The sequence below is a fragment of the Lynx canadensis genome, chromosome B1 (assembly GCF_007474595.2).
Source record: "Lynx canadensis isolate LIC74 chromosome B1, mLynCan4.pri.v2, whole genome shotgun sequence".
Taxonomy (NCBI): Eukaryota; Metazoa; Chordata; class Mammalia; order Carnivora; family Felidae; genus Lynx; species Lynx canadensis.
The window spans coordinates 149924845-149980402 of record NC_044306.2 but is presented as its reverse complement, the minus strand read 5'-3'; the positions used below and the strand labels follow the sequence as shown (position 1 = coordinate 149980402).

Genomic DNA, 55558 nt, shown 5'->3' with positions numbered 1-55558 from the left:
CTCAGAGCCTGGAGCCTGCTTCCGATTCTGTGTCTCCCTCTCTCTCTGCCCCTCCCCCGTTCATGCTGTCTCTCTCTGTCCCAAAAATAAATAAACGTTGAAAAAAAAAAATTAAAAAAAAAAAAAAAAAAAGAAATGACCTAGCATATAGTACATAACAACTTGTAATTTTAAAAAATGCCCTAGGGGCACCGGAGTAGCTCAGTCGATTAGGCGTCAACTTCAGCTCAGGTCATGATCTCGCCCTTAGTGGGTTCGACCCCCGCGTCGGGCTCTGCTGACAGCTCAGAGCCTGGAGCCTGCTTCAGATTCTGTGTCTCCCTCTGTCTCTGGCCTTCTCTGCTAGCGTTCCATCTCTCTCTCTCTCTCTCTCTCTCTCTCTCTCTCGGGTGCATATGTGTATAGAACAGTGATATCTTCTTGATGAGCTCACCCATTTATCATTATATAATGACCTTCTTTGCCTCTTGTTATCAGTTTTGGCTTAAAGTGTATTTTGTCTAATATAAGTGTAGTTGTCCCCCCTCTCTCTTTTTAAATTATTATTATTATTATTATTATTATTATTTTGGTTTCTACTTGCATGGAATATCTTTTTCCATCCCTTCACTTTGAACCCATGTGTATCCTTAAAGTGGAAGTAAGAAGCTTTTAGGCACCGTATAGTTAGCTGGGTCTTTTTTTTTTTTTTTAATCCATCAGGCCACCCTGTGTGTTTTGATTGGAGAACAATCCATTTATATTTATTATAATCATTAATTTGTAATGATTTGGTAATGCCATGTTATTAATTGCTTTCTGGCTGTTCTGTAGTTTTATTGTCCTCCTTTTACTTTCTGCCTACTGCTTTCTTTCTGCCTACCTTTGTGGATAGGTGATTTTCCATGGTTGTGTGCTCTGATTCACTTCTCTTTATCTTTTGTGAATCTACTATAGGTTTCTGCCTTGTTGTTACTATTAGGCTTACATAAAACGTCTTATAAATAAAAACAATTTATTTAAACTGATAACAACTTAAAGTCAATTGCATAAAAAGTTCTTTCCTTTACTCACCCCTTTTATTTTGATGTCACAATTTACCTCTTTTTATATTGTGTATTCATTAACAAATAATAGTTGTCATATTTATTTTTAATTCTCTTTTCCTTTAACCTTTATATGTATATTTACTATTTGACTACTGTGTTGTATATTTTCATATGTTTTCATTGAAAACATGTCGGGTAAAGGACTTTTTCATTTAATTTCAGCTGAAGTACTCCTTTTCACTGTTTCTTGTAATGTGGATGTGTAGTAATTTTTATTTTAAAGAACTCCTCTCAGCATTTCTTACAATGAAAATATGGAATAATGAATTCCCTCAGCTTTTATTTGTCTGGTAAAGTCTTTATTTCTTCTTCATTTCTGAAGGATAACTTTGCCCGATAGGGGATTCTTGGCTGGCAGTTTTTTCTTCTACCACTTTCAATATATCCTTTCACTTCCTCCTGGCCTGAAAGGGTTTTGCTGAAAAAAATTTGCTGATAGCCTAATGGAGGTTCCTTTATAGATTACAATCTTCTTTTCCCTTGCTTTCAGGATTCTCTCTTTGTCTTTGATTTTTGACAGCTTCATTATAATATGTCTTTGAGAAGATTATTTTGCATTGTAGTTATGGGTGATCTATTAGTTTTGTTAAGTTGGATATCCAAGTCTCTCTCTGGCTTGAGCAGGTCTCAGCTAGTATTTCTTTAAATGAACTTTCTGCCTCCTTCTCCCACTCTTCTCTTTCTGGAATTCCAATGATTCATTTATATGTAGATAAGTTTTCTTTTTACTGATGTTCTATAGACTTTTTCCACTGTATTTTTTTTTTTTAATTCTCCTCTGATTGGCTTATGTCCAAATTCCTATCTTCTAACTCACTAATTCTATCTTCTGTTTGGTCGATTCTGCTGTTGATGGTCTCTATTAAATATATATATATTTTTTATTTCATCCACTGTATTCTCCAGATCTACAGTTTCTATTTGATTCTTTTTTATTTCCGTCTTTTTGTTAAATGTGTTATTTTCTTCATGTATCATTTTTCTGATTTTATTGAATTATTTATGTTTTTTTTGGAGCCAATAAAGTTTCCTTAAAATGGCTATTTTGAATTCTTGATTGGGTAAGTTGCAGAATTTTGAGTCTTTGTGATAGTTACTGGACAATTTTGTGACCTTTTGGTGATGCCATGTTTCCTTGATTTTTGATGTTCCTTGGAGTTTTGCATTTGAGGTTATCGGTCACCGCCTCCAATTTTTACAACTGCTAACAACTGAGAGATACATTACATTGGTTTTGCTTATATCTGGGGCTTTCTCAGTGTTGTATGGATACACTTGTTTCATGCTTCTTGCCCCCTTTTGTGGCAGAAACCTTAAGCTTCTTATGTCTTTTCCAGATCTTAAAACTCATCAGGTCAGTTGCTTGAAACTTTGCTTTTGTTTTCCTAAAGAGACACTAAAGTTCAAGTTTGTGGTTTCTCCCTTGCCCATAGACCTTGGCTAATTTTCTGTGCACAATCCCTTTCTAACAGAGCTTACTTTTACTGCCAATCTCAGATGTATGTCCAAGTAGCCATTCACAGAGTTGGGGGAAGTGTGAGTTTCGCCTTTGAGCACTAAAAAAAATTAAAAATAAAAATCATTTCAAGTGCTAAACATACTTTGATTATTGAAGTGTAAGTGCTCAAACTAGTTTACAGAATATTTGTTGGCAAATGCTTACCATATTTTAATTAAATGTGATTTACTTCCTACAGCTTCATCACTCACTGAAAACAGAAATTCTAGATTTGAATCTTAGAGTCCAGCTTTGATCAGGTTTGGAGAGATCAATAGTGCCACATCCATCCTTAGAATCCCTCCTTATGCAGGCAAATTCCTCCAAAGGGAATGGCCAGAATTTTGTGTTTCAAAAATAAATCACCTCAAAAAGAAATTTACATTAGATTTTAAATTTTATTATGGTATATGGAGCTATTTAGGAAAGTTGTTTCTTTCACAACTTACAGTAATTTTTCCTCATGGCTTTAAAGATATTCTACTTAGATCTTCTCCCTCTATACATATCCTTCAATAGTGAAAGTTCTCAAATGCAATTCATCTAATGAAGTTAAAGTCTTTGAATAATTATTCTTTCAAAATTGTAGGCTATATTGTGTTATTGAAAGTGTTTTTATGAATAAGTTGTATATAAAGCTATTTTCCCCGTAAACAAAATTTAGGTTCTCTTTTCTCATTCTTTCTATGTTTTCTCAAAGCTCTTTCTTTCATCTCATCTCTTTAACATATAAACACTGAGTCTTTCAGCAGAGGTGATATTAAAAATAACTCCTTCTCTGTGTTTTAAGTAACATAAATCTCTAATAAATGACAAAATAAAAAATTATAAAGATATTGGGAAAAATTAGAAACTAATTCACAAAGATTTAACAATTCCTCACAAAAATTATTTCATGATGAGTTTTCTATAAGGAGAGACCTGTAAATATCTCAGTTAATCAAGAAGTTCATGATCTAAGATCTATAATAACAAAATAGTCTTAATCTCACAGCCTAAATTCATTTCAAAATAAAACTCTAATGATATGTTCCTGCCAGGGAAGTTTACAACAGGATTTTTTTTTAAGTTCATATAAAAAGTATGAGGTAATTTTAGGGAAAAAAATAACATTTTTAAACTGGTACATATAAGTTTGGTATATTTCCTAATTAAAATTATCAGTAAAAATTATCTCACTCCAACTTAAACTATAACAAAACCCTTAAGATTACAGTTACTTAGTATTTTCTTTGCAATTCAGATCATTAAAGATCTTTCCAATGATTATCCTTAAGAATATCTTCTAATTACAAATTTGTCATTATTTCTTAACCAAACGTCCTTTCCCATTTCTTATCTTTCTTAAAGTAATTAGGCATTCAGTGGAATTCTAATTCCATGCTTTAAAAAATAGTTTTGAATGAGAAATACATGGAAAAGTATTTATCCCGTTTAAGAATATAAACTCCCAACTCAAAGGAACCAGCATATTTAATGAAAAATATACTTACACTTGAAAACATCTGACATGAGTTTCCTTAAACAAGGAGACAACCAAATAAGCAAAAAATAGAAAAATAAAACACTGTAATTAGCTTTTTCAACCACATACGTGTGTGTGTGTGCGCGCGCGCACACAAACACACACACACACACACACACACAGTGTTCTTTCTTTTCCTCAGATAATCTGGAGAGCTCTAGAGGAAATGACCATGTATCTAATTCACCAGCCCCAGCTAACATACCATAGCACTTTTTTCTGAAACTGGGGCTAAAAATGTGAAGAAATCATTACTCAAATAATAAAGTGAGGCATTTCAAATCACATATTTTATTTTCTAAATTTATGCTTTGGTTCATTTTTTTAAATTCCCTAAATCAGACATTCTTTTGATTATATCTGTTATTCACCACAGAATTGCTAAAAACCACTGATCTACAGCCAGTGAACTTATCTGTTATCAGTATTAATTGTGCAATGTTAATAGGTGCATCCTGGCATGAGTGTAAACTATTTTGTTCTTTATTAGGGGAAAGGGTGCTTATTTTGTTTTCTTAATCTTAGGAAGTCTGGAAAAATAAGAGGGTGTACACTCTCTCAGTTCAGTAAGTCACCAAACATCTATATTAAGAATATTCCTGGGGTGCCTGGGTGGCTCAGTAGGTTGAACATCCGACTTCGGCTCAGGTCAGGATTTCATGGTTTGTGAGTTCATGGTTCATGTAGTCAGTTCATGGTTCATGACAGCTCAGAGCCTGGAGTGGGCTTCAGATTCTGTGTCTCCCACTCTCTCTGCCCCTTCCCCACTTGCTCTGTCTTTCTCTCTGCAAAATAAATATACATTAAAAATATTAAAAAAAAAAGAATATTCCCTTGCCACAAAGCTTCTTCAGTTTCTGCTTTAATTTGTCTACTCAAGACTATTCCTAGTTGTTTGCACTGCTTAAAAATAGGTTTGGACTTCCATTTCTGGCCCTTATGGTGTTACTGTGGGCAGACTAGACCTCTACTGTAAATAAATAGAAAATGCGAAAATTATATATAACAATTATTTTCAGACATTGAATATTAGGCATCACAGGAAGATGATAACTAAAAGAAAGTAAACTAATGAAGTGAATCTTAAGGTCTCTCCAGTTTTCTGACTATAGCCACTATGTAATTTGCAAATTCAAAATAGCCCACACTATTTTCTACTGAAAATTAAGATACTGAGAAAGGGCTTTGTTTTGACACGCAAAAGTCAGTTTTCACACATGACCTTAAACTATCTTGATTTTAATACCAATTTATATCTCTCAGCCTTATCAACTGTTTTAAATGCTAAAATTCCAGGTTAATGGAATGTGACCTTTCCACAGAGCCCATGCAGATAAGAAAGATAAAGTAATTCTCGATATACGTGGCTATTGCTGTCAGGGAAAATAGCCAGAGTGGAAAAGATCCAATTTGGGAAACTGGCACCTTCAACTATTCCATATCAGGGATACAGTGTTCGACTCTATAGCTAGTAGATTTGATATTCTTGACAGTTTAAATAGTAGTTAGATCAGCTTTGGTAAATAGAAGTCCATACATGCAGGCCTAAACATGGCCTTACTGTCTGCTACGATGGTCACTTTGTTAATTTGTTATTAGAGCCAGCACTGGAATGATTGTTTATAGAGACTGGCTGAGTGATTTTGCCTACTTTAGTGTTTAGCACCTATTCCATGATGGATGTTCTCTGGTGGGCATTAACATGGCATCTCATGGTCAAGGGTTCTAACAGGGTCCTGAAACATGCCAGGATTTCTTTTTTTCAAATGCATGTAATTCTTCAGTCCAGATGGCATCGTCTGGCTGTGCTGTTATTCTCCTAGGCTTGCCAGAGATTCCGCACGTATAGAATGTGCAAAGCCTTTTTGGCTGCCTATATATTTTACCCTTAGCTCTGCCTGCTGTATATAACCATATCCATAGCTTTACATGGGTTAGGACTGCCTGGTTGCCACTCTGACCTTACTGCTCATTGTGATCATTGTGACCACTTGGCTTCTAACAATTGAGTGCTATCAACTTGTTTTTGAGCTGTTTTGTAACTACAAACAGACCTGGCCATCAGAGGACACCACACTGAGCATTCCTTATAACTTCAGTCAGTATACAATCACTGCCAGATTTTCCAGATTTATGCAGCATCTCTATCTTAATATATGCACTTCTCCAAGCCCTTTGATTCCTTCTTCCACTGTTTCCCATGGCACTTCCAGCATGTCAGTTTCACTTTGTGTGGGCCATTCCTTACCACCGCTTCCTGAAGTGTGAACAAAGGTATTGAATTCTATGTCCTGAGAGAGAGTGCTCCAAAATAAAACTATGCTTTCTTCTGCAAGCTTATATTCCACTTTCCTAAATCCAGTCCCTCAGCATATAGTTCTCTATATAATTTCCCAGTTCCTACTAGGAGATATTGGCTATGTCCTCCAGTTCTTTTGAGTTTGAGTAATATCTTCCTGGTTACAACTGGCGGTAAATGATCCAGCTCCAAAATCCAATCTCAGTGTCTACTCTGATTCCATTCTTGATTCCATTATCAAGCTGAAGATAAGCTTGCAGGGAGATTATTAAGGAGTGATCTTGGAAACAAAGTCTGTGAAAATGAAGGATTTGAAGAAAGATTGAACAGTGGAAAAGACAGAGACAGGGCACCTGGGTGGCTCAGTTGGTTAAGCATCTGACTTTGGCTCAGGTCATGATCTCACAGTTTGTGAGTTTGAGCCCTGCAATGGGCTCTGTACTGACAACTCAGAGCCTGGATCCTGCTTTGGATTCTGTGTCTTTCTCTCTCTCTCTGCCCCTCCACTTTTCGTGCTCTCTCTCTCAAAAATAAACACTTTAAAAAAATTTAAAAAGATGGAAAGAAAAAAGAAAAAAAAGAGACTTACAGTATCCCTCCCCTTAGCCACAGTTTCATTTTCTGTGGTTTCAGTTACCCCTGGTCAACTGCAGTTCAGAGGCAGATGATTCTTCTGACATATCATCAGAAAATCAAAGGTAGTCTAGTGCTATTATCACCATGCTTACATCATTCACTTCACTTCATCTCATCACATAGGCATTTTATCATCTCATGTTATCGCAAGAAGAAGGATGAGCACAGTACAGTAAAATATTTTGAGAAAAAGAACACACTCACAGAACTTTTATTACAGTATATTGTTTTAATTTTTCTATCTGTTATTTAGTTATTGTTGCCTAATTTATAAATTAAAACTTTAGCTTAGGTATGTATGGATATGGAAACATAGCATATACAGGGTTTGGTACTATCTGTGGTTTCAGGCATCCACTTAGGGTCTTGGAACATATCCTTGCAGATAAGGGGTGGGGAGACTACTGCAAGGAAGCTTCAGCCTAGGTCTCAACCAACCCAATCTGAAAGTAAGATCACCTTTAAGAGTTTCCCCAAATTGAAATGAAGAGGCAGGCATTGAATATGGGCTGCCCCAGGAAAAAGACATCACTTTAGACTACATAGTTCTCTTCAGCAGAAGCAGCTCTTAAAGGAAGCTGATAGACGAGAGCTGTCAATCTTCTCACCAGCGGAGGAATAACTTCTATATTCCCAAAAGGAGAATCTGGGTAACACATCAAACATCAAAATATGCCAAAGGGCATTGCCATATTAAAGGATGTTGCAACTCTGTGGACAATGCTTTGCTTAGAATCTTCTGTCCAAATCCTTTTTAAGAGAGAATCTCCTCTCATTTCAAGTCAACAGATTATTGATAGCAAGAAAACAAGCCTATTCCATGACATGAGTCTTCTCCTTTCTACTTCTAATTTGAAGAGACTTCCTGATAAGATTTTTAAAATACAATTTACATGGATTACGAAGGTAGACTACAAAACAAAGTTCAGAAGATACCTAGAGGATAAATACTTTGTCAAAGTGTTGAGGAAGTAAAACTAACATAAGAATTTTGCAAATGTTCAGAAAAGGAAAATATCATAATTGGGAGGTAGCATTTTCAAATGAATGAAAGTAATTTAAGTGGGACTCAACGGGCACCCAAGTATGGATAAAAAGAAAAAAAAGTAGTAGTAGTATCTACAGTCAGAAAAACAAAGTCAAAGAAATGAAATAGAGCTAAATATAACATGTAAAATATGGAAGAGGAAATTCAGAAAGCTGGTTTGGAAATGCTCAAATCAGAATAGATTTGCTCTTACACAATGCTGCTTTCTTATCTGAAGATTCCCTATATGCAAGGTAGTTTCTTTCTAGCCCAGTGATAACAGTATTTCCAGTGATACTGGGATTAATTAGAGGCACATACAAATACAAGATCATCTACCCTTTTCCTTATTTGCTTACCGAAACCTCTACTGTTAGTTCGTACCAGTTATATTTTAACTACTTAATTCGTTCATTCCTGTGTGTGAATGACAGCCGCATCAGAAGTTAAGAGAGGTTTATAAAAAACGATTCATTTTACCAGAATATCTAAGAAGTGGACTTATCTTTCCGTGCTGTATTTTTATCTCAGCTGTGGGACCTGTGGCAAGGTGCTAATGTGGCGATTGGAATAATCATTAAATCAAGTTAAAGACAATACTATCTGAATTTGCTCAGAGGGGTCATGAGGTGACTGTTTCATCCTTGCGGATTCCACCACACCATCTGTTCTGAAATTTGAAGTGTATCCTACATCATTTACTAAGAATAAATTTGATTTGCTTGTCATGAAAAGTTCAAGATGTGGGTATATGAATTACCAAAGAGTAAAATGTGGATGTATGATTCAAAAATGCAAAAAAATAAATATTCTGATACTTTTCCAAAGCTCTGTGAGGGATGCAGTTTTGAACAAGGAACTTATGAAGAAACTGCAAGAATATAACTTTGATATTATTTTTGGAGATGCTATTTCTCCTTGTGGTGAGTTACTGTCTGAATCATTTAACCTACTTTTGGTCTACTGTCTTTACCACTAGCAATATGTATGCAAAACTGTGGAAGGCTTACTTGATCTTCCTTTGTACCTGCTGTCGTCTCAGAACTTAATGACAAAGTGATAATTACGAAGAGGGTGACAAATATGTTGTATTACTCCTATATTTTGACTTTGTATTTGAGACCTTTAATAAGAATTGGGATAAGCTTTACAGTGAAAGATAAGTCAGTAGTTTATTTATTACATTTTATCTAAAGTAGGTGGAAAGAAACCTTATTTTATATATACTGTACATAGATATACTACACATAGATACATAGATATAGATGATATAGATGTAGTTTATATATATATATATATAATTTTAAACTAAAGAGAATTTAGTGTTGAAATGGATATATAATAGTTTCTCAATCAAAATGTATCAACCATTCAAGAGAACTTGTGTAATCTAGAACTCTGTGACACTAGAGATGTCCCTCCACTTGACATTGATCTACTATATTAATATTCTTAAGGCTTTAATTATTTAAAGAGCACTGTGTTTTTCATAAATCCTGCTGTCTCTGTTATTTATTGCTGTGTAACCCACCATCTTAAAACTCAGGGTTTAAACCAAACATTATTTGCTGATCCTACAGACCAGCAATTTAGGCTGGGCTCAAGGGAATGTTTCTCTTTTGGGGCTTTCCTGGACTCACTCATTAGGCCCCAGCTAAGGAGGAATGGTCCAAAAAAGTGTCACTCACATGGCTAGGGTTTGCTAAATTAGCAGGACACTTTGATTCTCACTTCATATGGCCTATCCAAAGACAAGCATGTGCTTTTTCCAGTGATAGTAGAAGTCCACAAGAGCTCACATGAAAGTTCTAGGCCTAGGCTTAGAAGTCATACTATGTCACTTTTACCACTGCTATTGGTAAAACAGGTCATGAGGCAAATCCAATCCAAAGTTTGGAGAAATAGCCTCCACCTCTTGATAGAAGAACTTGCAAAGAATATGTAGCTATTTTCAATGCACTACAGGAAGAAACTTAATTAAATATACTTATAAAATCAATGAAGGTCAGTTATGAGGAAACATATTTTCCAAGCCTCGTTCTGTTTTAAAATATTCTTCATATATAAGAAATAATGAGTATTTTGTGTGAACTTTACATTTGCTTGCCTTTACAATTAAAAATTACTATGCACTTATAGCTAAGGTACCTTTCAGCTTTCAAAATCAAAGTCCTGGGGCGCCTGGGTGGCTCAGTAGGTTGAACGTCCGACTTCGGCTCAGGTCATGATCTCGCGGTTCCTGGGTTTGAGCCCCCAGTCGGGCTCTGTGCTGACAGCTCGGAGCCTGGAGCCTGCTACTGATTCTGTGTCTCCATCTCTCTCTGCCCCTCCCCTGCTCTTTCTCTGTCTCTCTCTGTCTCTCAAAAATAAATAAATGTAAAAAACAAAACAAAACAAAATCAAAGTTCTTATATCTCTCTTCTAGATTCAATTTTTTTTACTATTATATCTGTTCTAATTCTTTCATCTAATCATCTAATATCTCCATTAGAAAGGAAAATTGCTTCATTGTGGATAAGTTGTCTCTGGGCATTATTTATATTACTCCTTCCTTCTCAATGGATTAAAAATCAGCTGCTAGGTAAATCTAAAACATTGGGGATTACATTAGAATTATCAATATCTGTTTTCTAATGCTAGATTAACTACTTACTCTCAGTTTTTTCCACTTGAAAAATAAAGCAAAATGTGAGGGTACAGTATATTTGTCATATCTGAATGATTTCTAATCATGATTCTGTGAGCACATTCATTCAATAAAGAAGTTTATTGAGCTTCACCTATGTTTCCTGTTTAAAGGGGAAATTGATAAACATTTGTTGAGAACTTTCTCCCGGGAAATCTTCTATGTCCTTCATATTTATTCACTCATGGAGGACACACATAGAAATTCTTTTTATAGGCACTATTATTCTTCTCATGTTACAGATGTGAAAACTGAAGTACAGAAAGTTCAGGTAACTTACTCAAGTTCTCATAGGTAAGAAATGTTGGGATGGAATTGAAACACAGCAGTCTGGCCCCTGGACCTAAAAAATTTGCATATTGCAATAACTGAAAGAAAAGAGAGAGACCCTAACTTCAAAACCTATTACTGGGAGAGACACTGTACTAAGTACCAAGTATACTATTATATAGAAGACCAAGAAAGTTAATTTTTCTTAATCTGAGTGGTCTTTTTTTTTTTTTCTTTTTTTGAGATAGAGAGACAAAGAGAGAGGGAGCAGGAGTGGGGGAGGGGCTGAGGGAGAGGGAACAAGAGAATCTTTTTTTTTTTTTAATATATGAAATTTATTGTCAAATTGGTTTCCATACAACACCCAGTGCTCATCCCAAAAGGTGCCCTCCTCAATACCCATCACCCACCCTCCCCTCCCTCCCACCCCCCATCAACCCTCAGTTTGTTCTCAGTTTTTAACAGTCTCTTATGCTTTGGCTCTCTCCCACTCTAATCTCTTTTTTTTTTTTTCCTTCCCCTCCCCCATGGGTTCCTGTTAAGTTTCTCAGGATCCACATAAGAGTGAAACCATATGGTATCTGTCTTTCTCTGTATGGCTTATTTCACTTAGCATCACACTCTCCAGTTCCATCCACGTTGCTACAAAAGGCCCTATTTCATTTTTTCTCATTGCCACGTAGTATTCCATTGTGTATATAAACCACAATTTCTTTATCCATTCATCAGTTGATGGACATTTAGGCTCTTTCCATAATTTGGCTATTGTTGAGAGTGCTGCTATAAACATTGGGGTACAAGTGCCCCTATGCATCAGTACTCCTGTATCCCTTGGATAAATTCCTAGCAGTGCTATTGCTGGGTCATAGGGTAGGTCTATTTTTAATTTTCTGAGGAACCTCCACACTGCTTTCCAGAGCGGCTGCACCAATTTGCATTCCCACCAACAGTGCAAGAGGGGGAACAAGAGAATCTTAAGCAACCTCCACACCCAGCATGTGGCCTGATATGGGGCTTGATCTCATGACCATGAGATCATAACCTGAGCCAAAATCAAGAGTCAGATGCTTAACCAACTGAGCCACCCAGGCGTCCCCTGAGTGGTCTTTTTAACAGATGCTTTCCATTGCCAGCATATGTCACCAACTACCCAAACTTAACTTTACCAAAAAAAGTGTTCTCTTATGACAATTTACTCAATAGAAAGAGCATCTTTTTGTTGAGCAGTATTATAAACATTTTGGAAACCTGAGAAAAATATCCCTTTCAAATGGAAGTTAACTACCCTCACATAAATGTCATAATTATTCTTAGGAGCTAAAAGGTATGTCAGATTAAGGTTACTGAGAAAATAAAGCTCTTAGTTATTAAAACATTAACCTGTGACTATATATTTTGTATGAGGTTACTGGAGGCAGTGGGTTAGAGAATACAAGTAAGACTAAAGCCTCTAAAATAAATCTGCTAAAAATTAAAGAATCACAGGTCATAGAAAAGAAACTCTTCTTTTAGGTAAACCTAGAACACTGGAGACTTTTTTGACTCTCTGAGATTCCATTGCAAGTTCATGCAAGGCAATGTGAAGGAAAACAGGGCATTGAATGACAACTAAAGTAGAAAGCTGGATGGTAAATGAAGTGAGAAGGTGGGCAGATCCATGATCAAAAACCAAACTGAAACACAAAAAACACTAAAGAGATAATACAAAGACCAAAGTTTCTAAGATAAATCTGCTAAAAATTAACCAAGAATCATAGGCCATAGAGAATAATCTTTTAGATGATGCAATATACGGACCTGCACGGTAATACGAAAGAAACAGGGCATCAAGAGGCAAACAACCAAAGTAGAAAACCGGATGGTGAGTGGAATGGGTGGTTGAGTTGATGGGTCTGCGGGAATAAAAAACTAAATAATCCAAAGTCATAAAGAAGCAAAGGAACCCTTATTTTGGGTAAATAAGGGGACAAAGATGCAAAAGACTGATGCAAATAAACATGTACAACAAGAAGTTTTCCAGCTTAGTTCTCCAGAAGTTGTTTGCCTTTTCTTGAACAGGCACCAATCACAGCACTGCTGATTTATTCTAGGCCTAGAAAGTGACAAAAGAGATCACTTGGTTAAATTACAAATATATAAAAAGGAAAATTTACAACACTTTGAAAGTGAATCTCTCTTACCACCCACTCCCACATGCTTAGTAATATTTATCTTCAGTTTTTTCATTTTATTATTTTTCTGGAGACCAGAACACAAATTTAGATCCAGGAAAACACTTAATGGACTGAATCATGGAACAGTTCTTTGGCTCCCATTCTTTCCAGGCAGTTATCAAGCAGTCTTCCCTTTACATTAAATCATAATAATTAATACATGTCAATGTTTCAAGTTTCCTCGAACAGATAAAAATACATGATATGGCTGTGGAGGTGAAAGACATCATTTTATGTAGTGCATCTCATTCATGATGCACTTTACTGATTATAGAAAGTCCAGGAATTTGGTCCTGCAATAACTTTTCTTTTGTAAAATATACAGGAAAGGATGAGTCTGCAAAGCTATGGAAAGGGAGGCATGTTGATTCCTGGTGAGGTCTGCATCATCAGGCAGGACCTTTGAGCCACTGGGGTTTCTCTGCTTGCCTTTCCCTATACTTCTAAAGGATAATCAGCTTCCTGTTTTCGCTGTGGTGGCTGGCTCAGTGCAACTGAAGACCAGATTGAGAGAAGTGTGATCAATGCAAATTTTTCATGCTGCAGACCCATATTTAATATGGAAGATCAGGGTGAGATTTAGACAACACAAAAAAAAACATAAAATACCTAGGAATAAATCTAACCAAAGAGGTAAAAAATCTATACACTGAAAACTATAGAAAGCTTATGAAAGAAATTGAAGAAGACACAAAGAAATGGAAAAAGATCCCATGCTCCTGGACAGGAAGAACAAATATTGTTAAAATGTCGATACTACCCAAAGCAATCTACATATTCAGTGCAATCCCTATCAAACTAACACCAGCATTCTTCACAGAGCTAGAAAAAATAATCCTAAAATTTGTATGGAACTAGAAAAGACCCCGAATAGCCAAAGCGATCTTAAAAAAGAAAACCAAAGCAGGAGGCATCACAATCCCAGACTTCAAGCTATACTACAAAGCTGTAATCATCAAGACAGTATGGTACTGGCACAAGAACAGACACTCAAATCAATGGAACAGAATAGAGAACCCAGAACTGGACCCACAAATGTATGGCCAACTAATTTTTGACAAAGCAGGAAAGGATATCCAATGGAATAAAGACAGTCTCTTCAGCAAGTGGTGCTGGGGAAACTGGACAGCGACGTGCAGAAGAATGAACCGGGACCACTTTCTTACACCATACACAAAAACAAACTCAAAATGGATGAAAGACCTCAATGTAAGACAGGAAGCCATCAAAATCCTTGAGGAGAAAGCGGGCAAAAACCTCTTTGATCTTGGCCACAGCAACTTCTTCCTCAACACGTCTCTGGAGGCAAGGGAAACAAAAGCAAAAATTAACTACTCGGACTTCATCAAAATAAAAACCTTCTGCACAGGGAAGGAAACAATCAGCAAAACTAAAAGGCAACTGACAGAATGGGAGAAGATATTTGCAAATGACATATCAGATAAAGGGTTAGTATCCAAAATCTGTAAAGAACTGATCAAACTCAACACCCAGAAAACAATCCAGTGAAGAAATGGGCAAAAGATATGAATAGCACTTCTCCAAAGAAGACATCCAGATGGCCAACTGACACATGAAAAAATGCTCCACATCACTCATCATCAGGGAAATACAAATCAAAACTATAATGAGATACCACCTCACATGTGTCAGAATGGCTAACATTAACAACTCAGGCAACAACAGATGTTGGCAAGGTTGCAGAGAAAGAGGATCTCTTTTGCATTGTTGGTGGGAATGCAAGCTGGTGCAGCCACTCTGGAAAATAGTATGGAGGTTCCTCAAAAAACTAAAAATAGAACTACCCTACGACCCAGCAATTGTACTACTAGGCATTTATCCACAGGATACAGGTGTGCTGTTTTGAAGGGGCACATGCGCCCCCATGTTTATAGTAGCACTATCAACAATAGCCAAAATATGGAAGGAGCCCAAATGTCCATCGATGGATGAATGGATAAAGAAGATGTGGTATATATACAATGGAGTATTACTTGGCAATCAAAAAGAATGAAATCTTGCCATTTGCAACTACGTGGATGGAACTGGAGGGTATTATGCTAAGTGAAATTAGTCAGCCAGAGAAAGACAAAAGTCATATGACTTCACTTATATGAGGACTTTAAGAGACAAAACAGATGAACATAAGGGAAGGGAAACAAAACTAATATAAAAACAGGGAGGGGACAAAACAGAAGAGACTCATAAATATGGAGAATAAACTAAGGGTTACAGGAGGGGTTGTGGGAAGGGGGATGGGCTAAACGGGTAAAGGGCACTAAGGAATCTACTCCTGAAATCATTGTTGCACTATATGCTAACCAATTTGGATGTAAGTTAAAAAAATAAAAAATAAAACGAGTTAATAAATGAGACATAAATAAATAAATAAATAAACATTAAAAAATCAGTAAAAAAAAAAAAAAGAAAAAGAAAACTTCTTATTCAGTCACTGACATCAACCTTGGGGCATTTCTCCGTTTTCAGTGAGGAACAAAGTGAGTTCTGAGCTAGGCCCAGGTGCCATGTGAAACTCAGTCACATGTGTCTTCGTCAAATGATGAGGATCATTAGCACGGAAAATAAGGCACACTTAAAATGCCATAGGGTTAAGTAAAAATACCACAAATATCATAAAAGAGACACAAGCCTAATGATACGGAGATGGAAAACAAGATAGCCATTTAGAATGTAATATAAATCATATAAATGCTCATAGAGAAATACTCACAAACATATCAGTCATCTTGAATTTGTAATACATGAAAGAAAATGACGTTTTATTGAATATTTGAACCTAGAAGGCTGCAGAAGTGGGAGTATTTTATTAAATACGTAACCTTTTCACGCACAGGCTCTTCTTTTCATTTTTGTTGTTTAAATGTTTGTTTAAACTTTAAAACACTGGCATACTTTGAACATCCTGCCCCACAGAGATCTGAAACTGTATTACTATATCTTCTAAGAAATATAAACAAAAATTCACAAACTAATATATCTTTGTTTCTCTATTTTCTTTTTCAGGAAGATCCACTACATTATGTGAAATGATGGGAAAAGCTGGCATGTGGCTGATACAAAATATTGGGATTTTGAATTTCCTCACCCCCTCCTTCCCATCCCACCCCCATTAACTAATTTTGCATTCATTGGAGGACTCTACTGAAAACTTGCCAAAATATTGCCTAATGTAAAACTTTAATCCCTTAGAAAGAGTCTTCCATCCGACATTCAGACATCTTACCGAAAAGACATGGGGCAATGTGTAAAATTTCTTCACACCAGTCCCTCACATGACAGTGTTTCATAGTTCACCTATCACCGAAGATTCTGGGCTACATAACCGTTGTGAAAAGTGTGAAAGAAGTGTAAGATCATGTGGATATAGCTACTATAAAACAGTCTTTCACTGTCCAACATGTAAGAAAGGATAATTTTTTCCACAAATGTGTGTGTTGCATCCGCTAGATGCTAGATTCCACCCTCTGCACTGAAGGAGAGTGAATGACATAAATGCAGTCACTGCTTTTGGGAAACTTATAGAATAAGCAGCTATGAAAACTATAGATGTTGGGGCACCTGGGTGGCTCAATCAGTTAAACACCTGACTCTTGATTTCAGCTCAGGTCATGATCTTACTGCTCATGAAATCAAGATAAGATAGAGTCTAGTGTTTTGATACATTGTATTATGATAGCCAGAAAATATACAAAGACCCCAATCCTGACAGTAATACCTTTTCCATAAAATATGGTTGTACAAGAAAAAAAAAAAGAGAGAAAAATGGGAAGGAAAAAAAAAAAGGTTTTGCATACCTACCTTATTGGATCGGTGTGAGAATAAAAAGCTCTATGACAGTCATTTTTCATTATTTGCAGATGACATATTTTCAAACTTGTCTACTCAGTAAAGTTTATTGGTAACCCCCAAACCAGTACTTGTAGCGCTTTCATGGTCACTCACAGATATGCACAGAGCAGCAACAAACATAGATTCACCCAATAGGCATGTTCCCCGTTGAGGCTGAATAAGGCCATACTCTGCCGTGTTGTTTCATTTCAGACTATAAACAAGTGTTCCTTTTCTAGTATATTTTATGACACATCTTTTGCATTTCTGTGCTCTTTCTTGGTGATTTCATTGTTGATAATGGCCCCTGAGAACAGTGCTGAAGTGTTTTCTAATGTTCCTAAGAGGAGGCAAGAAGATTGTGATGTGCCTCAGAGAGAAAATATGTTTGTTGACTAAACTTCATTCAGTTCCATTAGTTATAGCACTTTTGACTATGAATTTGATGGTAATAAATCAATAATATATATTAAATAAAGTGTTTTTAAACAGAAATACACCTGAAACAAAGTTATATGTGTATCAACTGAGGAAAATGTGAGGAGAGACTAGTAGGAACCTAACTGTATATTTCCCCCGGGAGCAATGATTTGATATTTGCTAACACATTCTGTTATAGAACATAACTACTGTGAATAGTTTCTGAGAAGCCTTTCTCAGAAATTATTTGTTCTGGTGCACTAAAATTCATTCTTTAGTGCATAAACTGAATAACTTTATTTCAATCATTTAAATTGCTTAGTATCACTGGCTAGGCTTGAGACAAATATAGTAAGATACCAGGAAGGAAATATCCAGTTTAATGTTAACCTACACAATAAGCCACAAAGTTAGAAATACAAATAAAAGTTTTCAATAACTTTATGTAATGCACTCCAATTAGTTTATATATAGACTGATTAAATGTCTTATCCATTACATCACACTGTCAAGGAGTAAAATCCACCTGAAAAGCAAAATTTGTCACACTCATTATTATAACTATGGCTCTGGCTCCCTTTAAATATCTGGGCCAGGATCAGAAATAGCATCACATTTATATACAAGATTTAATCATTTTATATAAAAATAATGTTAATGCACATCATTGCAATTTTGTTAGAACTCTGAGTAAAAAGTTCTGAGTAAAAGGGAAGAAAAAAAGTATACGAGGTTTTGAAAAGTTATTTCCTTAATGTGAGATGAGATTAATATACCATGCCAGATATTAGCAGAGCATAAGGCAGAAAGAAAAAAGATATAAAACCTTAAGAAAAGGAAAATATTTCCATAAATCTTTGTCTCCATCAATTAATATAATACCACCAGAAAAAAAGATTAATGGGTAAATCTTAGCTGAAGCTTAAACTTGGGGAGCCTATTGATAGTGGGAATTTGAAACACAAGGAAAGGTTGTGGTTAATAAATTGAGGGTTCTTTCTTATGTGCATTTCAATGTTTTAACAAGAGTGCTGTCCTTCTCTTACCAAAGTAATTATATGTAATCTCATAATTAGGTTATATTATCATATGTAGCCTTCACAATCAGGAAAATCTATATATCAAAAGAGACTTCATGAAATGTTGTCGAGAAGAAATATGGATCGATTCAATAACACCTATATTGGACACAATGACACACAAATGTAAGAAGCCTAGTTATGGATTTGTCTTTTGCTGTATTCAAGGATTTCTGTTAGCAGTTCAGATCCTTTTGAATATATAAGCCAACTGCCAACTCCCCAAAAGAATACAAAAATAAATAAATTAATTAAAAGTTGATCAATCAAAGCTAGGTTTATTTGACATAACAAGAAAGGAGAACAGCACCTTGACAGGGTTTTACTATGATTTGAGAAGAAGAAAGTCAAGGGAAGATCATTCTAAGGTGCTGGGGCCTGGGTTGGTGATCACAAGGAAGATTTTGTAAAGCATGGCAATGATTGGAACTGGGAAAAGTTTATGACATAACTTTGGATTGTTGGACACAGTCAGGTGAGATCTTGAAACTTGTTTTTGTGAATAACCTATGTGTTTTAATAAGTAAACTACATTAGTGGTTACAATTTTTGTTTAATCGACCCTTAAATACACCCTTGGGACATAATGTCCTTGATCTGCTTTCGAGATATGACTATAATTCTCAAACATCTCCTCCCCAGTGGCCTACCAGCACATACTCCCCAGCCACTGGAGTTATAAAAGCAGGTCTTACAGGAGGTGGAGTTGTGGAGATCTACTTGCAGCTACCTAAGATGTATTTCTGCCCTTAAGTCCCCTTAATAAACCATTTATTGTCAAGCAGGACTTGTCAGTCTTTATATTTTGAAGAAATATAAGAAGAAAAAGAAGATGACAAACAGATGGCCCACAGACACATGAAAAGATGCCCAACATCACTAATCATCAGGGAAATGCCAATCAAAACCACAATGAGATATCACCTTACATCAGTCAGAATGGCTAGAATCAAAAAGACAAAAAATAACAGCTATTGGCAAAGATGTGGAGAAAAAGGAACCACCACCCTGTTGGTGGTGCAGCCACAATAGAAAACAGTATAGAGGTTCCTCAAAAAATTAAAAATAGAAATACCATACGATCCAGTAATTCCACTACTGGGTATTTACCCAGAGAAAACAAAAACACTAATTCAAAAATATATATGCACCCTATGTTTCCTGCAGCATTATTTGCGATAGCCAGCATATGGAAGCAACCCAAATGTCCATCAATAGATGAATGAATAAAGAAGATATAGTATATATAGACAATGCAATGTTACTCCACCGTAAAAAAAAAAAAGAAAAAAGAATGAGATCTTGCCATCTGTGATAATATGGACAGACCTAGAGGGTATTATGCTAAGTGAAGTAAGTCAGAGAGAGAAAGATTAATACCATATGATTTCACTTATATGTGGAATCTAAAAAACAAAGCAAATGAATAAACAAACCAAAAGCAGAAAGACTCAAAAATATAGAGAACCGATGGTTGCTAGAAAAAAGAGGGGGAAGGGGAAAGCAAAATGGGTGAAAGGGAGTAGGAGATACAGGCTTCCAGTTATGGAATGAATGTCAGGAGGATAAAAGGTACACCATAGGGAATATAGTCAAAGTTACTTCAATGGCGCTGTATGGTGGCAAATAGAATCTACATTCGTGGTGAGCATAGCATAACAGATAACTTGTTGAATCACTATGTTGTAACCTAAAACTAATATAACATTGTGTGTCAACTATGCTTCAATAAAAAAAGGAATAAAAGATTATCTTTAAAAAGTCCATGCCACAAAAAAAATTTTGTGAGGTGAAGGATGTGTTAACTAATTTTATGGAGTAATCATTTCATGATATATTTGTACACCTTAAACCTGCACAATGTTATATCAATGATATCTCAATAAAGTCAGAAAACAAAATTTTAAAATAAAGCATTATGCTAATTAAAGTACCAGCACAAAAGACAACATAATGTATAATTTCATTTATATGAAATGCTCAGAATAGGCGATATATAAGACAGAAAGTAGATAAAATGTTGGCTAGGGCTGAGAGATGAAGAAAATAGAGAGTTTCATTAGAGGGTAAAGGTTTCCATCTGGGGTGAAGAAAGTGCTCTAAAATTGATCAGTTTTGTTCACGATGGTTGCACAATTCTGTGAATATACTATGAAATACTAAATTGTACACTTTAAATTTGGCAATTGTATAGTATGTGAATTACATGTCAACAAAATTTATATGAACAGAACAAAAAAATCCCTTGAACCATCATATCCAAGCAATATAATTCACCTGTATAATAACTTTAATTCTTGTTAAGAAGACTGCAGACACAGTTACCTCTTGCCTCTTCAAAATATATTACATAAGATAGGTGATTTGCACATGCAAGGTCATTGGCTCTTAGCTAGATAATAGAACTTATAATCATTAAACAGACACTAAGCACATGTGTACATAGATGAAGTCATCTGCCTTTGACTTTTTCCGCTTGCCATCCAAATGCTTTGACTGTTCATACAATGTGTTTACTTTGAATGTAAGCGTTACATTTTAACTTCTTGATTGACTTCTCCTTGGGTATTAGCACAAGCGATGGTAGAAGGAAACAGGAATTTGAAAAGAAGCATTACATTCCACCAGGATGTCTATGAAATGGATTTCAGTTCTGCTGCTACAGCTGAGCTGTTACTTTAGCTCTGGGAGTTGTGGACAGGTGCTGGTGTGGCCCACAGAATACAGCTACTGGATCAACATGAAGACAATCCTGGATGAACTTGTCCAGAGAGGTCATGAAGTGACTGTTCTGACATCTTGAGCTTCCATTCTTGTTGATCCAAGCAAATCATCTACTATTAAATATGAGATTTATCCTACACATTTACTGAAAGATGATTTTAGGATTCTCTTCAGAAAATTAATCACCAAATGGACATACGATTTATCGAAAGATACATTCTGGGCATATTTTTCACAACTGCAAGAAAACTCGTGGGAATATTCTGACTGTATTGAAAAGCTCTGTAAAGACGCAGTTTTGAACAGGAAACTCATGACAAAATTACAAGAATCAAAGTTTGATGTCATACTTGCAGATACCGTTGGACCCTGTGGTGACCTGCTGGCTGAGCTACACAAAATACCTTTAATGTACAGTCTCCCCTTCTCTCCGGGCTTTACATTTGAAAAGTATAGTGGAGGACTTTCTCTCCCTCCATCCTACGTACCTGTTATCATGTCAGAATTAAGTGATCAAATGGCATTTATGGAGAGAGTAAAAAATATGATATATGTGCTTTATTTTGACTTTTGGTTCCAAACATTTAATCAGAAGAGGTGGGATCAGTTTTACAGTGAAGTACTAAGTCATGTTTTTCACTGGTGGCATGAAGTCTTAATTATCCTAGTGCCTTGGAAGGTACATTTGTATAAAGTCAGAGGAATTTGTCTTTTATAAGTGAAACGATGAAATGAAAATATGAAATGATCTCTCAATCCTCAATCTCACAAATATTACGGAAAGACTTATACAACAGGGTCAGTTTGAACCTGTGGTCCAGTATTAGTACTTACACTCCAGGAAGTCAATACCCATAAATAAAGCACTGAGGATTTCTTGAAGCAATTACATATCCATTATTTGTGTGTTTGTTTTTAATACTTAAACTTTTTTTTTTTTACTTTTTTACTTTTTTTTTACTTTTTTTTACTTTTTTTAAGTTTTTACTTAAACTTTTTTTTTAAGTGTTTAATCCTTCCTTTGTTTATTAAATACAGGGTGAAAATATTACTTATGATATACTTTATTTTTTAGAATAATTTGAAGTCACAGCATATTGAATCGAGATTTCCCATATAACTCCTGTCCCCACACATTCGTAAGTTCCCCCATTATCAACATCTCCCACCAGAATGGTACATTCATTACAACTGATGAACCTATATTGACACATTATCATCCAAAGTCCATAGTTTACAATAGAATTCACTTTTGGTGTTGTACATTCTATAGGTTTTAACAAATTTGTAATGACATGTACCTGCCACTATTATATCAGAGTAGTGCCTTAAAAGTCCTCTCTGCTGCACCTATTTCCTACATATCCATTTTACTATACTTTTTCCATCTTTAAGAAAAGGCATTAGAAATTTCACTATCTTGATGTAAGCAGACGTGTAGACTAAGGAGTTCCATATTTCTAGGACAACAGTCTGTATAGAGTATTGAGGACATTATTTTCATTTGTTTCTCCTCAGTTTCCTCATTTAAAACTTAAAGTGTTTTGTCACATTACCTGAAAGATTCCTTCACAATTGGAAGATATGGTGGCTCTATCCCAGACTCAGGAAACTATAATATGAAGTTTCCAATGATTACACGTTCTTTCACAAGGCCTTACAAATCATGTTTTAAAGGCTTAAAAATCTTGTTGAAGGGTGCACACAACTATGTCACTCCATAAAGACAAAATGAGCCAAAGTTAACAGTGCACGTGTTTCCATACTTGATGAAAATATTCCAGCTGTTATTTGCAAATATTATTTAAAACACAAAAATTATTAAGCTACTCATATGAACCAACCGCAATGGTAAGCACAAGGAATCAAGCCATACCCTCAAAGCCTCACAGTTTTCTTGGAAAATCTAGGATCAAGGGAATAACTTGCTAAATTATAGAAATTAGACAGGATTCTAGGGAAAGGTGTTTCCATTGGTTAACTGATTGGGGAGCTCAAATAGTTGCTTACATTTGCATCTGTTACTTTTGCAGCATTTCAGAGTAAACATGTGTTTTTAATTTGATAGTGGCTTAGGTTTAATAATCGTTTATGATTGTGAATGTACTACTGTGATGTTAGAAATGAGCCTCTTACACTTTGTCTTTTATATATACATGTGAACAACATATATATGTAAATATATATTTGCATCATTATATATGTTTGCATCATCATACATGCTTTGTATCATATATGTATTGTGTGTGTGCATAATTAAACCACAGACACTTTTAAACATTTTTGGCTAAATTATTCCAAACTCCTTTCAGAAAATTCCCTCATATATTCACATTATACTACTTTCATCTCCTCTACCTGTTGCTTGATTTGGGTTTATTTATTTATTTATTTATGTGCTTACTTATTTACTCTTTTTTCCTATTAAGTTTTTATTTTGATTCCAGCATAGTTAACAGACAGTGTTATGTTCATTTCAGGTGACAATACAGTGAATCAACAATTCCATCCATCACTCAGTGCTCATCACAACAAATGCGCTCCTTAATTCCCATCACCTATTTTACCCATTCCCCTCATTCACCTCCCCTCTGATAACCATCAGTTTGTTCTCTACAGTTAAGAGTCTGTTTCTTGATTTCTCTCTCTCTCTCTCTCTTTTTGTCCTTTGCTTGTTTGTTTTATTTCTTAAATCCATACATAAGTGAAATCATTTGGTATTGGTCTTAGCCAATTTCACTTAGCTTAATTTCACTTAGCATAATACTCTCTAGCTCTATCCATGTCATTGCAAATGGTAAGATTTCATTTTTCTGTATCCGTTCAATCTACAGACCCTTGGGCTGTTTCCATATTTGGCTATTATAGATAATGCTGATATAAACATATGGGTACATGTATCCATTTGAATTAGTATTTTTGTATTTTGGGGTATGTGGTAGTGCAATTGCTGGATCATAGGGTAGTTCTATTTTTAACTTTTTGAGAAATCTCCACACTTGTTTGGGTTTTTTATTTTAGCCATTCTGAAAGGTGTTAAGTGGTATCTCATTGCAGTTCTGACTTGTATTTCCCTGATGATAACTGATGTGGAGCATCTTTTCATGTGTCTATTGGCCATCTGTATCTCTTCTTTGGAGAAATGTATGTTTATGTCTTCTGTCCATTTTTTAATTGGATTATTTGGTTTTGGGATGTTGAGTTGCACAAGTTATTTATATATTTTGGATAACTTACGCTTTCTTGTATATATCATTTGCAAATATCTTCTCCCATTCAGTTAAATTGCCTTTTAGTTTTGTTACTTATTTCCTTCATTGCACAGAAGGTTTATTTTATTTTGATGTAATCCCAATAGTTTATTTTTGCTTTGGTTTCCCTTGCCTCAGGAGAAAAATCTAGAAAACCATATCTAGAAAAATATTGCTACTGCTCATGTCAGAGACATTACTGTCTTTGCTCTCCTCTAGGATTTTTACATTCTCAGGTCTCACATTTAGGTCTTTAAGCTATTCTGAATGTATTTTTGTATATGGTGTAAGAAAGTGGTCTAGTTTTATACTTTGCATGTGGCTATCCAGTTTTACCAACATCATTTGTTGAAGAGATTTTTTTTCTCTTTTTTTTGTCAAAGATTAATTGACCATATAATTTTTTTCTCTTTTTTTTTTCTCTTTTTTTTGGTCAAAGATTAATTGACCATATAATTGTGGGTTCACTCTGGGTTTTCTATGCTGTTCCATTGATCTATGTGTCTGTCTTTGTGTCAATACAATACTGTTTTGATTACTACAGCCTTGTAGTATAACTTGAATTCAGGAATTGTGATACCTCCAGTTTTTTTCTTTTTCAAGATTGCTTTGGCTATTTGGGTCTTTTGTAGTTCCATACAAATTATAGGATTGTTTGTTCCAGCTCTGTGAAAAATGTTGTTGGTGTTTTGATAGGGATTACATTAAATCTGTAAATTACTTTGGGTAGTGTAGACAGTTTAGTATTTGTTCTTCCAATCCATGAGCTACCCTGAGTAGCTCAGTTAGTTAAGCATCCAGCTCCTGATTTCGGCTCAGGTCGTGATCTCATGGTTTATAAGTTCAAGCCCCACATCTGGCTTTGTGGTGACATTGTGGAACCTGTTTGGGATTCTCTCTCTCTGCCCATCCCCCACTTGTGCTCGCTTTCTCTCTCAAAATAAATAAACTTAAAATAAATGAATACAACCACTAACACCTGCATCCTATTATAAAATTGAACTATGTGAAAGTCTTTGATTTCATGACCAAATTCTCTTTTCTTCCTGACCTTTAAACATATTCACGTGACTGGGGCTTCTGAATGGCTCAGTCAGTTAAGTGTCTAACTTTGGCTCAGAGCATGATCTCATGGTTCACAAATTTGAGCCCCGCATCGGAGTCTGTGCTGACAGCTCAGTGCCTGGATCCTGCTTCAGATTCTGTGTCTCTCTCTCTCTCTGCCCCTACCCTACTTGCACTCTCTCTCTCAAAAATGAATAAACATACATATTTAAAAAAAATATTCACCTGGCTGCTTTCACTCTCATATTCAGCCTTTGATAGGTAACAGATATAAGGTCTTACTACCTGGTTAACCTCTTAAGGCTCAACACAGAGGCAGCAGACAGAAATGCCCATCTTCCAGTCTTTCCCTGAAAGAGGTCTATTTCATACCTTAAAAGCTGCTTCCCAAGGATTAGGCTTCCAATTCAGCACAAATCTATCAACAGATTGCAATCCTCCCCGGAGTCCAGGGAGGTCTGTGGGTACCATTTTCATGTTCACATTTTCGCCCATTGCAGATCACCACTGCTTCACTGGAATGAGGTTGTACACACGTCTGACATGCCAGGTTTTGCGGCAGCTGCACAGGAAACACCAAACTTGATCCTTGGTTCTGGGATATTCTTCAAATACATCATACATTAGGTCACAAAAATGTCTAAATAAACTTAAGAAAATTGAAATCATATCAAGCAACTTTCCTGACTTGGTCAGAAGTGTCAGAAGTATTGTATTGTGGAATAATAAGAAATATATAGATTGGTCTTGATTCCCAGGTCCTGACAGAGAGCTTCTAAACTCCCTATAAATTTGTTAGTGGTAAGTACACTAGAGCATCTTCTATTCTAACAATTGGTCTTTGATCCTTGTCCCTGACACAAGGCTTCTAAAACTCTTATATATTCCTAAGTGATAAGAACACTAAGAGCATCTTTTATTCTAATGAGGTAACTCTAGGCCGACTCCTGGGTGGGAGCTGGTCACCAGAAAGACCACAGCATAATTTGATCTTGCAACTTTCAACCTCACTCCCCACTGCTTTAGACAGAGCAAAGGAGCTAGAACTGGAGTTAATATTGATCATGCCTACATGAGGAAGCCTCCATAAAAACTCCCAAAAGTACAAGGTTCAGAGAGCTTTCAGATGGGAGAACACATCCATGGATGGGGGGGGGGTGGTACACCCAAATCCACTGATATAGAACCTACTACAATCCAAAACCTCTAAGACTTTGTCTTACGTGTCTTCTCATTTGGCTGTTCACATCCTTTAATACTCTGATAGACATAATTAAGTGTTTCCCTGACTTCTGTGAGCTGTTCTAGCAAATAGTCAAATCCAAAGAGGGAGGAGGCCATGGAAACTTACAATTTGTAGCCAAGTTGAACAGAAGTTGAGGGTAACCAGAGTATGGACTACTTGTAATTGGCATCTGAAGTGACATCTCATGGGACAAGAGCCCTTAACCTGTGAGATCTGTTGCCTCCAGGTAGCTGGTGTCAGAATCAAATTCGAGGACACCCAGGTGGTATCACAGAGAATTTCTTGATATGGTAAAAAACAAAACAAAACACATATTTGGTGGCCAGTGTGTCAAGAATGTTTTTAGCATGGTAGTAGTATAAGAGTAAGGAGAAACACAGGAAGAAGACTGGAATGTTTTCCTTACATTAAGAAACCAGAAATCAATTCAAAAAAGAAAACTGGTAAATTCACAAATATGTAGAGATTAAACAACATACTACTAAACAACCAGTGGGTCAAAGAAGAAATTAAAGGGAAATCAAAAAATATCTTACGATAAATGAAAATACAGGTATAAAGTAAGAAAATTTATAACATGCAGCAGAAGCAGTTCTAGAGAGAAGTTCATATGGATAAACACCTATACTAACTTTATTTTTTTTAATGTTTATTTATTTTTGAGACAGAGAGAGACAGAGCATGGAAGGTGGTGGGGGGGGGGTGGTCAGAGAGAGGGAGACACAGAATCTGAAGCAGGCTCCAGGCTACGAGCTGTCAGTGCAGAACCCGACGCGGGGCTCTAACTCACAAACTGTGAGATCATGACCTGAGCTGAAGTCGGACACTTAACCGACTGAGCCACCCAGGCGCCCCAACATCTACACTAACTTTAAAAGAAAGATCCCAAATTAAAAAAAAAAAATTTTACACCCCTATGAACTAGAAAAGGAACAAACCGCACTCATTATTAGATGGAGGGAAATAACAAAGATCTGAACAGAAATAAATGAAATAGAGACTAAAAGGCAATAGAAAAGATCAATGAAACTAAGTGCCATTTTTTAAAAAGATGAACAAAATAGAAAACCTATAGCTAGACTCACAAAGAAAAAAGAGAAAAGACTCAAATGAATAAAATTAGAAATTAAAGAAAAGACGTAACAACTGTAACACACAAATATGACAGATCATAAGAGGCTACTGTGAAAAAATACATGCCAACAATTTGAACTACCTACAAGCAATGGGAAAATTCCTAGAAACACACAACCCACGGAGACTGAATCATGAAGGAACAGAAAATCTGAACTGACCACTTATCAGTAAGCAAATTGAAACAGTAATCATATCACTCAAAAAATAAAAGAGCAGAAGCAGGTAGCTTCACTAGCAAATTCTACCAAACATTTGAAGAAAAATTATTGCCAATCCTTCTCAAACTCTTCCAAAAAAATAGGAGAGAACAGTTCCAAATTTATTTTATGAGGCCCACATTAACCTGAAGCCAAAATCAGACAAGAACACTATAAGAAAAGAAAATTAGAGGCCGATATCCCAGATAACATGGATGCTAAAATCCTCAACAAAATAATAGCAAGCTGAATTTAACCACAGATTAAAGGAATGGATTAAAAAAATTGCATACCATCATCAAGCGGAATTTATTCCAAGGATGGCTCAACATCTGCTAGTCAATCCATGTAACATACCGCATCAAAAAGTACAGATGAAAGTCATATGATCATCTCAATAAATGCAGGAAAAAAACCTACCTACGAAAGTCAACATCCATTTATGACATAAACTCTCAACAAAGTGGGTATAGAAGGAAAACACCTCAACATAATAAAGGCCACTTATGGCCATCTCACAGCTGGTACTCAAAGGTGAAAAGCTGAAAGGTTTCCCTCTAAGATAAGGAGCAAGACAAGGATACCCACTCTTGCCACCTTTATTTAACATAGTACTGGCAGTCCTTCTCATAGCATTGGCAAGAAAAAATAAAATCACCCACGTTGGAAAAGAAGGATTAAGACTGTCTCTATTTGCAGGTGACATAATATTATATGTAGAAAACCATAAAGACTACACATACACACATAGACACACACACTACTAGAAGTAATGAAGGATTTCAGTAAACTTGTAGTATACAAAATTCAAACACAAATCTCAGTTGCATTTCTATACCCTAACATCAACTATCAGAAAGGAAAATTAAGCTGTCTTCCTCAGTGCTACCTGAAAAAGTGGCAGCCATCTCCTACTGGGCATCATGGCCACCCTCAGACCTCTGGTGAAACCAAAGATCATTAAAAAGAGGACCAAGAAATTCATCCAGCACCAGTCAGAAATTCAATATGTCAAAACTAAGTGCAACTGGAAGAAACCCAGAGACATTAGCAATACGGTGCACAGAAGATTCAATGACCAGATCTCGATGTCCAACATTGGCTATGGGAACAAGAAAGTAAAGTACATGCTGCCCAGTGGCTTCCAGAAGTTCCTAGTCCACAACATCAAGGAGCTTAAAGCGCTACTGTTCTTCAGCAAATCTTACAGTGCAGAGATTGCTCACAATGTCTCCTCTAAGAACTGTAAAGTCATTATGGACAGAGCAGCCCAGCTGGCCATCAGAGTCACCAATTCCAGTGCACGCTGCACAATGAAGAAAATGAATAGACAGCTTATGTGCATGTCATATTTGTGTTAATAAAACCATAAAACTATTAAAAAAAGAGAAATTAAGAAAGCAACCCCATATATAATTGTACCAAAGAGAACAAATACTTAAATACATTTAACTAGGGAGGAGAGATATCTGTACACTGAAAATTAAAGAGACTGATGAAAGAAACTGAAGAAATCTCAAATAAATAGAAAGATATTTCATGCTCATGTATGGGAAGAAGTAACATTGTTAAAATGTCCACACTACCCAAAGCAATCTATAGATTCAATGCAATCCCTATCAAAATTCCAATAGTATTTAGTATTTAGTATTTTTATTTTTTTTTTTAATGTTTATTGATTTTTGAGAGAGAGAGAGAGAGAGAGAGACAGAGCATAAGCGGGGAAGGGGCAGAGAGAGGGAGACACAGAAACTGAAGCAGGCTTCAGGCTCTGAGCTGTCAACACAGAGACTGACGCAGGGCTTGAACTCACGAACTGCGAGATCGTGATCTGAGCCAAAGTCGGATGCTCAACCGACTGAGCCACCCAGGCACCCCTTAGTATTTTTCATGGAAATAGAGCAACCCTAAAATTTGTATGAAACCACAAAAGGCCCCAAATAGTGAAAGCAATCTTGAAAAACAAGTACAAAGCTAGAGGTGTCACACTTCCTGATTTAAAATTTTTTTTTTCAACGTTTATTTATTTTTGCGACAGAGAGAGACAGAGCATGAACGGGGGAGGGGCAGAGAGAGAGGGAGACACAGAATCGGAAACAGGCTCCAGGCTCTGAGCCATCAGCCCAGAGCCTGACGCGGGGCTCGAATTCACGGACTGCGAGATCGTGACCTGGCTGAAGTCGGACGCTTAACCGACTGCGCCACCCAGGCGCCCCACACTTCCTGATTTTAAATCATGTTACAAACCTATAGTGATCTTAACAGTAAAATATTGGCAAAAGAGATCAAAGGAACAGAATAGAGAGCCCAGAAATAAACTCACACATATATGGTCAATTAACTTAAGACAAAGGAGGCAAGAATATGCAATGGGGAAAGGACACTATTTTCAATAAATGTTGGGGAAACAGGACAGTTACATGCAAAATAAGAACACTGGACCCCTATATTGCACCCTACACAAAAATTAACTCAAAATGGATTGAAAACTTAGATATGAGACCTGAAACTATAAAACTTCTAGGAGTAAAACATAGGGGATATGCTCCTTGACATTGGTCATTGCAATAACTTTTTAGATATAACATAAAAAGCAAAGGCAACAAAAGCAAAATAAACCAGTGGGACAACACCAAAATAAAAGGCTTCTGCATAGCAAAGGAAACTGTCAACAAGATGAAAAGGTAATTTGTAGAATGAGAGAATATATTTACAAATTATTTTCTTGATAAGCAGTTAACATCCAAAATATATGTAAATAACGCATGTAACTCAATAGCAAAATAACAAACAATCCAATTAAAATAATGGGTAAATGAACTGAATAGACTTTTTTCCAAAGGAGACACACAAATAGCCAACAGGTACATGAAAAGATGCTCAACATCACTAATCATCATGGAAATGCAGAAACAAAATAATGAGATGTCACCTAACACCTATTAAAATGGCCCTTATCAAGAAGACAAGAGGTAACAAGTGTTGGCAAGGATGTGGAGAAAAAGAAACCCTTGTGCACTTCAGTGAGAATGTACATTGGTGCAGCCACCACAGAAAACACTAGGGAGGTTCTTTAAAATATTAAAAGTAAAACTATTGTATGACCCAGCCACCCAAGGAAACGAAATCACTATCTCAAAAAGGTATCCGCACTCCCATGTTTACTTTGGCATTATTTACAATAGCCATAACATAGGAACATTCTAAGTGTCCATCAGTGATGAATGGATAAAGAAAATGTGGTGTATTGATATATACCTAGGGATATTATTAAGTCATAAAAAAGAAAGAAATCATGCCATTTGTGACAACATGAATGGACTTCAAGGGCATGATGCTAAATGAAATAAATCAGACAGAGAAGACAAATACTGTATAATCTCACTTGTATGTGAAATCAAAAAAATTGAACTCACAGCAATGGAGAACCGGTTGGTGGTTGCCAGAGATAAAAGCTGGAGTTTGGGGGAAATGGGTTAAGGTGGTCAAAAAGTACAAACTTTTAGTTATGATATAAATAAGATCTGGTGATGTAATATACAGCATGTTGACTATAATCAATGATATTGTATTGTATATTTGAAAGTTGTTAAAAGAATAGATCTTACAAGTTCCCATTACAAGAAAAAAAATTGTACCTATGTGAGGTGATGGATATTAACTAAACATATATATACACACAATATATACATGCACCAAATTATTAAGTGGTATACCTTACAGTGTTATATGCCAATATCTCTTAGTAAAACCAGAAAATAGATTTTTAAAACACAGACACTAGAAAAAGAAGAGCAAACAAAACCCAAATTTGGTAGAAGAATGGAAATAACAAAGATTAGAGCTGTGATACCCAAAAACGGAGAATAACAAACAATAAAGCAAAAGAACAGAACCAAAAATTTGGTTCTTTCAATATATCAACAAAATTAATAAATCTCTAGCTAGATGGACACTCCAAAAAAGAAAAGACACAGTTTCTAAAATAAGAAATGAGATTGGAGATACAACTAGCAACCTTAGGCAAATAAAAAGGATCATAAGAGGGGCGCCTGGGTGGCGCAGTCGGTTAAGCGTCCGACTTCAGCCAGGTCACGATCTCGCGGTCCGTGAGTTCGAGCCCCGCATCGGGCTCTGGGCTGATGGCTCAGAGCCTGGAGCCTGTTTCCGGTTCTGTGTCTCCCTCTCTCTCTGCCCCTCCCCCGTTCATGCTCTGTCTCTCTCTGTCCCAAAAATAAATAAAAAAAAAAAAGTTGAAAAAAAAAATTAAAAAAAAAAAAAGGATCATAAGAGAACATTAACAGAAACTGTATGCCAACAAATGAGATATAGGTGAAATGGACAAATCACTAGATAGACACGAATATGAAAAGAACTCAAGTAGAAACAGAAAATCTGAATAGACCTATGACAACAACAACAAAAAGATTGATTGAATTAGGGATCAAAAAACTACCACAAAGGAAAGCCCAGGCCCAGATGGATCCATTGGGTGATTCTACCAAGAATTTAAAGAAAAATTAGTATCAATTATTTTTTAAAATTCTCCAAAAAATACAAGAGCAGAAAATACATTCAATAAAACATGATACTAAAACCAAACAATGACATCACAAGAAAACTACAGACCAATATCCCTTTTGAATACACCCCCAAACCCTCAACAAAATGCTAGTGAACCAAATCTTTAACCATGTAAGAAGAATTATACACACACACACACACACACACAGAAATGGAGCTAATCCCAGGAATGCAAAGTGGCTTTAATATCTGAAAAATCAATTAATGTAATACCACATACAAATAGAATAAGACAAAACTGCATGATTATCTCAATAAATGCAAACAAATTCACTGTTGTTATTCTATGAATTCCAACAACCTTCATGACAAGAATACTCAATATATCAAGGAATAGAAGTGAGCTTCCTCAAACTGAGAAAAGGCATCTACAAAAAATCCATGCCAACATCATACTTAATGGTGAAAGACCTAAATGCTTTCATTCTTAGATAAGGAAAAAGACAAGGAAAGCCAGTCTCTTCACTTTCATTTAATGTAGTATGTAGGTACTAGCTAAGACATTAAACAAGAATATGAAATAAAATAAATCCTAATTTGCAAGGAAGAAGTAAAACTACTGACTGATGACATGATCTTATGTAGAGAAAATCTAAGGGTGACACTAAAATAATATTGTATCAAAACACAAACTAAGGAAGTTTTCAGGATACAAGATCAATACACAGAAAGCAATTGAGTTTCTATATATTTTGCAATGACCACTCCAAAATGAAATTAAGAATACAATTCCATTTACAATACCATCAAAAAGAATAAAATACTCAGGAATAAATTTAACAAAGGAAATTCAAAACTCACACCATTGAAAACTCTAAAATACTGTGGAAGGACATTAAAGACTATCTAAATCACTTCCTGATTTCAGAGCCAACTATAAATCTACAGTACTCAATGGAGTGTGTTACAGGCATAGCAATAGATGTATAGATCAATAGATTTTAAATCCAGAATAATCCCTTCTGGGAAAATTAATTATCCACATGTGAAAGAATGAAGTTGGATCACTCTACCTCAAACCATATACAAAAATTAACTCAAAATAAATAAAAAATCTAATGTAAGACTTAGAAAAATAATTTTAAAAGCTCTTAATAAAAAACATGGGGTAATATTTGTAACCTTAGATTCAACAATGTTTTCTTAGGTAAAACACCAAAAGCACAAACAACCAAATTAAATTTGTATTAGTTGAACATCAAAATTAAAATTATTGTGCTTCAAAGGATATCATCAAAAAAGTGAAAAATAAACAACCCACAGAATTAGAGAATATATTTGCAAATCATGTCTGATAATGAGCTTGTACTGAAAACATATAAAGAAATACTACGACTCAATAATAGGAAAATAACCAATAAAAATGAGTATCTAAAGTATCTAAAACAAATTTCTACATGGAAGATATACAAATAATCAATAAGCACATGAAAAAAATGCTCAACATCGTTAGGCATCAGGGAAATATAAGTGAAAACCACAATGAGATACAACTTCATGCCCAGTACCATAACTATAAACAAAAAGACAATAACAAGTGTTGACAAGAATGTGGGGAAATTAAAATCATTATATATTGCTTCTAGGAATTAAAAATGGTACAGCCACTTTGGAAAACAATTTGCAAATTCCTCAAAGGTTAAACAGAGAGTTACTATATGAACCAGCAATTCCACATCTCGGTATATACCCATGAAAAAGGATAATGTGCACATGTGCAGATTTTTCACCTCCCTAACAATGTTCACCTAACAATTTTATTCCCTTTGATGCAACTGTAAGTGGGATTCCTTTCTTTCTTTTTTCCAACTTTTATTTATTTTTGGGACAGAGAGAGACAGAGCATGAACGGGGGAGGGGCAGAGAGAGAGGGAGACACAGAACCGGAAACAGGCTCCAGGCCCTGAGCCATCAGCCCAGAGCCCGACGCGGGGCTCGAACTCACGGACCGCGAGATCGTGACCTGGCTGAAGTCGGACGCTTAACCGACTGCGCCACCCAGGCGCCCCTGGGACTCCTTTCTTAATTCCTCTTTCAGATAGTTCATTGTTAGTGTATAGAAACTCAACTGGGTTTTGTATGTTGCTTTTGATCCTGCAATTTTACTGAATTCATTTATTAGTTGTAACAGTTTTTTGGTGGAGTCTTTAGCATTTTCTATATATATCATGCCACCTGCAGAGAGAATTTTACTTCTTTTCTGCTTGGGAGCAGGTTCCATATTGTCAGTGCAGAGCCCAAGGCGGGGCTCAAACTCATGAACCTTGAGATCATGACCTGAGCTGAAACCAAGACTTGGGCGCTTAACCAACTGAGCCACCCAGGCATCTCTCAAATTTTTATCAAGCAGTATGATGTTAGAGGTGGGCTTGCCAGATATGGCCTTTATTATACTGAAGTATGTTCCTGGTATACCTAATTTGGTGGGAGCTTTTATCATGAAAGGATGTTAAATTTTGTCAACTGCTTTCCTGCACCTATTAAAATAATTATATGACTTTAATCCTTCATCTGTTAGTGTGATGTATCATGTTAATTTTTTGAATCATCCCTGCATACCAGAGATGATTTCCACTTGGCATGGTGTAAGATCTTAATGTGCCTTTGAATTTGGTTGTTAGTATTTTGTTGGTGAATGTACTGATGTGAATGACATTAGAGATAAAATGTTCCTCTCACATTTCTCTCACATCACCTTTCATATATATATAAATATATATGTAGATCTATATAGATATACACAACACCCACACACAATTGCTTTATCAAAGAAAACTGTCAAACATCTTTGGCTCATCATTCCAAATTGCTTTCAGAAAATTACTACAGTCACATGACAAAATTCTCATTTCGTCTAACAGTTGTTTTATGTTTTTGTATGTGTTTTTCCACCCACAAAGACCCAATATATTATCTGAGTTAATGGGGAAGGCTCAAATATGGCTCATTTGAACCTACTTGGATTTTGAATTTTCTCGTCCACTCTTACCACATTTTCATTTTGTTGGGGGACTCACCTGCAAACCTGCTGAACCCTTCCTAAGGTAATATATTTCTTTATTTTGCTTTGGTCACTTTGCATTTTCAATATGAATGATTCTATTCTTTACTTAGACAGTTTATTTATAGTGAGAGAGATATGGGAAGCTAAAGTGACCTGCCAATTAGAAACTCACGCATTTCTATACAACACAAGTACCTGAATTTCATTAACATTACAAAATAAAGTGGAATTCCTGGGAGACTTTGAGAATAGTGTCAGTTAAATCAAGGCCTACATTATTCAATACATAAGTAAGTAGCAGATATTCACTAAAAGAATACTTCCAAAGTAGTTAGCATATTCTAAAGGTAAGTGCCAACATGCAGGGAAACTGTAGAGTTTCATGACCACCGACCTGACACTCTATTTGGAAAGACAGAATACAAGCACATAATAAAAACAGAATGAAACATGTTATAATAACAAAGGATCACAGTGGTAAGGAACATTCAGTGGGAATCACAGAGAGCATATCTCAGTCATTGATAATCAAGGTGCAATCCACGGGATATGCAGAAGGATATACAGAAGGATATGTAGAAGTGATGGGAGCAGAGAGTAAGGAAGACACAAAAGCAAAGCAGGTAAAAGAATGACAGTTCTCAAGAGCTCCAAATTTAGCCTAGCAGGAAGATGCCAAGTGAAGGACAGATGATGCTGGAGGGAGAAGCTGGAGACAGACAATCACAAGGAGGTTCAAACCTCTAGTAAGTGCATTAAGGAGAAAACGAAAAGGTTTAAGAAAGGGAGTAATATGATCACATTTCCTTCTTTAAAAAATCCCTCGAGATGTAGTCACTGAGTTAGCCTGTAAAAAAGCAAGAGTGAAAAGGGGGACCACTCAGCAGGCTGTTGCAAAATATAGGCAGCAATTATGGAAAACTACACTACACTGTTCATAGAGAGATGATAGTAATAATCATCATTGCCATATTGCTGTTGTGGAGGAAAAAATAGTACACATAAAACATCCCAAATATCTTTGGCACATACTCAGTAATCCAGAATAAATGTTAACTCGGTATTATTGTTATTTTGGTACTATCACATACTATTAATAATCAACCCAATGGTGCCAACCACCCAGATCTAATTCCTCATTTAATAGGAACTGGTTTTCTAACACATCAAGATTATACTCTCTAGAAAAGTCCTAGAGAGCAGGTATCCTATGGAGTTGTTTAAAAGTATATGTGTAAGGATAGGCAATGAGACAAGCATGTTAAAATGCTCACCTTTTTTGGTAAGGGTTAAGGCTCTTTGCCAGTTCTCTAACTAAAAGGAAAACCATTCCTCGATGATATAAATGTGTTCCCTAACAATGTTGGAGCTAAATCCAACATTTATTTGCATCTACTCCAGCATTTAAATCACTCCTCAACTACGTGAGTGGAACTAGAGGGTATTATGCTAAACGAAATTAGTCAGTCGGAGAAGGACAAATATCATATGATTTCACTCATATGAGGACTTTAAGACAAAAAACAGATGAACATAAGGGAAGTGAAAATAATATAAAAACAGGGAAGGGGACAAAACATAAGAGAGTCTTAAATATAGAGAATAAACAGAGGGTTGCTGGAGGGGTTGTGGGAGGGGGGGTTGGGCTAAATGGGTAAAGGGGCATTAAGGAATCTACTCCTGAAATCACTGTTGCACCGTATGCTAACTAACTTGGATGTAAATTGAAAAATAAATAAATTATTAATAATAAAAAACATTCCTCATATGAAATCCCATGATTTTACATCTTAGAGCATTTAAAAAAGTTTTTTTTATGTATTTATTTATTTTTTGAGACAGAGAGAGACAGAGCATGAGCAGCGGAGGGGCAAAGAGAGAGAGGGAGACACAGAATCTGAAGCAGGCTCCAGGCTCTGAGCTGTCAGCACAGAGCCAGATGCAGGGCTGGAACTCACAAAGTGTGAGATCATGACCTGAGCTGAAGTTGTACACTTAACCGACTCAGCTACCCAGGCACCCCCATCTTAGAGCATTTTAAAAGAGTGACTTAGTCTGTTAGAACAGATGTTTTCTGCCTACACCAAATTTACAGAAAACCTCAGTAAAGCTCCCCTAGGGAATATAGGTCTCAACATCATAGCTGCCTGACAGAATGAGCACAGAGAAAATGTAGACTTCATATATAATAAGAACCATAAATTCTGCCATATAATAAAGATCAAATAATCTCTACCACTTGAATCTTAAAACTACCCACAGTTTAAAATTACAAACAATTCTATTCAGTTTATAGGATGATATTCCTTATGAAGGAAAACAATATCTACATTTTAAATTGATAGATCTTTAAAACATAAATAGGAAGCAAATGATCTTTAGTGGACTACTTTACAATCTCTTAAGAGATCCTTTTGTCTACCTCTTTACTGGTAGCAACATAAAACTGGTATCTTATTTGAGAGTAAAGCACAATGTATCTTTTGATTGCAAATTATTTATGCTACCTCTGATAAGTTTCACAAAGTTCAATGACAGTGGTAAGATTAGTGAAAGTTCTACCTTATTTATTCTTACCTTACCTTATTCTTTTTTTTTATTCTTTTTTTTTAATTTTATATATGAAATTTATTGTCAAATTGGTTTCCATACAACACCCAGTGCTCATCCCAAAAGGTGCCCTCCTCAATACCCATCACCCACCCTCCCCTCCCTCCCACCCCCCATCAACCCTCAGTTTGTTCTCAGTTTTTAACAGTCTCTTATGCTTTGGCTCTCTCCCACTCTAATCTCTTTTTTTTTTTTGTTCCTTCCCCTCCCCCATGGGTTCCTGTTAAGTTTCTCAGGATCCACATAAGAGTGAAACCATATGGTATCTGTCTTTCTCTGTATGGCTTATTTCACTTAGCATCACACTCTCCAGTTCCATCCACGTTGCTACAAAAGGCCCTATTTCATTTTTTCTCATTGCCACGTAGTATTCCATTGTGTATATAAACCACAATTTCTTTATCCATTCATCAGTTGATGGACATTTAGGCTCTTTCCATAATTTGGCTATTGTTGAGAGTGCTGCTATGAACATTGGGGTACAAGTGCCCCTATGCATCAGTACTCCTGTATCCCTTGGATAAATTCCTAGCAGTGCTATTGCTGGGTCATAGGGTAGGTCTATTTTTAATTTTCTGAGGAATTTACCTTACCTTATTCTTAAAAGATTTCCTCTTTCAGTTTTGAGAAAATAATTGTCAGTAGGAAGGAGAAAAAAAAGGAGGAGGAGAAGGACAAGAAGGATGTGTGGCAGATAATAATGATTGCTAATAGTAGCTGTTGTTATTAAGTTGCAAAAACAAGATTTGAATCCATGTCAGTGACTGTGAAGACATTGTTACACAAAGAAATGGTTTCTACACACTACTTACTTTTCCATTAATTATTACCTTCTCAGAAAATTTTTGTACACTTTTTAAGAATTAAGACATTTGGCAAGATGCATCAAGAGTCTTAAAAATGTTTATAGCCTTTGGCTTCATAATATACTCATAAAACTATACAAAGAAAAATAATCCAGAGGTGCAAAATCTATTTTGGGCAATTATTCATAAGAGTAAACACTGTAAATAATGGAAGTATCGTAAGTATCCAAAATTAAGCAATGAGTAAATAACTTCTATTTGTGCATATTATACCATTATAATCAGTTTAATCAAATAATGCTTAATTACACTAAATTAGCTGTAATATGAGGTTTAATTGAAAAGAACGGGACAAAATGATAAATATAAGAGCACAATTTCCTTATAGAATGAAAAAAAGTATAAATTAGGATTAAATTTTTCAAAACATGTCATAATATAGATTTAATTATATGAATAAAGATTAGAATAAAAACATACAAATTTTAGCATAATGTCCTCAAGCTCCATCCATGTGGTCCCAAATAGCAGGATTTCCTTTGTTTTCATAGGTAAATAATATTCCATTGTGTGTGTGTGTGTGTGTGTGTGTGTGTGTGTGTGTATATATATCACATCTTCTTTACCATTCATTTGTTGATGGCCACTTAGGCTGTTTCCCTGGATTGTTGTGAATAATGTTTCTATACATATGGGAGTGCATATATCTTGTCAATATCCTGTTATTTCTTTTGGGTATACACCCAGAAATGGAATTGTTGGATTATATGGTAGATATATTTTTTGTTTAGTGTTTTAATTTTGAGAGAGAGGGAGTGTGAGTGGAGAAGGGGCAGGGAGAAGGGGACAGAAAATCCAAAATGGGCTATGCACTAACAGCAGGGGCTCAAACTCACAAACTGTGGTATCATGACCTGAGCCAAAGTTGAGCCATCCAGGAGCCCTGGCAGATCTATTTTGTTTTTGAGGAATCTCCATATTGTTTTTCATAGTGGCTGAACCAATTTACATTCCCATGTACAGTGTACAAGGGTTCCCCTTTCTCCTCATCCTCACAAACACTGATCACTTCCTGATAATAGCCATTCTAACAGATGTGAGTTTATATCTCATTGTGGTTTTGATTTGCATTTCTTTGATGATAAGTGATACTGAGCATCATTTTGTGTACCTTTTGGCTATTTGGATATCTTCTTTGGAAATATGTCTATTTAGTTCCTCTGCCCATTTTTTAATCATATTGTTTGTTTTTTTGTAATTGAGTTGTAGGAGTTCCTTATATATTTTGGATAATAACCGCTAATCCAATATATGGCTTGCAAATATTCTCCCATTCTATAGGTTGCCTTTTCATTTTGTTGTCTCTTTTGCTGTTTGAAAGCTACTAAGTTTGATGTAGTCCCACTTGTTGGTTTTGTTTTTGTTGTTTGTGGTTTTGGTCTCATGTCCAAAAAAATCACGGCCAAGACCAATGTCAAGGAGCTTCTTCACTATCTTATCTTTTAGTAGTGTTATGGTATCAGATCTTATGTTTAAGTCTCTGATTTATTCGAGTCAATCTTCGTGACTGGTATAAGATACAGGTCCAATTTCATTTTTCTGACACAGTTTTCCTAACACCATTCATTGACAAGATTATCCTTTCCCCATTGGGTATTCTTGGTTCCCTTTTTGAATATTAGTTGACCATTTATATAGGGTTTAATTCTGGACTCGGTATTCTGTTCTAGAGGCCTGTCTATTTTTATGCTGGTCCCATAGTGTTTTAATTACTATAGTTTTGCAACATAGTTTGTAATCAGGGAGTGTTATGACTTCGGCTTTGTCCTTCTTCCTGAGGGATGCTTTGCCTAATTGTAGTCTTTTGTGGTTCCATAACAGTTTTATGCTTGTTTATTCTATTTCTGTGAAGAAAGTCATTGACACTTTGATAGGGATTGTATTGAATCTATAGATGGTTTTGGGTATTATGGACATTTTAGCAATATTAATTCTTTACATCCATGAACATGGGAGGTCTTATCATTTGAGTCTTCTATTTTTTTTTCCCACAATGTCTTATAGTTTTTGCTGTATAGACCTTTCATTTCTTTGGTTAAATTTATACCTAGATACTTTATTGTTTTTGATGCTTTTGTGAATAAGACAGTTTTGTTTATTTTTTAGATGTTTCACTACTGGTGTATAAAAATGCAATTGATTTCTGTATGCCAATTTTATATTCTGCAACTTTACTAAATTGGTTGATTAGTTACAACAGTTTCTTTGGGTGAGTCTTTGGAATTTTCTATATACAAAATTATATAATCTGCAAAAAAACACAACTTACTTATTTTTTTCCAATCAGATGTCTTTTACTTCTTATTTTGTCTAGTTGTTCTATCTAGGATTTCTAGCACTATATTGAATAGGGCTGGCAAGAGTAGTATACTTATCATCTTCTTCCTGATCTTACAGGATAAGCTTTCAATTTTTCACCATTTAGCATAGTGTTAGTTGTGGATTTGCCATATATAACCTTTATTATGTTGAGTTGTATTCCTTCTGTGACCAATATGTTGAGGGTTTTTTTTTTTTATCATGAAAGGATGTTGTATTATATCAAACCTGTATTTGTATCTATTGAGGATTGGATTATTTTATTTTTTGTTCTATTAATGTGATGTATTAGAGTTACTAGTTTCCATATATTGAACTATCCTTGAATCTCAGGAATAAATCCCACTTGGTCATGGTGTATAATCCTTTTAATATGGTCTTGAATTCAGTTTGCTAATATTTTGTTGAGAATTTTTACATCTATATTCATCAAGGATATTGATTTGTAGTTTTCTTTCTTGAGGTGTCCTTATTTGGCTTTAGTATCAGGGTAATGCTGGCCTTGGAGAATGATTTTGAAAGTGCTTCCTCCTCTTCAAGTTTTTGGGAGAATTTGAAAAGGATTGGCATTAATATTTCTTTATATTTTTGTTAGACTTCACCAGTGAAGCTGTCTGTTCCTGGGAATTTCTGTGTTGGAAGGTTTTTGATTACTGATTCGATCTCTTTACGCATTATTGATCTGTTTAGATTTCTATTTCTTCATAATTCAGTCTTGATAGGTTCTGTGTTTCTAGGAATTTATCCCTTTCTTCTAGGTAATCTAATTTGTTGGCATATAATTGTTCATAGTAGTTTTTTGTGATCCTATGCATTTCTGAATTATTAACTATAACGTCTTCTAATTTTGAGTCTTTTTTCTTAGTCTATCTAAAGCTTTGCCAATTTTATTTATCTTTTCAAAAGGACAGAGAAAAAATATGCGATATCTCTTATATGTGGGATCTAAATAAGCCAAACTCATAAAAACAGAGAACGGTTAGTGTGGTTATCAGGGGCTAACCACCAAAAAAAGTGGAGAAATAGCAGAGATATTGTTTAAGGGTACAGACTTGCAACTAGCAGTAAGTACGTCTTAGAGAGCTAACGCACAGTATAGTGAATACAAAAATAATGTATTATAGTCCTCAAATTTGCTAAGAGACTAGAACTTAATTATTCCAACCACAGAAAGGAAATAATTATGTGACACAATAGAGGTGCTATAAATACAATGGCAATCATATCACAATATACAAATGTATCAAGTCAACCTGTTGTGTACCTTAAATTACACAATGTTATATATCATATTTCAATTTAAAAAAAGAAAGCATACAAAATATTAAGCCAGGCATATCCTGATATAAAGCATGAGTAACTCTTATTTCCTTCTTTGTAATTTTTTATACTTTTGCAAATTTTCTTGCAATAAGCTTAAATTATTTTCATAAGCATGTCAGGGAATGAGAACAACCAGTCCACATCAGTCATTAATCCACAGAGGATATATTACTGTAATACCATAAGGAACCATCTTCCACAGTACAAATGAAGAAGCTTTAGGCCAATGAAACAAAACACTGAAAACAGGTAACCTTAACTGTTGGTACACATCACTGAAATCACACATGTTACAAGGATGCACTAGGTGAATTACAGGAAAGTTCAGTGATCCTCATATTAAAAATAATGTCATCTGGGTGGAATTATACTTTGAAGAATGCTCTACAAAATATAGTCCACAGGATCACCAAAGCTTGAAAACAGTTTCCTTTTTCTGTAAAAACAATTTTGAAAAGAAGTTTTTGACAATGATTAGGATGAGAAAGTAGAGTTTTTATATTGGAAAATTAGATCATTATGTTCCAGAGAGAAAAGAACTAATAGCCAATTTAAAGAAAAGAAGCAAAAAAAAAAAAAAAAAAAAAAAAAAAAAAAAAGACAAAGATGAGTATATGGTTTCGACCAGGTATCCAGGAAACTTTTGTTCCTCTACAATTTTTTTTCTTTTTTCTTTTTTTGGTAGGAGGGTACACTGAGCAACGTGGAGTTAGTCTAGCATAGAAAGTAATATTTGTTTTTAATCGGCATGGATCAGGGACAAGACATGATGATTCTGAAACATTTGCAGGCAAATATGTCCTCACCAGGGGCCTTATATAGTTTGAACTGAGCTACTAAGGAGGATGACCACATGCCTGCTGGACAAAGCCCTGCATACTTCTCCCACCGCAGTGCAAGTGCTCTCTGAGACACTCACTGTGGTGATGACCAGGGCCCCTCCATTCACTTCCAGCTACACACAGCACATTCTGATGAGACATCAATTTTACAATATAATTTCAGGGCATATGGTATCATATGTAGACAAACCCAGCAATATTGTTACTCAAATATGTAACTACAGAAGTATATTTCCGGGTTATAAAGAGGATTCGTAGGATGCTTTCACAAAAGTTCAAACTATAATACCATATTCCTCAATGTCAGCAATCAGTAATTTAAGGACACAGTTCGGGAAATTTTGAAAAATTTTAAGGTAAGGTATAAAGAATTATAAGGCTGAGATAACGTTAGATATAAACTCATCTTAATCGTAAGTAACATTTTCCTAGAGCTCATAGTCAGGTAAATGAAATTCTAATGAGTAAAATAATTCTCCAGAAAACCTGCCTGGAATAAACACAAATGATTTAGTAGAAGTATAACAATAAACGATAAATGCTGTGTGGCTCTCTTCCAAAAATCCACAGTAGTAATTTTAAAAAAAAAGGTTTTTTATTTTATAAAATTTTTTTTTCAACGTTTTTATTTATTTTTGGGACAGAGAGAGACAGAGCATGAACGGGGGAGGGGCAGAGAGAGAGGGAGACACAGAATCGGAAACAGGCTCCAGGCTCCGAGCCATCAGCCCAGAGCCTGACGCGGGGCTCAAACTCACGGACCCCGAGATCGAGACCCGGACCGCGAGATCGTGACCTGGCTGAAGTCGGAGGCTTAACCGACTGCGCCACCCAGGCGCCCCTAAAAAAAAAAAAAGGTTTTTAAAAAAAATATTTATTTATTTTTGAGAGAGAGAGCGAGAGCATGAATGGGGGAGAGGAATAGAAAGAAGGAGAGACAGAATATGAAGCAGGCTCCAGGCTCTGAGCTGTCAGCACAGAGCCCTACACGGGGCTTGAACTCACGAACTACGAGATCATGATCTGAGTCAAAGTCTGACGCTTAACTGACTGAGTCACTCAGGGGCCCCCACAGTAGTAACTGATAGCATTATTTATAAAGAGTCTGAATATAATACTCTCTAAGAGTATCTCCTCTACACTATTGTGTGCTGGCTCTATTTAATTTCTTGCTCACACACACATACACTCATTTGCACAAATATATATAATAGAGGAAATTGACCTCATGGACACATCTCTTTCCCAGGATAGGAGGGATTAGATCTGTTAAAAAACAGCCATTACTGAAAACAACAAGGAGTTTCCTCAAAAGATTAAAATAGAATTATCAAATGGTCCAGCCGTGTCATTTCTGGGTATATATCCAAAAGAACTGAAATCAGGATCCAGATGACAGATTTGTACAGCCATGTTCACAGCAACACTATTAACAAGTGCCAAGAAGCAAAAGCAACCCAAGTGGCCATCAAGAGATAAAGTAGTAAACAAAAAATGGAATATTACTTGGCCTTTAAAAGGAAGGAAATTCTGACACATGTCACAACACGGACTAAGTTGACAGTAAGCGAAAGGAGCCAGTCACAAAAAGACAAATACTGTGCAACTCAACTTACATGAAGTATCTAGACTTGTCAAATTCATAGAAACAGAAAGTAGGATGATGATTGCCAAGGGCTAGGGAAGAGGGAGATAGAGAGTTTTAATAGGTATAGACTTCCAGCTTTACAAGACAGAAAAGTTCTGAAGATTGGTTGCACAATGAATACACTACTGAACTGTATACTTAGGCATAATTAAGATGGTAAAATTTATATGCATTTTACAATTTAAAAAAACAGCTGCTCCCTTAATTCCTGATTATATTTTATGTGTTTGTTTCTACAGTTATCCTTTAAATAGTGTTTGCTTTGCTGTTCTTTTTTTTTGTGATGGAGCAAATTCTTTTTTCACAGGAAATGGGAAAGTTTTCCCAGAGCTCTGGACAAAAATGGTATTGTGGTTTTTACTCTGGGGTCAATGGTCAGTAACATGACAGAAAAAAGAGCCGACGTGATCGCATCAGCCCTTGCCAGATTCCACAGAAGGTAAAGTATCTTATAGCAAACAGCTACTTAATAAGTCAAGCTCTGTAAAAGTTTTGATTATAAACATTTCCTGCAAGACAGGTAACTATTATGCCTACAGATTTACCTCAGATATCCATTTAAAAACCAAAATAAAACACAGCAGGGGCTAAAGTAGTACCGAGGGTGTCTGACAGTAACTTTGACATTGACACTGTAATATATATCTATATACCATATATAAATTATATATATGTGTGTGTTTGTGTGTGTGTGTGTATATATATTTATAGATGAGGTGCATGATGAAATTTTGGTATTATAATGGTATTGTGGGCAGGTACAAAATCACTAAACTCTACCTTATCATTTGCTCCTTTTCACTGAAGGATTCCTGAGGACCCTGTGCGCGCTGTAGATGTTATCAGAAAAAAGTTAAACTTTCACAGTAGCTGTAGTAGCACAATAATGTTAAGCAATATTGATAAAAATCTGAATGCATCATGCAGTTTTTACACATGCCATATAATCCTTCTTTTATTTCCTCTAAATTTTGAATAGGCCTATTCAGTGTGCTTTTCAGGATGGCCAGAGCTCACCAAGCCGTGTCCAGGTATCTAAGCCAGCCACGATGATTTAGAGAAAGAAAAATCAGTCTGTCCTGGTTGACTGGGCCCTACTAAAATCTGAAACAAGAAAATAAAAGATAGTTGAGATCGGTCCTGTCCTTAAGTAAACCCTGTGCATTATAAAATCTGGCCTCAAATGGACTCTGCTTCTAACTACTGCTCCTGATGGAGAAAGAAGGAATAAAAGGAGTCAAGCAGAGGGAAGACTGCATGTAAAGGGCTCAGATGCATCCTTCACCTTAAGATATAATAGTTTCTACTAACATATAAAAAAATACCTGGGGTCTTTGGGTATTTGCGAACTACTTTTTAGTTTCCCATCTGATAGAATCTTCACATAATCACCTATGCTAATTTTTTTGCTGAAAATCTAAAGTTACTTTACATTCTGCTTAACAAACAGAAGTTAAACACTAGTAAATTATAATCTAAGTCATGGGGATTGCTTGGAAATTCCAAAATCGGCACCGTATTTTGGTACTGGTATATACATAAACCATGTTAAATAATGCCGTCAATGCTTTGTGCTTCATTTTTTAAGTACTGGAAGTCAGCTGAATAAATTTTAGCATTACAATTTTGGAACTTTTTCAACAGCCACACTGCTATTTATACATTATCAACATCGAAAGAATTTCTCTGTTTACATCGAAAGAATTTCCAAACCAGCAGTAGTGTTAATACTCTGGATTCATGTCAAAACTTATCAATTGAAATTTTTCTTGGGGGTAGTGTTTTAACAATCTATAATCTAAAAGAAGTTATACTTATTTCCTTATTAATTAATTAGAATTAATTATTGATTATTTATTTTGGTATTAATTAATTATTAAGCAGAATTAATTATTAATTTTAAGGAAATACAAATACTTCTCATAAGTAGTTGATTGCATATATTAGCCTTTTTGTATATCAAAAGAGACAAAACTCCATGTAATAACTTGAGAAACAAGTGGATATAAGTAAATTCCCTTCTATAAGAGCCAAAAACAAATACAGGCTAATATTAGGTTTAGAAAATGAGAGCTAGTATATATAGCAACATAAATGTGTAGATTAATTTGCCACTGTTTTCTGCTCTAGAATCATGACAGCCTTACAATTTCTTAAATATCTGAATTTGTCATTGATTATGCCATTATGATTTGCCTACGCCATAATATGTGACTTTACTCCATAGTTGACTTAACATAAAAAATATGTACATGTTATATGAGCATTTCTATTATAACAGTGTCTTACTGGTTCTCGTTACCTAACACCTCCTGTCCTCATTTCTTCATCCATCATATGGAAGGGATTTAACTGGATGTCTTTGAATCACCCTAGAATCCTAATATGCTGTAACTTTGAAGTTCAACTACAGAAAAGTATTTTATCTTAACAAGTTTTATGGTGGTTTGATGGCAAGAAGCCAGAAACCTTAGGACCCAATCAATACTCGGCTGTATATGTGGATACCCCAGAATGACCTTCTTGGTATGACTCAGGAGAACAAATACTGAAAACATAACAGCTGAGCAATGCGATAATAGCTCAACAAAAAACAAATTTAGTGAGCATTTATTATTGAAACATTAAAAAATAAAACAAGTTATTTTTATTATTTCCAGTCCTAGGAAAGTTAAGGAAAAAATGTAAGAGTTGGCATTTCATTACATTCCTTATGGCCCAAATCAAAATACTTTTATTTCAAGTGTAATTACTTTTCACAGGTGAATTTTTCAATAACTTCCAAAATTGTTGCTGTCTTTTAATTCTCTCCATACACCTATCTATCTTTCTCCTAGTTGCAGGGGTATTTCACATGCTATTGAAAAATAACAGCGCTTTTATTGTACTCCATTTTCTTTCTTTTTTTTTTTTAATTTTTTTTCAACGTTTTTTATTTATTTTTTTTGGGACAGAGAAACAGAGCATGAACGGGGGAGGGGCAGAGAGAGAGGGAGACACAGCATCGGAAACAGGCTCCAGGCTCCGAGCCGTCAGCCCAGAGCCTGTCGCGGGGCTCGAACTCACAGACCGCGAGATCGTGACCTGGCTGAAGTCGGAAGCTTAACCGACTGCGCCACCCAGGCGCCCCTGTACTCCATTTTCTATAGGAAAAAATATACAATGTTTTTCATTAATTAATAATACGTTTCATGAATAAATGTGGATTTTCCTTCTTCTGTTTCCAGTGTCACCACCATCACCCTTTCTGCTGCCCTGAAGTCCTTTATATCAGATTCAATGACTTCACTACTTTAAGAGAATGTTTCCAACATGCCCCCTGCTTTTTTGCACATGTTTCTTTTTATCCAAAATGTTCTTCCAATTTGTTCACCTGCCAATCTTGTGTTCATTTTTGAAGTTCAAATGACACACCACTTCTTTCATGTAGTCTTCATTTACCTCTCCAGCAGACTTACATGCTTCTTGCTCTGAGCTCTGAAAGCAATTTAAATGCAATTTCACGTATATAATATTCTGTTATCTAAAAAATACTGCCTCTAGATTCAGTGCATTATAATGCTCATTTCTGATTTAAAGACTTATAATAATTTTAGTAAAATTCACTCAATTCTAGGTCATCCAAAAACTGAAGCTTATATAACTCATGGTGGAACTGATGATCTATCACGGGGATCCAATGGTGGGCATTCCTTTGCTTGTGGATCAACCTGGTAACATTGCTCACATAAAGGCCAGAAAAGCAGCTGTTAGACTGAACTTGAACACAATGTCAAGTACAGATTTGCTCAATGCATTGAAGTGAGTCATTAATGATTCTTCACGAGTACAATTTTTTTTTTTTACTAGATACTATTTCTAGAGAGATGCTAATATGAAGGTCAGGTGAGCAAAAATGAGTCCTGACATGAACACAATTATGAGTAAGATCTGCTCAATGTTTTGAAGATAGCCATCAATAACCCATTTTGAGTGGCACAGTAAGTTTTCTTCAGTGGTTTTAGGGGAAAAGTTTGTAACAGGTTTAAAAACAGTGGAGAAATTTTAGGGTGCCTGGGTGGCTCAATCAGTTAAGCATCTGACTTCAGCTCAGGTCATCATCTCATGGTTCGTGGGTTTGAGCCCTGAGTCAGGCTCTGTACTGACAGCTCAGAGCCTGGATCCTGCTTTGGTTTCTGTGTCTCCCTCTCTCTCTGCACCCCCCCCCCCACTCACACTCTGTCTCTCTCAAAAATAAATGTTTAAAAATTTTAAAACAAAGAATAGTGGATAAATTTTGAAATATCAATAAAAAGAATCACTGAAATGGTTAACAGAAAGATGAAGAGGAAGCACTGAGAACAAAGTTGAAGTCGGGAACCATGAATGTTGTTATAGTGATGCCAGCTGGATTCCTTCGCACGGGTACCACTTGTACTGGCCTTGCCACTCTGCCCCTTACCTGCAGCCCTGAACTTTAAACCCAAGGATTAAGGCAAAAATGAAAAACAAAGCAGGGGTGCCTGGGTGGCTCAGTCGGTTGGGCGTCCTACTTCAGTTCAGGTCATGATCTCGCAGTCCATGAGTTCGAGTACCGTGTTGGGCTCTGTGATGACAGCTCAGAGCCTGGAGCCTGTTTCAGATTCTATGTGTCCCTCTCTCTCTGCCCTTCCCCCACTCATGCTCTGTCTCTGTCTCTGTCTCTCTCTCTCTCTCTCTGTCAAAAATAAATAAAACATTAAAAAAAAAAGAAAAACAAAGCAAAACAAAAGAACAGACCACAATACAAAAAAACAAGAAAGGAGAAATAAAACAGCCAAAGATCAAAACAACCAACATACCTGGCCCTATGCCCTACACTGGGGAGACTATACCCAGAAGCTTTCTAAGGAGCAGAGACTAGTGTCTGTATCTTCAAACATACTTTGTCTAGGCTCTGACATGTATAATCGCAAAAGCAGTTTCTCCAAACACCTCTGTCCAAAGAATCCGTTTGGACGTCTGGAGAAGGAAAAGGAGGAAAATATCAAAACTGGCATCATCTGCGAGGTTCAGAAAAACAGGAGGTACAGAGTATGCCTGCTTTCCAACACTTCCCACAGGGCTCTGAACCAACACGCAAGTCTCAGAAAACCAGGAAGGAAAACTGAGTTTTACAGAAACTGGAATAAAACTGACCAGTCTAGTTTCATTACCCAAGCTAGATGGGAAATGCAAAAAAAATCAAAAAAAGTAAACAGAAAAAAAAAGATTAGTACTGTTATAGTACTAATCTGCACAATTATGATTTTCTTTCAGCATGAGAAATAAATTGTTTTAAAACTCGTCTAAAATAGTTTACTTTCTGTAAACCAGTATGACCTGATCAGTCTCAAATTCCCATTAAATACTTCCCAAATTTTCTATGGTAATATTTTGATCCCACCACAGATAAATGATAAATAACTAGGGCTTTCAAATTTACTCGATTAAAAATTATGTGAACACTACTTATAAATTTAGTTAAATTCTATTAATTTTGTTTATGCTTGTTTTTGTCTTATTTGGTAGAAGAACCATAAAATCAAAAAGCAATTGACTTAGAAGAGATATATTGGAATATTCCTTTTAAAAGTCAAATTTTCTGTATCAGAAATATTTGGTTTCCAAATTAGTTCAGGATGTTACTATTCCTATTATTATTAATATCATAATTATGTATACATTTTCTCCTTTTGGTTTCATAATGACTTTAGAAATAAAATTTTGCTTGAATATATATTGGTTATAGTATCATTTGCATTTTAAATGGACATTTGCATTTTAAAACCAATGTTGTCTAGTTTTAATTTAGTCCAACTATTATTCATCTTAAATAAGCACCACGAGAAGCACATTTTTTTAAGGATTGTATCTTCTATTTGGTGGTTTTATGTCAAATCACATCTTTCTAATATAGATGTCTTTCTACATCTTAAAATTTTTAATAAGGTAAAGCTGTGCCCAAAAAAGAAAATTAGCTGATGTATACTGAATGTTTGTGATATGGTACACATTGTACTAGTAAGTTCTTTGTAGGGAGTAAGTAACTTCTTCACTATAGTCTTTGCCTATTGTATTACAAATGTGTTTCAGGATTACTTCTCTCCTCTCAAAAACCCAGCACTCTCACTGGTTTTTACAGGACAGAGACAGATATTACCTCCACTGTACTGCTACAGTCCCATGTTATAGCACTTTGTGATTTAAAGTTTGTAAGCCCTCTTTATTTAGCTTTCTTCCTTGTCTGTTAGTTCATAATCATTTCAACAGTAGAAATCAATGAAACTGGCAATGCCTGAAAGTGGAATGCTGAGCACTCTCCAGATTCTAAAATGACAATACCAACAAGAAAAACCACAACAGCAAACACAAACTGGGTCACCAAATGATAGGGTCAAATCCAAGAATCAATATGTCATTCCTCAAAATAATCAGATAAGAAAGGTACTATTCCTATCCACTCAAAAATGAAAACCCAAGGAACAGAAACACTAAAAAAAGCACACAAGTGTCAGAGTCAGGATTCAAGCCAATATAATCCACTTCCACACTTCTAATCACTAATTTCACTGCTATCATGTCAATACCAGCTCCTGATCAGCTCTGCTCGGACATGTCCATTAACCTCATCATGGACTTATATCCTATCTCTGGATTATAATAATATTTTGAAACTTGCTCAACAGATCTATTAACAATTCCTTACTGGATAATTCAAAATTTGCACAAAGAAATCATGTATTTCAATTTTTTTTCTTGCCTTTCTAAGCTAGAAATACTTGTCCTTGCCCAACTTCTCTTTTTCTTCACAGCTTGAAATCCTAGACATTAGCAAATTCTAGCCCATTAAGATCTCTATAATCATCTCTAAGAAAAATAATAGATTTTTCTTCCAGGGTTATGTGGCACTCATTTTTACCCTCCACGTGAAAATCAACATACTTTCCAGTTTGTTCTATAAATTATTTGATTTTCCTCCAGCTACAAAGAGAATGCTATGTGGTTATCAACCATTCATCATGATCAGCTTCTAAAGCCTTTGGATGGAGCAGTCCTCTGGACTGAGTTTGTCACGCGGCACAAAGGAGCCGAGCACCTACGACCAGCTTGTTACAACCTCACCTGTTTCCAGGACCACTCTTTGGATGTGATTGGATTCCTACTGGCCTGTGTGGTAATTGCTACTTTCTGTGTCATAAAATGTTGCTTGTTTTGTTGTCAAAAGTTTAAAAAAGAAAATAAGAAGAAAACAGGGAGTAGGCTTTTGAGACACAGTAGGCGTAGTAAACATTTGAAATAGCTAGTAAGCACAAGCAAAGTCATTCTATTTAATTCAACCACTGTGGATCAAGTTGTGACAGATTCTCCTCCACAACAATCCATGTTGTAAGATGTGTGCCATACCCAAATATTTTCCTCTTGGCTAAACATATTGTGTTAGTTAACCCATTCCACCCTAAGGGGGAAATAACTCTATGTATTTTTTGACAAACACTTCTTCAATATTTATCTTGAGATTCTTCAATTCTGTTCATCAAATCAAAGAAGATGTGGTACCTATAGATGGATTATGCTCAATTTATAATTCTAATTGTATAAATCCTCAAATAACTCTACTTTAATACTGACATATATAATTTCCTAACTGAAAAAAAACAGGGATTTAACTACAGCCTTATTCTGTGATTTAAGAGTGAGAAGCCTGATTGTTTTTACCAAGCATTTTCAGAAACATCTACTGTATAAATAAAATCAATCAAATAGAACATATGTGTCCCTGACTAAGAAAAACACAACTGAACAGTTGTTAAAGATGGCAAGACAGATTTTATTCATCCATTTATAGAAGGGGAGAGAAATTCCAGTATGAAATGAGTTCAACTCCAACTAAGATAAAGGTGACTGATGTTTTTAAAGGAGAGCAGACAGGGAACAAAAAGGGACTATGGAAAAGTAAAAAGGGGAACAAAAAAGAGACGAGGTGACTACATGGAAATGGAAGATTACAGAAAGGAGTAAGTGGAAAATTACTGAAAATGGTTTGGCAAGTTGGGTTTGACAATGTATGTTTTGTTGTTTGGTAGGATCATAATTTCTTGAGCAAAGACTTTTTTTAAATGTTTATTTATTTTTGAGAGACAGAGAGAGACAGAGTGTGAGTGGGGGAGGGACAGAGAGAGAGGGAAAGACAGAATCTGAAAGGCTCCAGGCTCTGAGCTGTCAGCACAGAGCCCGACATGGGGCTCGAACTCACAAGCTGTGAGATCATGACCTGAGCCGAAGTCGGACGCTTAACTGACTGAGCCATCCAGGTGCCCCAGAGCAAAGATTTAAATAAGGGAGCTGGGGCCAGTTTGAAGGACACAAGCCATGACCTACATACAGATGGAAGAGAAGTTAAAATTTGGACAAGTCCCTTAAGCACAGTGTTTAGGCAAGTCCTTTGTGTTTACAGTTCACAACCCTCATGAAATACAAAATATTCCTTCCTGTAAATTTCCTTTGTTACAGGAATCTGAATGGTTCTTACTGGATTCCTACCTAAATCTGGGCAACCAGTAAAAAAGATCTTTGGTTAAAAAGACTAAAGATAATTTCCACACAAAGCCTTGGATATGTTTCAGTTACTCTTCTCTATCGAACAATGCTTTATAAGTGGATGGTAAAACACAAAATAAAAGGAGGGTAGGAATGCTAAGTGAGGCCCAGCAAGATTGGGCCCAACCCTCTGGATTATGTTAGATTTCCCTCCTCCTGCAATATGATCGCCCATATTTTGGTCTTACCTTGTCAAGTCAGTCAGATATTTCCAACTCTAATACCTGGGATATTGAGAATATCAAAACAGAAACTTATATAATCTTTTTATTGATTTTTTTCCACACATCTCATAGAAAAATAAATTGCAGATGGCATAAAGAACCAAATATTGTATGCAACAATTTTTAAGTCCATGCATAAGAAAACATTTGAAATAGCAAAAAGATCTCCAAAGCTTGCCTTTAAATATTGGTAATCGAGCCTTTCGAACACAACTTAAAAAGTGAACCACAAAGAGAAGAAAGAAACCAAGTTAAGAGCAGTTCTTCTGCCTGACAAGAGACATGTTTAAACAGTTGGACAGAAATGAGGCATACTTTGCACTTTTGATATACGGAGATATTTTTATAGCATTCTTCTATACAACAAAATTACTTTCAGCAATAATCATGGATGAAACTAATTATAATAATATCCAGAAAGGAAACAATGAATATTTATTAAACTTGGAACATATAATAGTAAAGTACAAAAAAGAAAAAAAAGTAAGGCATTAGTGTTCTTTAATACATTAATATCTGTTTTTAAAAAAAAATAGGAGCGTGGGGGAGGGATCAGAGGAGAGAAATCTTACACATACACATTAGCATGAGGCATAAGGAAGCCCTGCTGTGCAATACTGAAACTGAATTCCAACCTACTGGTTTTCTTAATGAAGTTAACTTCTGCAGATTAGGTAATGACTTTGTCAAAACTGATCTTTTCAGGAGGAGGAGCCAAGATGGCAGAAGAGCATGGAAGTTTTTTGTATGTCTCACATCCATGAAATACAGCCAGACCAACACTAAACCATCCTGCACACCTAGAAAACTGGAGGATTAACACAACAATCTGCACAACCTGAACCACAGAATTCAGCAGGTATGCAACATGGAGAGGTGAACTTGGGGAAAGAGAAGCCACGGCGGGCAAGGAGGTGCTTTTGCATGCAGAGAGAGGATGGAGATGGTGGGGAGATTATGGGAAAAGCACCCCTCCCCAAAAGCAGCTTGGAGAGACAGTGGAAAATTGGAAACAGCCGCAGGGACTAAACTAAGAAGGGAGAAAGGAGAAAGGAGAAAGGAGAGGGTTTAAATTCCATTAAGACTGTAAACAGGGGGAGTGCAGAGTCTGAAACTCTGCAGCTCAATACCTGGTGGTGCTCTGGTGGGAAGGGCGAATACCCAAGAGCAGAGTGAGGTCTAGGAGGTTCTCTGGCCACATGGTGAGAAGTGGTTCCACTGCTGGAAGGACATTTGGTAGAGGCTGTGAGACCACCTGGGCCCAGCAGACCCCAGAGAATGGCCACATTTGCTGCTACTGGAACAAGTTCATTGTGGGTGAAGCCTGGTG

The 55558-nt window shown here is 35.8% G+C and overlaps 1 pseudogene; it reads left to right on the top strand.

Annotated features, from left to right (window-relative positions):
* Positions 1-21219: 21219 nt before the first annotated feature.
* LOC115513058 lies at positions 21220-52706 on the top strand (annotated as a pseudogene).
* The last annotated feature ends 2852 nt before the right edge of the window (positions 52707-55558 follow it).